Source organism: Euprymna scolopes, chromosome 28 (genome assembly GCF_053919585.1).
Source record: "Euprymna scolopes isolate OS-2025 chromosome 28, ASM5391958v1, whole genome shotgun sequence".
Classification (NCBI taxonomy): domain Eukaryota; kingdom Metazoa; phylum Mollusca; class Cephalopoda; order Sepiida; family Sepiolidae; genus Euprymna; species Euprymna scolopes.
Window position 1 is genome coordinate 62,673,348 of NC_136509.1, and position 72,089 is coordinate 62,745,436.

Below are 72,089 nucleotides of genomic sequence, written 5' to 3' on the forward strand. Positions count from 1 at the left end.
AATAATCTATCTATATATCTATAAAAGTGAACGTGTCTGTGTGTCTGTGTACATTTCCCTACGCAATAACTCTGTCAATTTTTAGTCTACAGACTCGAAATTTGATATACAGGGTACTGAGATTTGGGAAAATCTTTGTAATCAGTTTTCGGCCAGAAATTTGGTTGTTAATCGGTAAAAATTCAACGATTTGACCTTTGAGAACTCTACATATCTCCTCCGACAATTTTGGGTCTAAACACTTGAAATTTTAGATATAGGTTCCTTGGAGATGGATCTAACTTAATAACTTGATTTGAACCCCAAACAATAAATGTTAAGGGGTCATAATAAGGGTTAAATTTAAATAAAAAATGTCCATTTTTTTCTTTTTTTTTGCTCAGCATACACCTCCAGACACTCGGGCAACGCCAGGCACCCATGCTAGTATATCTATAAAAGTGAACGTGTCTGTGTGTGTCCGTGTGTGTGTGTACATTTCCTTACGCAATAACTCTGTCAATTTAAAATCTACAGACTCGAAATTTGATATACAGGGAAGTGAGATTTTGGAAAATCTTGGTGATCGGTTTTCGGCCAGAAATTTGACTGTTAAGTGGTCAAAATTCAACGATTTCACCTTTGAGAACACTAGCAAACTCCTCCGAGAATTTTAGGTCTAAACACTTGAAATTTTAGATATAGGTTCTTTAGAGATTGATCTAACTTAATAACTTGATTTGAGTCCGAGAAATAAATATATAATATGGATCAAAGTTAAAATATTTACCCTTTTTTTTTTGGTCAACATACACCTCCAAACACCCGGGCAACACCGGGCTGAAATGCTAGTATATCTCTAAAAGTTAACGTGTCTTGCTATGTGTGTGTGTGTGTCTGTGTGTACATTTCCCTACACAATAACTTTGTCAATTTTCAGTCTACAGACTCGAAATTTAATATACAGGGTACAGAGATTTGGGAAAATCTTTGTAATCCGGTTTCGGCTAGAAAGTTGGCTGTTTAGGGGTCAAAGTTCAACGATTTGACCTTTGAAAACTCTATCACACTCCTCCGACAATTTCGGGTATAAACACTTGAAATTTTAGATATAGGTTCCTTGGAGATGAATCTAACTTAATAACTTGATTTGAGCCCCAAACAATAAATGTTAAGGGGTCATAATAAGGGTTAAATTTAAATAAAAATTGGCCGGTTTTTTTTTCTTTTTTTTTTTGCTCAGCATACACCTCCAAACACTCGGGCAACGCCAGGCACCCATGCTAGTATATCTATAAAAGTGAACGTGTCTGTGTGTGTCCGTGTGTGTGTGCATTTCCTTACGCAATAACTCTGTCAATTTAAAATCTACAGACTCGAAATTTGATATACAGGGTAGTGAGATTTTGGAAAATCTTGGTGATCGGTTTTCGGCCAGAAATTTGGCTGTTAAGTGGTCAAAATTCAACGATTTGACCTTTGAGAACTCTACCAAACTCCTCCGACAATTTCGGGTATAAACAATTGAAATTTCAGATATAGGTTCCTTGGAGATGGATCTAACTTAATAACTTGAGTTGAGCCCAAAACAGCAAATGTTAAGAGGTCATAATAGGGGTCAAAGTTAAAAAAAAATTTGACCTACCAAATTACTCAGACAATTTCTGGTCTAAACATTTGAAATTTTACATAAAGGGTATTCAGAGATATGGCAAGCTTTTTAATCGATTTGGGTCGAACATTTCAGCTACCAATCTATAAATCTATGTATGTATGTTTGCATGTCTGCCTAAAACTTTCGACAGAGGCGACGAATTTGCACAAAATAAGTATTGTTTTAAAGCTCAACCCTTCAGACGACAAATACTGAAAAATTGGCGAAAAACATTAATTTTTTCACCCTCAACTGGGCACTTTTATACAGGGAGTGGGTCGCTTTTTTCGCGATATTTTCGAAAGTCATCCCTCTTTTCGATTGTCTAGCCTTAATTAAAACCTACGTCACTCCCGGTTTGACGGTGGTCGTAACAGTAATAACGTCACGTTTTTTCCCGTTCTTTTTCTTCTTAACGGTACGAGTTCAAACCTGCCTTCCCAATACCACTTTTTTTTGCAGACCATACATCTCCAGCCAACCGAGCAACGGCGGGCTGAAATGCTACTTCTATAGAAATTAAAAATCTGTAATTAGCATATTCTGTAAGTAATTCTGAAATTTTCTATACATGGTTTACGTCGGGACAGTGACAAACTAATTTGTAAATAAAAAAAAACATGGTTTCTAACATGGTTTACGTCTGGACAGTGACAAACTAATTTGTAAATAAAAAAAACATGGTTTCTAACATGGTTTACGTCGGGACAGTGACAAACTAATTTGTAAAAAAAAAAAAACATGGTTTCTAACATGGTTTACGTCGGGACAGTGACAAACTAATTTGTAAATAAAAAAAAAACATGGTTTACGTCTGGACAGTGAAAACTAATTTTTAAATAAAAAAAAACATGGTTTCTAACATGGTTTACGTCTGGACAGTGACAAACTAATTTGTAAATAAAAAAACATGGTTTCTAACATGGTTTACGTCTGGACAGTGACAAACTAATTTGTAAATAAAAAAAACATGGTTTCTAACATGGTTTACGTCGGGACAGTGACAAACTAATTTGTAAATAAAAAAACATGGTTTCTAACATGGTTTACGTCTGGACAGTGACAAACTAATTTGTAAATAAAAAAAACATGGTTTCTAACATGGTTTACGCCGGGACAGTGACAAACTAATTTATAAATAAAAAAACATGGTTTCTAACATGGTTTACGTCGGGACAGTGACAAACTAATTTGTAAATAAAAAAAACATGGTTTCTAAACATGGTTTACGCTTGGACAGTGATAAACTAAGTTGTAAAAAAATGGTTTCTAAACATGGTTTACGTCAGGACAGTGATAAACTAATTTGTAAATAACAGAAAACATGGTTTCTAAATATGGTTTACGTAGGGACAGTGACAAACTAATTTGTAAATAAAAAAAATGGTTTCTAAACATGGTTTACGCCGGGACGGTGATTAACTAATTTGTAAAAATAAAAAAATAAAAATAATGGTTTCTAAACATGGTTTACGTCGGGACAGTGACAAACTAATTTGTAAATAAAAAACATGGTTTCTAAACATGGTTTCCGTCGGGACAGTGATAAACTAATTTGTATAAACAAAAAACATGGTTTCTAAACATGGTTTACGTCGGGACAGTGATAAACTAATTTGTATAAACAAAAAACATGGTTTCTAAACATGGTTTACGTCGGGACAGTGATAAACTAATTTGTAAATAAAAAACATTGTTTCTAAACATGGTTTACGTCGAAACGGTGATTAACTAATTTGTAAATAAAAAACATTGTTTCTAAACATGGTTTACGTCGAGACAGTGATAAACTAATTTGTAAATAAAAAACATTGTTTCTAAACATGGTTTACGTCGAAACGGTGATTAACTAATTTGTAAATAAAAAACATGGTTTCTAAACATGGTTTCCGTCGAGACAGTGATAAACTAATTTGTACATTAAAAAAACATGGTTTCTAAACATGGTTTACGTCGAACAGTGATGAACTAATTTGTAAATAAAAAACAATAAATAAATCTTGAAGAACATGTAGAATTTTACAAATTATGGTAAACGCTGTTTGTCTGACATAATGCAATTTTCTAGGTACATTATATCTTAAATATGTTACATTATTATCTAAATATGCTGTAATAAAATTGTGGGATCTAATGAAGTATATTCTAAAATATTGGAATATAATATAATTATGGCAATAATAAAAATGTTCCAGCAAGTTGCAATCTCACTGGATATGAAACTGATATATTTAAAAGGAAATTACCTACCACCTTCTCTCATTTATTTTGTTCATACAGAATGCGCAATTCTAAATGAAATGATTCACTATATTTCAAAGCAAAATCATCTCATCTTGTATCCGATAAGAAGTTATGCATGTGGCGCCATCTGATTGAATAAGTATATTTGAAATTAAAATTATCTAACAAAAAATAGTTTCTCTGTTTTAATCATTATGTGCACTTATAGCTAGTCCTATCGTTGCAATCTATTATTCCTTAAAGCGAACAGATGTTCAATCGTCTAATTTGACCAATTCGTGATGTTTATAGAATAAAAGTTGCACTGTGCTTTGCAAAATAATTTCATTATAAAAGTTGTAAGTTTCAAATAATAAAAGTTGTAAATTTACAATTATAAAAGATGTAAGTTATAAAATGATAAAAGTTGTAAGTTTAAGATTATAAAAGTTGTAAGTTGTAAAATTATAAAAGATGTAAGTTGTAAAATTATAAAAGATGTAAGTTGTAAAATTATAAAAGATGTAAGTTGTAAAATTATAAAAGATGTAAGTTGTAAAATTATAAAACTTTAAGCTGTTTAGTTACAACGACGGTAAGTATAATTGAGTAAAAGAAAATAAATAATACAAACCATTTATCTTAGAATTAGCGTCAGGTAATATTTTTATTTTATTATTGGAATCTTTTAAGATGAGTAATTTTTATATTTATTTAGTTGTTTGTTTACCACCCGACAAAGACTAGAGTAAATAGTTGGCCGAAACGTCGAGAAATAACAACTATAAAGTCTGCAAATAAATAAATAAAATATATTATTTTGTATTTATTTTTATCTCTTTTTGGTTTGCGTAGAAATGACTCCTTTTTAGTTATTACGCATATAGTATAAAGAAACAAACAACTGATAATAATTATGTTCCGATCTCATTTTCTACGGATCGAATTATTATACTAAATATTTGAGATAAAAAGAGAACATCCAAAATACACCATGGACTAAGTTCAGTTAGGTAGAAGCTTTTGACACACATAAGACATCATCTGGTGTACAGATTCAAATCAAATCACATTAATAGCAACATTCTACCATTTATGCATAACATGTTTATATAAAGACACTTGAAACCTGGATATACTAGGCATTGTTGTCACCCTCTGTCAGGCTGTTCAACGGAACAGCATGCTACCAATTTTTTACTCTGACGAAATCGATGATAACATGTGATTTGCGATTGTCCCCGGATACCCCGACTTAGTGCTAATGAGGAAATTCTTTCAAGTTATATTTAAATTGTTATTAATTATATTGTAAGTCATAATCTAGTTCCCTCATATTATGCGCTGCTCAAATAAAAAGAGATTTGAGCCACTCTTAGGTAGGATAACGTGGAGAATCTTGTCACCATCCTGATTGTCGTTTAAGACACACCATGTGTACGATATCGTTTTGAAGATAAGGATGCTAGATTAGAAGTTCTAAATAATTGATTTATTTCTGTTTGTTCAATTGTTGTAATCTTTTTTCATTTTCTGTTGCAACTACTGTTTCTGCGTTTTTTTTCCTAATTTTTTCTTTCTTCTTTATAAATGATTTCTGTCGCTTTTTATACTTTGTTAGACGTTCTTATTATCAGGGATTGCCCATTGATAATTATTCCTTAGAGTGAGTGACAAGAAATCTCTTTTAGTCTTTCGACCACTATTGCAAATTTCTTTGCGTTATGACAGTATACACACACTATTTTCCCTCGTTGGCAATAAAAATGGAAAGTGTTGCATCAATTACTGCACTAAAGTTTCTGACTTTTCAATAATTTACCAAATCTGATCGTAGATTCGCATACGCAACAAATGCTAAACACTTTGCAACATTTTTTACATCTTTTTTTTTCATCTAACATAAATATCTTTCTTGCGAGTACACAAAAATGGGAGTTATTTTTACAGCAACAATAAAATTCATACTAGGAATATCAGATCAGTAAACACGATTTATTATTGTATTTCATTTTATGTTACAATTGTTTCAATGTCCAGTTCGACAATTTCAAGCATTATATCGTTTGAAAAATTTCAAAAACCAGCATTTCTTCAGACTTTATGAATAAACACACTTTTGGCAATGTAGCATTTTTTTGAATAGAAAGAAAAAAGAGGGGAGGGGATTCCTTACGAAAAAAACACGTGAGAAACATTTACCTTGGTTGTGGTTACGGAAAAGCCCATTTAAATGTTAATGCATCGCCTAATTTTCATATCCTTATTTAGAATGAAAATAGGCACAAACTTTAATAAAGACTTTTCATATCTTTTCATATCTATCTGCGTAAGTATACTTTGATAATTATGTTTCAGTTTGAAGAAATATGGTATAATAAAATTATGGGGTGTTCGTTCGCGCCTGATCTCCATAGAATGGAAATATGTCACAAAGTTTAACAAGGATTTTTAATATAGATCCACAGAATATTGTGATAAGTGTTTCAGTGTAAACGGTTATGGTATAATAAATTATGGGGTTTATCTATTTTATTTTTACTTTCATCATATTTTGCTTTGGCTTTGATACCCCCAAATTCGAAGCTATCTCTTTACAACCCTTCCTAAATTTCATAAATCAGAGTCCTTTTTCTGTAGGCTGTTTTTGAACCCAGTCAACGACGGGTACTTTTGCTATATATATATATATATATATATATATATATATATATATATATATACTAGCTGAAGTACCCGGTGTTGCCAGGTTGTATATGATATATTTGAATATTTTGTCCCATACATTATAATAAATATAGATTAAACAAAACATAAATTCATAATGACTTCTTTTTCCACACACTCCATGTGTTGGGAGCAGTAGTGTGTTTTATTTTATAGAAGCCTCGCCAGTAGAGCTAATAGATTTTTATAGTTTAATTTTTTTTATTTTCTAGTCTTCCTTTCAAAATATTATGTAAGAATGGCAATTATTTTATATTTTAATGCATATCTGAAAACTGTTCAATCTCTTCGTTTTATTTAATGTACTATATATATATATATATATATATATATATATATATATATATATATATATATATATATATAAAGATTGAATTAGTAATCTGTTCTGTTAATGGAATAATTAAAATTCAGTTTCCACTAGTGCATATCTGAAAACTGGTAAATGAACCTCTAGCATTAATTTTGAAGAACCTCTACATGAACAACATTTTTGGTGTGACATTTAACAGATGTGTAAATGTAAAGTTTTTCAGGACTTCCACTGCGTGAGCAACCAACATACAACTGGCCATGAGAAAAGCAAGGTGTCTGAAGATTAAGTCCAACTTTTAGGCTTTGTCCTTGAGATTTATTTATAGACCTGCAAAACTAATTTTTGTTGGGAATTGTAAACGCTTGAACTGAAATGGCATGTCAGAAGGAATCCGAGGAATCCGGGGAATTAACAGTTTCACCCTTAAAATGTCCAGTTATTATAATGGCTTGAAGAACATTAGTTTTCAAAGATTTTATTGCTAACCGTGTGCAACTGCACAATTTAGGTGGATCAATATTTCTTAATAATATAACTGGGACTCCTTCCTTCAATATCAGGTTATGATGTGGCATTCCAGGCGGCTGTAGTGAATTTAGAAATTCTACAGGAAATTCTACTACCTGATCTTCATCAATAACGCAACAATGGATTAAGAAGAATGCAATAACCCAGGCAACACTTGCAACAGATTACAATTGATCAGTTAATTATGACTATAACATTCTTATTTATTTTTTTATTAGATTTGCATCGCAACGTTGTCAATGAGAAATCGACTATTAGTGTTTTATGCTTTAGACAGTATTCTTCAAAATAACTCCCGAACAACACCGGTTTAGGGATAATACTTTTTAGAGGAGGTCAATAGCTTTTTTACCCATGCTTATTCTTACACATTTTAAACTTGCTATGTTTTTATCTCTCTCTCTCTCTCTCTCTCTCTCTCTCTATATATATATATATATATATATATATATATATATATATATATATATATATAGATATATCTCATATATATATATCTCATATATATATATATATATATATATATATATATACAGTAGCGTCCAAAAGTTAAGAAACGATCGATAATTTTTTTTAATGGCTTCTAACTTAATCTATGAAAAAGAAAAAAAAAAATTTTGGTGAATTTTCCAATGTTTAATAATGGTAGTTAAAGAAAAAAAAAATTTTAATTTTTGATTTTAATACATATTATTATTTTTTTTTTTACATATAAATAAATTTAATTAAATTACAGGCGTCCAAAAGTTAAGGAACGAGGGCAATTCATTATGACAAAATAAAGAATCCTTTCAGTATTTAGTGAAAACCCCTTGTTTTCAATCATACTATGGCATCTTTTGCTGCAAGACAGAACCAATCGTTCACATGTTATAGGTGAAATATTATTCCAGGATGTTTTTATACATTCCCATAAATCATCAAGATTTTTTGAGGTTTTTTCTGTGATCTTATCACCGATAATTTTCCAAACATTTTCAATTGGATTCAGATCTGGGCTCTGAGCTGGCCAATCCATAACGAAAATATTGGATCTATTTAGCTCTTCTAAAACTATTTTTGCTTTATGGCACGGTGCGTTGTCTTGCATAAAGATATCAGAATTAGAAAGATTAGGTACCACATGTTCTCTAATCAATTCTCTGTACATTCGGGCATTAACTTTTCCATGAATTCTCACAAGGGGGTCAGTTCCTTTTGAAGATATCATGCCTCATACCATTATGCTGCTGTCTCCAAATTTTACTATACTTTTAACGCACTTAGGGGACAGTCTTTCTCCATTTTTTCTTCTGAAATGTGATATTTTGTCTGATCCGAAAAGATTAAATTTAGATTCATCAGTAAAATGAACCTTTTCCCATTTTTTTTCTTCCCACAACAAATGTTTTTCGGCGAATAACAATCTGGCCTTTTTATTCTTAATAGAAATTAACTTTTTGAAAATAATCCAACTTCGTTTAATCTTCGTGAAATCGTTCGTCGGGAAATATTGTGTCCAGTTTCGGATGTAAAATCCCGGGATATCGAAGCCGCAGTTTTAAAGCGATCAGAACGAGATGATCGAGTGATTTTTCTATCCTCCCTTTTAGTTGTTATTCGGGGTCGGCCCGATTTTTTCTTTTCAGTCAATGGTAAACCTTTTTTTTATTTTCAATAATCCGAAAAACAACGCTTTTAGACCTTTTCAATATTTTCGTAATCTCCCCTATAGACTTTTTTCATCATAATGGTCACAAATAAGCTGTTTTTCTTGTACAGTTAGCCTTTTTTTTCGAATATTCGGAGTCGACATTTTGTTGTTGTTAATAAAACTGTTAACGTTTGTATTAATTTTCTGCGTTCCTAAACTTTTGGACGCCTGTAGTTTAATTAAATTTATTTATATGTAAAAAAAAACTAATATGAATTAAAATCAAAAATTAAATTTTTTTTTTCTTTAACTACCATTATTAAACATTGGAAAATTCACCAAAATTTTTTTTTTCCTTTTCATAGATAAAGTTAGAAGTCATTAAAAAAAAAATGATCGATCGTTCCTTAACTTTTGGACGCTACTGTATATATATATATATATATATATATATATATATATATATATATATATATATATATATATATATATATATAATTTAAATTAAAGCGTGAGATATTCCAAAGTAGGATCTAATGAACTCCACGAGGTTGTTAGATAGTACTCGATAACAAGTGCAAAGAATATTTATTTTTAATTTATTAAAAGGTAAGCAGTTAAATTTGGTCGCTACAAACAGGTATCTGTTTCAGTCAATGGGAGTTCATCAAGGGATTCTGAACCATTTGACGCTAAAGAAAAAAGAAACATACACAAATATTAAAAGTTGCTGACTTAAAAAGAAGGATAAAATAATGGAGAATTCGTATTTCCGCCTTTTTGTAAAATCAGAACTCCCACCCGCTCCAATTTATATACACAAGTCCAAAGGAAAAAAAAACAAAAAAAACAAGGATATTATAAATATTAAGTTAAATAATAGTTATATATCCTCCCTATGCTTTTAATCTTATATATACCAAATAGCGAACATTATAACTAAGAAGTTTCTTATTTTAATATATAGTTTACACCCGAAATAATATATGTACGTTACCTAACTTCGCTGAAGTAATACAATTTTAATCACTATTATGAATTAATCACCGGTAAAAGTAACATCTTATATAGCACATATATTAATATCATCAAATTAACACCTTATATAACACATCCAATAATGTAACAATATTGTTAATTACTTTAATAATTTAGAAAATGAGAAAAATAATTTAATGCGTACACGTTCGCATTTATGTTTCGGTATGTGTATGTGTGTGTGCGTTTATGTGTACCCTGATTAAATTTTAAAATCTTCATAATAACTCAATAACAATCTTTGATCGTAAATTTTAAATATAATCCATTAACTAATAACTTAATTTTTAAAAATATATATTTTTAAATTATTTACTTACAATGTATATATATATATATATGCATGTGTGTGGGAGAGAGAGTATTTGTGTACGTATGTTTGTTTGTGTGTATGTAATCGCGTATATGTTTGCATATATATGTGTATATATGTATATATACATGCACACATACATGCATATGTAGATATATGTCTCGCTATGTATATGTATACGTATGCTTAACAATTTATACTTTATTACGGTTGTGAGACTCCAGTTTTTCTTTCTCTTTTTCTGTTCTCTCTCTCTCTCTCTCTCTCTCTCTCTCTCAATTCCCCCTACTCCTAATCTCTTTTTATCTCCATCGTTCTTTAACTGTTCACCATATTCAACTCGTTATTAACTAGTCTTTCTATCTCTACTTCTTTATTTCTTTTTATTAACTCTGTCCTCCTCCCATCCCCTCAACTTTCTTGACACGTGACAGACACTCAACAATTGGCTTATCAACAGACCTGCTTAAGAAAACTCGATGTTCTGTTTAAATAAACTCTCTCCCCCCAAATCTAAAGGTCTTTTAAAATACGCGCAAATTTAAATAACTCCAAATTTAAATTGTCTCTATATTCAGCCGTTGATATAAATTGTGGTAATGTTTTGGCTGATTTTCCAAAAAGGTAGAAATACGACTTCTCCAATTTTTTTATCTTTCTTTTTTAGAGAGCTCGGAACTTAAAACATTTGTGTTATTTTTTAAGAGCTTACTTTTCTTTGTTTTTTTAACACCCCAGATGGTTTAGCGTCGCCTGATGAAGTCTCATTGACTGAAACAAATGGCTATTTGTAGCGATCAAATGCAACTTTTTACCTTTTAATAAATTAATATATATATATATATATATATATGTATATTTCAAAGAGTGTAGCCATTGTAGGTTTTTCAGACTTAGAAATGATGTCTGCTGTTCGGCAGGTCAAGAGTTCAATCGGTTAGAGTTAAGTTAATTTGGTGGGTTTGGGAGGTTCTAGGTCTATTTGGTGAATATTGTTATGAGTTTTTCGTTTTTGATGTATGTGTGTGTGGGGGTGAGGGTGGTGCGTTGCGTCTGTGTATGGGTAAAAAAAATCACAGGTTTTAACCCATACACACTTGAACTCTAGATCTGCCCCACTGTAGACATCAATTCTCATATTGGTATTTCTCCCAGAAACATAACAAAAATATCTGAAGAGAGCTAAACAAGACTCGAAATGCATTATAATGTAATTTAAAAATATAAAAAAATGATAAAAGTCTAAAAAAACCTACAATTGTTGATGGGTACGCTCTTTTAAATATACACTTTTTCCTTTTTCTCTCGCTGGAATCACAAAACCATTATATATATATATATATATATATATATATATATAAGTTTCGTGGTTAATTTTAAATTCTTAAAAAACAACATATAGAGGCATATATTCGATTTAAGAATTTATTGCTTGACAAAGGAATATATAGAAAGGGTTATTTTAATTTTCCTTGATCCATGGATTTTCAACAAAGGCTCATATCATCAAAGGAAATGAAATGCAGTTAGCAAAATGTTCAGCTGCGAATGGACGCTATTTTGCTTTTCAGCACAATTATTGAAAATAGTTTTTGGGTGGTTGTGGATAATTATATGGAGAAAATTATACGGAAAGAGAAGTTGATACAACCTGGGTAGTCCATTATCGGAAGGAGTCCAATGTTATTCGGGGTTACAAATCCGGGTGGGCAGAAAATAGACCCATGGGAGAGAGTGATATTCCCATATAGCGAAAGCGTACTGCTTAATCCTGATGTTTCGAAAAGTATACCGGGCTGTCTTATTCGTTTTGCGTTGATTATGTGTTATTTGCTTTGGTCCAAATATTTTCTCGGTGTTGACAGAGTATATCCGAAATTGGGTGGATATATCATTCCATTGTAATTATCCTCATGAGTAATAGAATTTGAGCATTGAATTAAGTGTGCGATGGACCTCGGAATCAATAGTATAGTTATCAAAATACCAAAGATGGCAAAATAATCCAGGTATAGATATTCGGAAGAACACGCTGGAACGGCTTGCTTGGGATATGAGTCTAATAGAAAGATAGTTCGTTATCTTGTTTATAACACTGGGCTGCACCAAAAATGCAACATTCATGACAATATCCTCTTCTAGACCAATTTTTCGTGCTGATCACGATGATAGTAGTCATTTTGCTCGTAAGGTTCTAGTTTATGTGTTACAGCGTCATATACTGCGTCGTATATTAATATACCTTTTTTGTTGCAGATCAATTAAAGAATGGCACGGACTTGCAAAAACCACCCCAACTCATTTTGCTACATCTGCGGAAATTACACACTTTCAAGACAGAAGCGCAAAATCACTTCTACAGTGAAACAACTCTATCGTGCCTACTTTGGCATCGAACTTGGACATCAGGATAAACCATGGGCGCCACACATTGCTTGTGTGAAGTGTTTCGCTGGTTTATGCCACTGGAATAAAGGAAACCGAAAATCAATGCCATTTGGAATACCAGTGGTTTGATGGGAACCTACGAATCACCATGATGACTGCTATTTTTGTATGGTGAAACCACTAGGAAGGAATGGTATAAGTTTGAAATACATTAAATACCCAAACATTCCGTCAGTTACGCAACCAGTACCACATAGTGATGTTGTTCCTGTGCCAAGACCTCCTGAGATTCTAGAACGTACCAGTGCAAGTGACTCTACATGTGATGACAGTGAAAATCAGGATGTTTATGAAGATATCAGTGGGACCTCTGAGAAAAGCCCTCAGTTATTTGAACAGAGTGAGCTAGATGACCTTGTACGAGATCTTGGTCTGTCAAAAGAATCTGCACAGTTGTAAGGTTCAAGGTTAAAAGAGAAAATTCTTTTGGCACGTAATACACACTTTGCACAGTATCGGCATCGAGAGCAGGAATTCGTGCAGTACTTTACCAAGTCCGATGACATGGTATATTGCCACGATGTTTCAGGTCTTGTAGAACACATGGGTAAAGAATACCATCGTGAAGAATGGAGGCTCTTTATAGATTCCTCCACCAGAAGTCTAAAAGCTGTGCTACTTTTTAATGGTAAAAACGTAGCATCATTGCCCATTGCTCATTCTGTTACCCTGAAAGAAACCTATGATACCATGTCACTTCTTATTAACAACATACAATATCAAGATCACAACTGGCTTCTCTGTGGTGAGCTAAAAGTTCTGACCATTTTGTTAGGAATGCAGGGGGGCAACACAAAATACCCATGCTTTTTGTGCTTGTGGGACAGCCGTGCAGATTCCGTACATTCTTTTTTTCTCTTTCTTGCTCGTCCGTCGAAGTCGACGATGACCATGATATCAATCAGTTAGGCCTCAGGGGTTTGTGGGTCCTGAGATGGCTGATGAGGCCAATCCGTGCTTGGCAGACTCTTCCACACTCTGGACACGTGAAGGCGGTATCGGCAGGCTGTGAACCGGCAGCTCTCTCCTTCCTCCTCTTGCGCTTCTGCTGGTCGTGTGTCATGCGTTGATTCTCTGCCTTGTCGGCTCCTAGGCTGATGACGCAAGGCCAGGCCGAACGTTTAGCAGCGCGACTCTCCCAAGACTGGGGGCTGATGTCAAAGTCTTTTAGGGACGTTCTCAGACAGTCTTTATATCGTTTCTTTTGGCCCCCTGCATTCCGCTTTCCCTGGCTGAGTTCCCCATAGAAAAGTTGTTTGGGGATTCGGCTGTCGTGCATGCGATAGACATGGCCTGCCCACCGGAGCTAGGTTTTGCGGATTATGGTGGTGATGGTATGGAGCCCCGCGCGCTTCAAGACTTCTGTGTCAGGAATTCTGTCTTGCCAGCGGATGTTGAGAAGATTGCGGAGGCATCTGAGGTGGAAGCCATTCAACTGTTTTTCATGTCTTTTATATGGCGTCCAAGTTTCACATGCGTAGAGTAGGGTTGTCAGGACGACCGCTCGGTATACTTTAAGTTTGGTTGCGAGTGTAATGCCTCTCCTCTTCCACACATTGTCTCTAAGTCTTCCAAATGCACTGCTCGCTGTGGAGATCCTATGGTTAACCTCACTGTCAATGTTGGCGGTGCGGGAGAGGGTGCTGCCAAGGTAGGTGAATTGCTCCACAGCATGGATCTTCTGCCCTTTGACAGTGATGCCGGGTTCATGGTATGCATCTCCTGGGGCGGGTTGGTACATGACTTCTGTCTTCTTTGTACTGATGGTGAGACTAAAGTTGTCACAACTGGTGGAAAATCCGTCCATTTGACGTTGCATCTCTATCTCATTTGGGGCATTAAGGGCACAGTCATCGGCAAAGAGAAGGTCTCTGATGATGGTTTGCCTCACTTTCGTGACTGCCTGCATTCGCCTGATGTTAAACAATTTCCCGTCACATCTGTACTTGATTGCAATGCCAGAGTGACTGTCTTTGAAAGCGTCCTGGAGCATGGCAAAGAAAACCATGCTGAAGAGCGTCGGGGCTAAGACACAGCCCTGCTTGACCCCGTTGGTCACAGGGAAGGGCTCTGAGGGGTCGCCGTCATCCAGGACACGGGCGGTCATGCCCTCGTGGAACTGCCTGACAATGGCGATGAACCTGTCTGGACAACCAAATTTTTTCATGATCCGCCAGAGGCCATTTCGGCAAACAGTGTCGAAGGCCTTGGTCAGGTCGACGAACGTGGTGTAGAGGCCCTGACGCTGCTCGACACACTTCTCCTGCAGTCGGCGTGCAGCAAAGATCATATCAGTCGTCCCGCGGCCCGCTCGAAAGCCACACTGGCTCTCGGGAAGACGACCATCTTCAAGGTGCACCAGCAGGCGGTTGAGAAGGACGCGGGCCAGGATTTTCCCGGCGATGGAAAGAAGGGATATCCCGCGGTGGTTGTCACATGACTGACGATTTCCCTTGCGTTTGTAAATGTGAACGATAGTAGCATCACGAAAATCTTGGGGTAATTCTTCACTCTCCCACATGGATTGGAAGAGTTCTGTTAGTCTTAAAAGCAGTGTAGGTCCACCAGTTTTGTATACTTCTGCTGGAATTGAGTCGGGGCCGGGGGCCTTCCCAGAGGAAAGTTGCTTGATGGCTTTGCTTACTTCCTCTGATGAGGGTGGGATGTCGAGCTCCTCGTTGATAGGCTCCTGGCGTAGTCGGTCGATGGCTTCATCGTTGATGTAAGATGGTCGGTTTAGCACACTGTTAAAGTGCTCCGCCCATTTATCAAGGATCTGCTTTTTGTCATTCAAGACAGTTGTTCCATCGGAGCTAAGCAGGGGGGGAGCTAGAGGACTGGGGACCGTAGACAGCCCTCATCGCATCGTAAAACTTCCTCATATCCTGGCTATCGGCATGCTCCTGGATCTCATCTGCTTTGGCGCTGAGCCAGGCATCCTGCATGGAGCGGAGTCTGGCCTGCACCTTGCTGCGGATGTTGATGAAGGCAGCTTTCTTTGCGAAACACTTGGGGTCACTCTGATGTGCACGGAGAAGTTGGCGTTTCTCCTCCAGGAGGGGCTGAATCTCAGAGTCATTTTCATCAAACCAGTCCTGGTGCTTCTTTTGCTTGGGTCCAATGATTTCGAGAGCGATGGAGTAGGTGGAGTCTCTGAGGTGTGCCCACTGATCTTCGATAGCGTCCGAGATGGTGAGGGGGACAGATAGCTTGTCGTTGATTGCTTCCTGTAGCTCATGGACGACATCTGGACTTTTAAGTCTTTCCAGGTCAAGGCGCTTTGTGACTTTCTGGCCCTGAGGCCGCCTCTTGGGTTGGATGTAGAGGCACATTTTGGATATGATCAGGCGGTGGTCTGTCCAACAGTCGGCACCACACACAGCCTTGGTCAATCTTACGTCTCTCCTGTCCCTTGCCCTGATGATGACGTAGTCAATCAGATGCCAGTGGTGGGAGCGTGGGTGCATCCACGACGTCTTGCTACGGGTGGGTAGGCGGAACATGGTGTTGGTGATTGAAAGGTCGTGTGCAGCGCAAAGGCTGAGCAGCCGTAGGCCGTTGCTATTGCACTTGCCCACTCCATGGTGGCCAAGGACCCGGTCCCAAGTGGAATGGTCCATGCCAACGCGGGCATTGAAGTCGCCGAGGACGATGAGCTTCTCTCTCTGCGGAGCAGCGGAGATGAGGCTTTCCAGATCTTCATAGAACGGGTCCTTGGTATCTTTGGGGTTAGTCATGGTTGGTGCGTAGGCGCTGATCAGTGTGGCGGTTCTTGCCTTGTTGAGCGGGAGTTGCATATTCATCAGCCGGTCATTGATGCCGTCCGGGATGCTGACCAGCTTCCTCACGTGCTCAATCCTGTATGGCGAAGCCCACGCCAGCCTCTCTGCGCTCCTCGCTGCTGCGTCCACTCCAAAAAAAGGTGTAGCCGCCACCTGACTCTGTCAGTTGACCCTTGTCTGAGAGGCGAGTCTCACTGAGGGCTGCGATGTCTACCTTATAACGGGCAAGCTCCCTTGCTACGAGAGCAGTTCTTCTCTCGGGTCGGTCAGCTCTGGTGTTGTCAGCAAAGTACGAACATTCCATGATGCTAAGGTAAGCACCAACCCTTTTTTTATCATGTCTCGACCGCTGTGAGGGAAATCCCGCCAGCCGCGGTATGCTGGCCAGGGGTGATGATGAAGCAGCTATGTTTAGGGCTCCTTTTATCGCCCCGTCCTCATGCCATGGAGGCGAGCAGAGTGATCCTGAAAAGGACTGCTCGGTCGGCCAGCCAGTTGCCTGCACCCCCTCGCTGCTTCGGTCCAGTGGAGTACGACCAGTTTCTGGGCCGCCTCTGTGCAGGTTTGCAGCTACAGCTCCCAGTGATTTCCACACATGCTGCTTTGCCGCTCGCCCATCGCCACAGGGCTTGGTGTTGACGCAATGTTTGATACCCTGACTTGCGCTGGATTTGGATTATAGTGAGGGGGACTTGCGCTGCATCGGCTTCACTCTCTCGTCCTGGCCCGCCCAATTCCAACGGCAAGACATAGTCGAGACGGCTGGGGACGAACAAGGGTGCAGGAGCTGCCGGAGGGAGGCAAGTATGCCATCCAACCGCATAAGGGGCTCCACTCCATCGTTTCTGTCGGGGTTGCTCCCCTAGCCTTATCCATTTCCATGGCTCTCACAAGGCAATGAGGCCATTTGACCCATGGCTGGGATAGGGATTGGGCATGTCCACACGTCGGTGGGCCGTAGCACAGTCCCTCTGGGACTCCCTACTGTTCCGAGATCCTCTACAGATTCAGCCTGGAGTCGCATGACAACCAGTTACCGTGTGTGACCACGAGGAGGCACAGCAGAGGTCTTGATGATGGAGAGGCTGTGTACTGACAGGAGAAGACTTACGCACTCGGCTTCTCGTTTCGCGCAAGGCTAGCCAGTGGTGGTTGCTGAGAGCGAGATGGTGCGTAAGCCAAGACGCTACCTTATAGCTAACACACTTTCGCATCACATCACCCTGTGTGCATTGCCGTACATTACCGACAAAGGGAATGGCCACAACGGACGGAATTTGTTCCTGGCCGCCATAACGTCAAAACACTACCACTTGTACCACCAGAGAAGGTGCTTCTGCCTCCCCTTCACATAAAGCTGGGGTTGATGAAAAATTTTGTGAAATCACTTGCGAAAGATGGAGAAGGGTTTAAATACCTTTCCAATAAATTCCCTCTTGTCAGTGATGCTAAAGTACAAGCTGGCATATTTGTTGGACCACAGATTCGTGAACTTATGTCTGATACCGGATTTAATGAAGCACTGACACCCCGTGAAAGAAGAGCTTGGGAATGTTTTAAGTTAGTTGTGACAGGGTTTTTAGGAAACAGAAAATCTGATGACTACAAAGAACGGGTTGAGAATATGCTTCAAGCATACGAGACTGCTGGCACACGCATGAGCATCAAAATACATTTCCTGCACAGTCACCTTGACTACTTTCCTGCTAATTTGGGTGAATACAGTGAGGAACAGGGAGAGAGGTTCCATCAGGATATATCCGATATGGAGCGCCGCTATCAAGGCAATTGGAGTGTGACCATGATGGTTGATTTCTGCTGGTCTCTTCAAAGAAGCTGGACAACATCTCCTGCAAGGCCAACACACAAGAGAATGTCGCGAAAGCGTGCATTTCAAGGGGAATAGCTGCTTTCTAACTTCAAATTGGATGCATTCTTTACAATGAATCTGATAAATATTGTACCAACTGTTACAAAAAAATGAGAACCTCCTTAAAAAAAAATGGGTATGCTTTTTGTGTTTACTATGCGAAACTGCAATGAAAAATGTTAATAACATTTCTGTTGCAAATTTTTTTTATCCAAATGCAGCCCAGTGTAATGGATGAAGGAGGCTTTTTAGATGAGGGAAAGAGGAAGTAGGGTGAAGTGGAGACAGTAAAGAGAGAGGGGGATGGTTAAAGTTGGGCGAGCATAGAGGTTCTTAATATAGTGTTTACGGTGTGTGGGGGGTAATTGTGTTTTAGTATTCTTTAAAAGGGTTGAACTCTTGATTTTAAGTTCAAGTGGGAAATGGATATGTTTGTGATTTTCAATGTGGGGTGTGCGTGATAGGGGGTGGGTGTGTTATTTTTGCTGTGGGGATGGGTGAGTTGATGAAGTGAGGATAGAGACGCGTCATGGTGTGAAAATCTGGAATGTTTATAGGGTTAATTCAATGAGTGAGTTTAAGGTTGGCTTATTTTAATTTTGAGTATATAATTCAAAGGTAACTTTGTTAGTTGAGATAGGTCAGTTAAATACGTTTGTTGTCGTGGTTTGATCTAGTTTAAATGTTTGTTTAAATTTTATTTAAAATATATATATATATCTGTTTGGAGGCGATCTATGGATGAGCCTGTTTAGTTGTTCGTTGAGTTGGAATTGATATTTGAGTGAATGCTTTATATACTGTGGTTAATTATATATATTTTAAAAATAATATTTATTATAGAGGGGCGAGTTGATTTAAATGCGCGGTTAATTTTGACTATTTATATACTGATTACTTGTATATCCACCTATCAAACCTAAACATAAGTGAAAATATAAGCACATGCACACTCACAGATAATCAAACATACGTAGATATACATGTACAGACGTACACACATACAAACAGACAGCCCACACCTACGTACAAACAGTGATACATACCATGCTTACACAGATACATACCAATATTGTCGGGATTATTTCACCAACAAGAAGAAAAGACAGTAAGGGCTTGCAACGAAATGGTGACGTTGCTTACAACCAGTTTTTTCTTTCCTTGTAAAGGTAACAATTAACTGGTAACGTTTGCCGAACAACAGTAACGAGGTAATCAGTCTAAGAGACGCCAACCGACTAGCAAGCTAAGTAACTAGCTTCTTAACTAATCACTAACCCGTAGTGAGAAAACTCTTTTTATACATACTAACTCTCAGTGGCGAGAATTCCAACGTGATTTCCAACGAGATTAGAATGTCTATTTAACTTAGTAGAAAATAGACACCTAGTTTCTCAGTAACGGCAAAAAAGCAGTTCAGTATCTTTTCTTCCCTCCGACCCACCCCCGGTAAGTCAAATCAATTTAAATTCTTACACACATTCCCCACAAAAAAAAAGATTCCTGATTAAGGGGAATAAAACAGTCAGTTTAGACCCTTGATAGGCTGGGCCTGCCCTTTATTAAATCTCGAGGATTGCAGTTATTACAGCACCACTGTTCATCTTCTAGTGGTGCTTTTATTAGGCTCACACAGTCGAAATGAAACTAATCATCGCATGTATCACATGCTATCATTGGTCTAGTATCTTCTGGTCTGTTGCAGGCTGGACAGATCCAAATTATCGTGCTATCTCCCCTTTGTGGGTTTAGGCTCACATCTTGAGAGCTTGATGGTTCCATGTCTATTGGGTCGGGTTCTTCTGGCTGTTGAGAGAATTCTAGAGGAAATAGATGTTTGATGGAGTGCATGTCTATAGCTCCATTCCCTTTCTTCACTTTCACCATGCGTACCAAATTATCGCTTACTCGGATTAGTTCGAGGACTTTATCTAGGGACCAAAAAGGCCTAGTCTTCAGAGGAATTGTGGTGTAAATGAAGAACAAGAGAAACAAGAACGACCGACCGCGTTTTTGTGTGGCTTACCTCGTGTTCATAATGAAGAAGAAAGAAACAAAAATGGCTGCCCTGTTTCTTTATATGCCTACAGGGTGACCACGAGGTATGCAAATGAGATGCTCCTGATTGGAAATAAAAGAGGAGTGATTTGGGGAAGGAGGGCATTCTGAAGTTTGATTGCGAGCAGAGAAGGTGTATTTGTAGAAGAGAAAAGCTAAAGTTGCAGAAGTTCGTTTTGGAGTGGAGAGAAGACGCGTCAAGTGGGAACGGGAAGGTGAAAGTTCAGACAGCAGTGTCACGCAAGCGACAGGAATTTTAATGAGTACTATATCTCTTGGTTTTATCTTATCTTCAAAGGAAGAGTCGGCTAGATTCAAGGTTCTTTCTCTGAAACTCAATAAGTAGTCTTCATTCCAACGTTTCCTAAACTTTTTCAGACTGTCTTCAACCCTCATTAATATTCCACGTCCAACATTACCGTTCATGAGAGAGTTTGGAGTTAAAATGTCCAGAGTCATCAGAGCTTATGTATGTCAGGGGGCGGCTGTTTACTGCCCTTTGATCGTCCGACAAAATGGTTAGTAGACCAAAATAGTTTACTTTTCCTCTTCCTATAGCTTTATATAGGCACGATTTTAAGGTCTTGATAGACCTTTCCCAGTTTCCACCGTACCAAGGAGAAAACAGTGGAATAGTACAGTGTTTAAGGTCGTATGAGTTGGACCGTTCTTTAAATTCATCTGCTATCATCCCTTTGTTTATAATTCTGGCAGCAGCAGTAAATGTATGGGTATTATCCGAGTAAAGGTGAGTGGGGATTCCATTCACGTTAGTAAATCTGACAAAGGCCTGTATGAGCGATTTTACAGACATATCTGGTACCAGTTTCAAATGTACTGCCCTAATGCTCATGCATGTAAAAAGGACAATGTACATTTTATAGTCGCCATCTTTCCCTTTAACATGACTGGTAAAATCCACACCAGTATGTAAAGAGGGGTTGGAAAAATTCACATGCGGAGTCGGTAGGTTGGTTGGATTAGGTGTTGAGAAGGAAACAACATTAAACCTTTTACACTTGGCACAAGTATTAACCACATTCTTAATAGCCTGTCTGGCTTGTGGTATCCAGTAACCTGCTAATCTCACCTAATTTAATGTTGTGGCCAAGCCTAAATGTTGACTTCTTTGATGGCACTTCCGAATAATCAATTCTGTCAGACGATGCTTTTTTCCCAATAAAACTGGATTTTGAATTCATATGGGTGATATACAGATTTTTCTATTCTCCCCCTAGATCTTACAATGCCTTTGGGGCCAAAAAGAGGTTCAGATCCTTTACCAACTTGGGCACGTTATTTCCTTCAGGATTTAATAAAAAGTCTAGCTCTGCTGAAAAAGATTGTTTCTGCATTGTCTTAATCAGATAGGTATTTGCCTGTAACTTGGGATCCATCACTCGCTTTTTTAGTCTGTTAACAAACTCAAAGATCAATGAAGTTACACTAATCAATTTACTAAGGCTGGAAAATCTCTCCATCTAAACTACAGAAGTAGCGATTCATTCTCTGTTACATAATTCACAGAGGGACAAATCCGCCCCATATGAGCCTTAGAAAGGCAACCCAATTGATCATGGTGCGAGGAGGATTCTTCCTGCCTTATCCATTCAGGCCCCTCATACCAAAGAGGAAAGTTTTCTTTAAATCTGTTAATAGTTAGGCCTCTGGTGAGGAAATCAGCCGGATTCTTAGCAGTGGAACATACCTAAAATTCACTTTTATATCAAGATCAGTTTTAATGTTCTCCGTCATTTCAATTATGTTCTGTAATCTATGTCTTACAAATATATTTTTTGTTTGGACAAAATCAGCAAGAACCCAAGACAGAACTACTTGGGCATCTGTAATCACATAAATATTTTTTACAGTAATGTCCTTTAGAGACTTTTTAATAAAAGGGACACATTTCGCAGCCAAAAACACAGATAAAAGTTCCAACGTTGGGAGGGATCTTCCTTGTAGAGGAGCCATTTTTGCTTTTGCAAATACCAAGGGTGATTTTCCATCCTGTACTGCATACACTGTAAACCCATATGCGGATTTAGCCGCATCACAAATGAGAAATAATTTTGTGTCCTTTCCTCCATCTAAAACTCTCCTCGGAAAGGATACAGAGTCAATTGCCGACAGGTCACTTGCCAGTGTTTTCCAAACAGAACACATGCTTTGAGGAACAGGATCATCCCAATTCAGCTTTAGTTTTCAAAGTTGTCTCATTAATAAACGACCTCGCACTGTTACAAGTAAATAAAGGGACAATATTTTTCTCTTGGTTGATGCTTCCACGTCGCATGATGGTGGTGGGACCCTTATGGAATCTTGCACAGGGTCGTATAGATAACCCAAGGCTTTTTCACAACCAGAATCGAATGCTGATAAGTTTCCATCAGCCTCCATTTTCTTCTTGAGCGATACACAGTTAGAATTACACGATTGCAAATCGAAATTTCCTTCGTGTAGACGCTCTCTCACAGAGGTATACAAGGCAGATTGGGTTTCAGGGTTATTCCCAGTTTTAACTAGGTTATTAACATAAAAATTAGACTTCAATGCTTCTGAACACTCATCCAAAGTAAATTTGTCAGTATGGAACTTTAACACATAATTCAAAATAAAAGGGATTGCATTGAAATCAAATATTATGGTTTTGTTACGGTAGCAATGCAAGTTTTCACATTTCTTTAAAAAGAAACAAAATCGATTCCGATCTTTTTCGGATTCCAATCGAATCATCAGAAATGCTTTTCTGATGTCGGCCAACAAGACATATTTGTTCGTTCTGAAACGGATTATCAGTTCTAGCATATCAGTCATCAAATTTACGCCTGGTTATGCTGCTTCGTTTAATGACACAGAACCTTTTTGCTTATAAGAACAATTAAAAACTGGTCTTATCTTTGTAGTTGTCTGGTCAGTTAATTTTAATACAGGTCTATGGGGAATCCATGTATAGTCTTTAAAATTTTTAGCGGGGTAAAATTATTTCTTGAATAATACCTTCGTCTTCTTGCGGTTGAAAAACTTGAAGGTATTGGTCATACAACTTTTTCTTCTCAAGATCCTTTGTTACTTTATCCAGAATCCGTAAAGATGCACTATAATTAGAAGACGCACATGATATAAACCATCTTTAAATGTGATGGAATCTTTCAACTGTTTCACCTTCTCTTCATCCAAGGTGGATAACTTTTCGTCAGTAGGTAATCCAATTGATTCGAGATTAAACATGTTCTCCAACCCTCGCTCAACGTTACTGTCTTTAAACAAATTATTTAGAGTGTCTGGGTAGCACTCCTCCGGGTGAATTACATAGTTGATTCTGGAAGTCTTAAGTGGTGGCGTTCCAGCCAAAACTTCTGCATAATTTACTTTTATTTCTTTTCGTTTCTTGATCTGGCATTCAAAGAGAGAGCTAACATTTCCGAAGGGGATCAATCCTTTTTGTGTTTCGAACGCAGCTCTATACATACAAAGAATCACCTTTAGGGGTTCTAGGTACTGGATTGCGTCAATCCCTAGCAACCCATCTATAGTCAATAAAGTTTTCTTGCCATAAAAATGAGCGGCTAGTCTACGATTCTTCAGATTTCTAAGCATCTTGGGGAGGCTTTCCAGATTATAAGACAAGTTTAATTTTGTCGCCAGAATTGGGAGGGTACAGGTTTTTTTTTTTTTTACATAGGCGTCACCACTTATCAAGGCCGATAAGGTTAAAGAGTGTAGGGTAAAGGATAAGGGTTAAAGAGTGTAGAGTAGTCAAAAGGACAATATAGTAATCGATAGTAATGGAAGTTCGGTAAATTTGTTAACTTAAGTGGAACGGCTCATCAGAAACTTGTTCACGTTGGACTTGAAGACAACCATATTATAGACAGCTGGAAAGCAGGAAAACGGAAGACAATTCCACAGGCGTGCAGTTCTAAGAAAGACGCTTTGATCAATGAATCCATGTTTAGGTTTAGGTACAGATAAAGAGTGGGGAAAATTATTGATAATGTTTTCAGCTAGTCTAGTGTTTCTTGTGAAAGTTTGGCGAGGGGGGACCATAGACTGAAGCTCAGTCGAGCACTTTCCATGAAAATAACGATACATCCAAGACAAACTCGCAATATCTCTTCTGTGAGATAGAGGTTGCAGCGAAGAGAAAAGGACATCTCCTACCAGGCCACGAAGTCTATTTTGAACCCTATCAAGGCAGGACAAGTCCTTTCTAGCAGCTCCTGCCCAGATGTGGCAACAGTATTCCATCCTTGGACGTATCTGGCTCTTATATAGATAGAGAATTGCATCAGCAGTGAGATATCTACTGGATCGATAGAAGGATCCCACCATTTTTCCAACGGCTTTGGCAACAGATTTGATGAATATATTCCATTTAAGATCAGGAGTAAAGGTCAAACCCAGAAGCCTGTCAAAACTTGACCCCTCCCCAAGACGAGAGCCATTCATTTTAATTGATGCCAGATGGGGATCAGAACGTTGATGATGTAAAGATAGAAGCTTGGTTTTAGATGCATTAAAAGTAACCAGCCACTCCTCTCCTCATTGTACAACGTGATCAAGATCAGAGGAGAGAGAATAGGAGAGAACTTGGTCGTTTACTGTCTTAGATGTGCTACCATAGATGGTAGTGTCCTCAGCAAAAATGTCTGCGAATGATTTAAGGATGTGATTCGGAAGATCATTAATGTAGATCAGGAAAAGAGTTGGGCCCAGGATGGACCCCTGAGGGACTCCAGCATTTATACTGTGAGCTTCTGATTTTTGCCCATCAACTACTACTCTTATGAACCTATCAGAGAGAAATGATTTAATAATTGAGAAGACATTTCCAGCTATACCATAGCTGGAGATCTTGTGAAGTAAACCTTTATGCCACACCCTATCAAAGGCCTTTGATATGTCAAGAGCAATTGCCCTAGAAAGGTTGCCTCTGTCGAGAGATTCGCTAATCCTATGAGATATAACTGCAAGCACATCTGCTGTAGATCTAGCAGAACGGAAACCATATTGTGCGTCACTAAGAAGGTTATTTTTGCTGAGATGGTTGATTACTTCTCTATGTAACACAGATTCCAGCAACTTACTCATGACGCACAGGAGACTTATTGGCATGTACTGAGAGGGGGATGAACGATCACATGAATTCTTAAATACAGGGCATACTGATGAGATTTTCCAGGGTGATGGGAAGCAATTTTCCTTAAGACAGCGTTTAAACAGTTTTGTAAGTATGGGTGCTTGTTCTGGTTGAAGTTTTTTGAGTACTATAATTGGAATACTGTCAGGGCCGGTTGCTTTACTGGAATCAAGGTTTTTGATTAGCTTGGCAACATCACATACTGATATTTGTATATCACATAGTGTGTTTTCTGATGCAGGAGGAAATATTGGAGGTTGGCGGCCTTGGTCGCAAAGGGTAGAATTGGCTGCAAAGTTCTTGGCAAAGAGTTTGGCTTTGTCTGATGCTGACGAGATTATCTCAGGTCCATTGATGATAGTTGGGATAGAGCACACGCTTCTGTTCAGGATTCTGTTTGCAATTTGCCAAAACTGGTGGGAACCAAGCCGCTGATCAGCTACTTTGGACTTGACGGACTGAGCATACAACTCTCTTGCGTTCTTTATTACTTTCTTACAATGGTTGCTGGCAGTCCTGAAAGCAGCTTTAGTTTCCATACATCTATTACGTTGGAAGCAGTGGAAAAAGTGATTTCTGTTCGCAATATCAGCAGCACATTCTGGAGAAAACCATGTCTAGCTGTTAGGTTGCTGGATTTTTTTCAAGGGTATGAAATTGTCTATACCTACAATTAACCATTCTGTCAGGTCTGATACTATAGACGACACATCCTTTTTAAACATGGAACGCAGAGGAAGATCCGATATAAATGTACGGAAACTATCCCAGTCAGCCATAGTGTATCGATATACTGTACGATGGAGAGGTACGTCTGAGGACTTATTACATTTCATTTTCATCGTAATTGATACAACTGAGTGGTCAGAAGATCCAAGAGGAGACAGAACGGAAACTGAACATAGTTCAGCGCAAGTTGTGAGAAAAAGGTCCAGGAGACTTGCATACTGGCCGTCATTGTCGGGCACACGGGTGGGTTCGTGAACAATCTGAGTGAGGTCATAAGCAATGGAGAAATCATGACAGAATCTCCCCTCATCATCGGTCTTGTTTGAGTGGGTCAACCACTCAACCAGGTTTTGCCAGTGAACAAATTTAAATTCAGAAAGATTTCTTTAAACATTTTAGGACTTGTGCCTAAAAAAGTTTTCACATCAATAGTTCTATCCTTTGCACGCAATTCAGTTTATTAAATTTTACCAAAAAGTCCTTAAAACTCCTTTTGTCTTTTTTAAAGTCATTTTCGTTGAAGTGAGGTCCCTTCAACTTTATTTTCAATGGCTCCACCGAAAATGATGATTGGGCTGCCAATTTGGAAGGTGAAGATCTCTTATCAGGGGTCACCGGGTTCTCTTGCTTAGGAATCGAGTCAATATGTCCATCCAATGAGCTGACCGTTGGGGTCTTGGCTTGCTCAGTCTCTCGCAGTAAACTTAGCTTTCGTCTGACATCGTATTTAAAGCGAAAGGAGGCAGTACTTAAGCTGGCCAGGGTCTCTGCATCTCCTTCTTTAGCATAAATCTCCTCCATACCAAATAAAACGGCTTCCAACTCTTCCATCCATTCCTTCATTTCCCTCTTGAAACGAGAAAGCACTTCCTCGGGACTCTTGTCTTTTTCTAGTCCTTCTAGAGTAGTCAGTACATTTCTTTGCAGAAGTTTCCGTTAAAGATCAAGCCCTTCCATAGAGACTGAATCCTCCATGTTACAATTCAGGCAAAAGACAGCAAATACTAGAATAATTCAATTCTAGAAGAGGGTAAAAAAGTTTCGTTGCAATTTTGTCGGGATTATTTCACCAACAAGAAGAGGGGGGTGTAAGAAAAGGCAGTAAGGGCTTGCAACGAAATGGTGACAAGCAGTCTTTTCTTTCCTTGTAAAAGTAACAATTAACAGGTAACGTTTGCCGAACAACAGTAACGAGGTAATCAGTCTAAGAGACGCCAACCGGCAAGCTAGGTAACTAGGTTTTTAACTAATCACTAACCCGTAGTGAGAAAACTCTTTTTATACATACTAACTCTCAGTGTCGAGAATTCCAACGTGATTTCCAACGAGATTAGAATGTCTATTTAACTTAGTAGGAAATAGACACTCAGTTTCTGAGTAACGGCAAAAAAGCAGTTCAGTGTCTTTTCTTCCCTCCGACCCACCCCCGGTAAGTCAAATCAATTTCAATTCTTACAATATACATATACGCATCGCTATACCAATATATATGGTGCATCCAATTACATATATATATATATATATATATATCATAACGCAAACACGCATATTAGAGACGGGAACTACTTTTATAGCCGGGCGAATATGAATCCACGCGCACTCGAGTGTACAACTGCGCTCATAAGCACGGCCGAACATCAATATAATCAAGTACAAGCATGCAATTCATATTCCTAACAGCAAATATACAACTACATAAGAGTTATGTCTCGGAGGGGATAAAGGTGCGCACACTGATACATAACATACGAATACAGAGAGCGTGTCCGTACGTTTAAAGATACATATACATCAACAAATAATCGGGTTTATTTGGTGATTGTATTTTAGAGAAGTGTGTATTCACCAATTGCCAACAATGTTTTTTATGGTCTAGGGAGATATAGACTGTTAGAATGTACCAGTAAACGGTTAAAGTGCGTGATTCTGTTTAATATCCATGCTCACATAAACACACGCACATACATATACATACACACACACACATATATATATACATATATATAAATACATATACATATATATATATATATATGTACACACATAAACAATCATACATACCCAGTATATATGTACACACACACGTGCATACATACATATATACACACTACAGCGCATAATTATATGTATATAGACTCAACATAAACCGAACGTCCACAGGCTCACACACACACATATATATATATATACACACATATATATATATATACATACTCATATATAAGGAAATGAAGTTAATAGAGATAAGAGCAAGCGCATATATATATACATACACGCACAAATATACACTTATATATGCATATACACACATACCCACATATATACACATATATATACAGCCAATCATATATAGACACGTACAAACATATACTTACTCAAACATGCATATGTATAAGAAACACATAGACATACGTAAATATTAATATTGCTACAGCACATACAACATCCACCCTCTCATGCATGCATACATATACACTCATACAAGCTTGAACTCATGCTCGTACATATAGGGGCAATGTGCCGAAACTAGTTCAGGTGTGGTGGCTTAGGTGGCTTTGAGCTGGCTATATTTGAATTTTTCCTGTGTTTGCATAACGAAATAAGCTCATTTTTTTGTGTTTATCGTGGCTTTAGGATATGTTATTATTGCAACTGCTTCTGAAATGCAAAGGTTGCAGTGTTTGGATTTAGGGGTGTATGAATTGGATTTTTTCAATAAATCCCATTTTAGCGAGTACGGAATATTCCTATATTGGAGGTCTTTAATCAGAGTTGTTAGGGAGGTGCCTCTATTTCTATTTGGATTTTCATTATTAAAGGAGCTTATATGGTTGGGAGTTCTCAGTTTAATTAGATTTGCTGTTGCACCGATATACGTGTAAGATTTTACATTTTTATTAATGGTGTTTAAGCTATTGGAGTTTCTACTATGAGTGCGGGATAAACTTGTAGAGGGGGACGGGATGATTAGGTTCAAATCGTTTTCAGGATGGGGTTCCTGAGTGACTTGGGTGTTATCATGTGTTTTATTTATGGGGTTGGCATAGTTGGGATTGGTGGAGCTCTCTAATGCTGTTGGTTCAGTTGTTAATGTATTTTGAGTACGATATTTTAGTGTTCCATCCGTTGCATTTGCTGTTGTAGTTTGGAGTTCAGTGACTGTACATGAATAGATTACGTCCTTGTGGATGCAATCGTTTCCTAAGGGGCAAGATTGTTTGTTTCAGCAATTACAATTTTGTGTGGGGGGAGTCCGTGGGGAATGGGCCTGGGATTTTCTTATTTTAGAGTTTTTTGATGTTATTATCGTTTGTGCTATGTTGGGCATGGTGGAGTAAGAGATTTTTTATTGAATTTTTATTTAATATAGTGCTGTATCTATGGGGTTCTTGAAAAGATTGTTCGATTATTAAAAAAAATTCCTTTGGTATATTAGTTTTTACGTTGGAGCTGTATGGCGGGTTGAACCATATGGATTTTTATCGCCTTAGTTTATTGTTATTCTTTTTGTTTTGCTTACTATTGAATTTAGTCTTAGATTTTGTGTGCTCTGTATTAGGTTTATGCTTTTTCGAGGAGTTACGGATGGAGTTATTGTTTTTCATTTGGGTCATGTTATGTGTGATTATTGATTTATTTTTGTTATTTTTATTATTTTCCAATCTGTTACCTATGCATTCTATCTTATCCGTATATCCCAAATTGCGTAAGGCATTATTGTAAAAGGTTGCTGCTTGGCTAAATGTTTTCTTATCGGCTGATAGGCTTCATATTCTTTTTGATACGGATGGTACTATAGAGTTGATAATAGATCTGGGATGATTCGATTGTTTATGTACATAGAAATGGTTTAAATTAGGCTTATGGTAAGGGGAGGATGTTTCCGAATTTAGATTTAGGGATATGTCCAAGAAATTAGAAGTCTACTTAATAGGATCTACTTCAATAGAAAGGCCATAGTTTCTAAAGAACTCATGTAATTTCTTAACGGTATTATTGTATTGTCTGGGCCTGTCCTTTGTGATGAAAAGGACATCATCTCTATATAGGCCTCCCTGCAAGTTTTTGAATTCTAAGCTGAGCTCCCTTAACAGGTAGAGACAGACTAAATCAGTAACTTGTGCAGAGTCGGTCGCACCCATTAAATGTCAAAATTAGATGGGGTGTCTTTCCTGGTCCAGTACTTTCCATCAAATTCAATCAGAGAATATCTAACCAGGAGGGTAAGCTTCCTTTCTAGATCTGTTATATTGGAGTTGTTCTTAGCGAAAATCAGGGCTTTATTAAGAAGTATTGGGGATATAGATTGGTAATAATTACATATATCGAAAGTTATAAAGTTAAGTCTTTTTTTCTCTTTGAATTGAATAAACCAATTGAGGACAGTTTGGGAGCATTTCCAGAGGGGGAATTTTATTTTCTCTTTTATCAGCGGTATAATTCTGTCTACGATTTTCTTACTAACTAGTCCTAAATCAGAGCTAAAGGGGCAGATTAATCTTAACGAGGGGTTATCTTGGAAATTTTCTTTATGGTTCTTAGAATTTAATATTAAACCACGAAACTTATATATTGCTCTATTCTTAAATATTAAGCTTTTCCTTTTTGGCTAGGATCTCCTTGAAAGTATTACTTCAAGTAATATCTATCAGGATTTTCATCTGAATTCTATCAGTATCTTATATATATATATATATATATATATATATATATATATATATATATATATATATACTAGCAGTTAAGCCCGGCTTTGCTCGGGCCCTATGTACTGTTCATAACTTTATATGCATATGTATATATATATATTAAAAATTTTAACTCATATTTAGGTAATCTACATCTAAAATTTACAGTGTTTAGCCCTAAAATTGGCGGACGAGTTTGGTAGCGTCTGCAAAAGTCAACTCTTTCAACTTTGACCTCTTGACAGCCAAATTTTTGCCCCAAAACTGATTTAAAAGCTTGCTGCATGTCTGAATTATGTAAAATTATAAATGTTTAGACCACAAAATTGAATAATTTGCAACGGTCAAATCTTTTGAACTTTTACCCCATGGCAGCTAAGTTTTCGGCTAAAAACCGATTAAAAACCTTGCTCTATGTCTGAATACATTTATGTAAAATTTCAAATGTTTAAACCAAAAAGTGGCTAAGTAATTTGGTAGAGACCGCAGAGGTCAAATGTTTTAAAACTTTGCCCCAAATTTTGACCCCTTAACATTTATTTCTTGGGCTGAAATCATGTAAAATGTTTCATCCACGTCCAAGAAACCTACATCTAAAATTTCAAGTGCTTAGACCCATAATTGGCAGAGTAGTTTGCTAGAGTTTTCGAACATCAAACTTTTGAACTTGGACTACTTGACAGTCAAATTTCTGGCCGAAAACCGATGAAAACAATTTTCCCAAATCCTAATACACCTTATGTCAAATCTCGAGTTTGTAGATTGAAAATTGGCAGAGTAGTTTAGTAGGAAAATGTAAACACACAGACGCACACACAGACAGACAATTTCACTTATATATATATCTATATATATAAAAATGTAAATGTTGGTTCGTTCGGAGTTAATTGTCTAAAAAACCACTGGACGGATGGCTTCCACGTTTTGGTATAATATGTTTACTATATCCATGTGTGTTTTTATATATTTCTTTTTAATTATAACATTATACTTAATTTTTCTATGATAAATAGCTGGATTTCTTTGTACCGAGAGGCCATTTTTTTTATTTAGGGACAATTATTTATTACCGCTTCCTGTCACGTGACCAGTGTTACAATTTAGCGGTTTTCCTGCTAGATCTGGAGATTTCGTTTACAATCTAGCGGGAAATTCTAGAAAATCTGGAGGTATTTGGCACCCAGACACTCGCATTAGATTGCTTGAAAATACTTTAAAACATAAAATAAACTCATTCATGTAAGTAAAAAAAGTAGCATTTATTGCCTTTGGTAACAATTATTTATTGATTATTTGTTTTGTTTTTCACCTTTTTTTCGACTAACCATTCTTAAATCTCACTATAAAATCGATTGTTCCCAGTACATTTTAGGTGGGGGGCATTCCAATCTCCCCGAAGGGGTTTGTATTACTGTACACGGGTTTGTATTACTGTACACATAGATTCGAAAAAGTTGTCAAAAAACAAATATATAACAAATAAATGTTATCAAAGGCAAGATAAGTTACTTTTCTGCCAAACTGGCTAGCGATTTTCTGGATATTTCTTTCTCCTGATCTCGCGGTTTTTTTTTAAATCTCAGTTTACAACATTGCATCACTAAAAAAAACACCACAGGCTTAATGTAAACAGAATGTGTTTACAATATCGGTAAATTTTCAGTGGGTTTATTGATAATGTAACCATGTGATTGAACTTTAATTTAAATTAACCACACGAGGTCGCAAAATGAATGCCGACGCTCAAAGTGTATACACATTTTGATTCCTCCCTTTACTTAAAAATTCACCAAAAATCAGGAAATTAACGAATTTTAATGAAAATTGCAGTATTTTTCAAATAATGATCGCAGAATATAACGAACTAATTATTTTTACTTAACTCTTGGTGAAAATGTTTTATTTTGTTTAAACAAAAAATACCTTAACTAAAGTTATGGTTTTCAGTAGTAAATAAAAAACGCAAGAATTTATTTTTGCTTTTTTTAAAGCATCGTAATTTGTAACAATAAAAAATAATTTTTACAGTAACATTACGAAAAAAGCCCCTAAAGTCCGTATTAATGTATTCGATATAACTCAGAGAAAAATGAATTATCGGATACTATTCAGGAAATTAAAGATTCAATTACATTCCTATTTCAGTCACCTAAATTATTTAGGGTGAACGAACCAAACCTAAATATTTTTTTTTGGTAAATATCCAGATACGCTACTACAGAACACCGACCACTCTAATTTGTTTGGGGGGGATGTGATGTTGGGGCGCGCGCGCGCCAACATCACATCCGCCCCCCGCAATGTTAAATGGTGTTCTAATTGGTAAATGTCGGTGCGTTACTTACGGAAAATTTGAAAATTCGATGTTCCAGGTAAAAAAAAACCAGATAAATTACCCCCCCCTACTCCAACTTGGTGTGTTTTCCTTTTCTTATTTTATTTCTTTTTCAGCTAATTTTAAATTTTCCACCCAAAAAGCGCTATAATGTAATTTTGAAAATTAGAAAATTCTATGTCCTGGAAAAAAAATCCCCTCCTCCCAACATAGTTTGCTTGGTGAAGCCGTCGTTTATGCTACAGCGTGCATGCGCGTAGCATAAACGGATGCTGCAAAATGGTGGAAAGAAGTTCGTGGGTTCAGGGGTAAATACCATGCAAACGGTAAATTTGCCCCAAGTTTGACTATCAGATTCGTTGTCAGCGACCTCAATTACCTATAAAAAAAAAACAAATTAGAGTGGTCGGTGTTCTGTAGTAGCGTATCTGGATATTTACCTTTTTTTTCTTGCTTAAAAAATAGCATTAATACAGTAAGTTAGGTAAACTGACTTTTTCGTTTAAAAATGGAATTATTTCCCTTTCGGTTATTAACTTAAAAAAAAAAAAAAAAATTTTTAAATAAATATTTTGTGGGGTTTGTATTACACATAGATTCGAAAAAGTTGTCCAAAAAGAAATATATAACAAATAAATGTTATCAAAGGCAAGATAAGTTACTTTTCTACCAAACTGGATATATTTTTCGTGTTTTTATTCAATGTAACATGTTTATTCACCTCGAAAACCATACAGTGTTTACCGATGTATTGGAACATTCAAGATGGCGTCTGATTCTCTCTTTAACACGGTAAGTGTGGGAAAAGATGTTATAAATAAAAAACCGGATAAAATACTGTTAAAATCTCGCTCAATATATGTTACCGTGACATAGGTTGACATATATTCGGCGGGTTTTTAATAGTATTTTGTATAGTTTTTTATTTATAACACCTTTTTCCATACTTACGGTGTTAAAGAGGGTGTGAGACGCCATCTTGAATTTACGAATACATCGGTAAACACTGTATGTTTTTCGAGCTGAATAAATATGTTACATTGAATAAAAACACAAAAAATATATCCAGTTTGGCAGAAAAGTAACTTATCTTGCCTTTGATAACATTTATTTGTTATATATTTGTTTTTTTGACAACTTTTTCGAATCTATATGTACAGTAATACAAACACCCATTTTGTGTTTTATATACATAAAGTACAATTGTTGAATGTTACTGTTTTGATTATATTCGTTTGGGGAGGCACAATTAAAAAATTAAGAAAGATTAAAATGAAGCGAAATTTAAGTTTCCGTTCCATTATTATAACAACAGTAAAACAGTGCATACTCAGCAAGTTTTATCGTAATTTATAAGCATATTGAAACATTAAATCAACATTTTATTTATTTTTTTGCATAATTAATGATGGAAGTATTTTTCTGTTTATTTTCTTAACATCTGTTAAAAAAAATAATTTGTACATTCTCTTGAAAAAAAGAATCAAACTTTTCTCTACTTTCACATGTGTTCCATTTTAACAAACTGAGCCACAGCAACGCGTGGCCGGGTACAGCTAGTATATATATATATATATATATATATATATATATATATATATATATATATATATATACTTTGACTGTATATATTGACTGTATGTACGCTCCACCTATCTCGACATTGCTTTCAATTGTCCTGGACTTCTTTTTACCACTGTATTCAAGCAGTGCCGATTCCAAAGAGATACGGTCACAGAATGTGTAACCCTTGCCTCACAATTAAGCGCACAGCTACTCTAAAAAGAGGTATCCATTGACTTTCAATACTGATCGGAGGTGATGATGTATATATATATATATATATATATATATATTTATATATATATATATATATATAAAGCTGAACGTCTGTGTGTGTGTGTGTCTGGTCACAAATATGCTCCTATATGGTTGACTATTTAAAAAAAAACTGATTACATATAAAATTATATCATTTATCAATTATCAACATTTATTGTTGTCCTGTCAAATATTGCAAAATTATAATTTTAAATAACGCATGAGTGCATTTGGTATGAGAGAAAACGAAAACATAAAAAAAACTATCAGAATTAAAAAACCAAAACCAAAAAGCAACGAAGAATCGAATCGCTCCCTGTTTTTTTAATTTTTTTTGTTTTGTTTTTATTATTGTTTTCATTACTCCAAAAACATCGTTAAATTAAGAACAAAAAAAAAAAATGTAATTTACTAATAAATTAAAAGCGAAATATTTTGTTGGCGCGAGAGATGCCATGTGCTAACAATCTCTCGTTAACTCATTTTTAATTTTGTTAATTTTTACTTCAAAATTCTAAAATCAATCATTAAGAGAAAAAGTAATCACTAAATAAATTTATTAATCAATTTTATTGAAAACTCCGCTATCGTTTATCAAGAATCTTTTTAATTTCATTTTTTGTTGGTTGTTTTTCGGAGAGAGATATAGTTTTTACCCCCCCCTCTCTCTCTCTAAAAATAATAAATTTTAATATTTTTTCAAATATAATTATATTTTAAAAAATATTAAAATTTATTATTTTCTTTTTAAAACCAAATCTCCCTCAGTAATTTCTTTAATTTTCTATTTTTAGCGATTATCAAGACCCCTAAGCTGTTATAGACCCTCATGTCGGGCATTATTTCTCGTTCCCACGTAACACTCGACATATTTTTTGTTTGTTTTCTGTGTTTTTTTTTCTTAACCGAATAAACGATTCCAAATAAATTAAACAACAAACAACATAGTTGGCGAGGTAGAAAATCGATTTTACCCTTTTATAAACAGCAGTAAATAAGTAAATTCTTTTTATATTGATATTAAAAAAATATGCGGTCTCGTTTATGAACATAATAAACGCTTTAAAATAAGTGAAACCACTAAGAACTTAGCCAGTTAGGTAGAAAACGGACACTTAGAAAATCGATTTTATTTAAAAAAAAACATTAAACAAGTAAAAATATTTTTAAAAAATATTATGGGGGGGGGCTATAGTCTATTTTAAAAAACAATATCTCCTTCAAGAACGATTATAAAATATGTTTTCAATCGATATTTATTCAATAAGGGACGAGTTTTCCTACCTAGCGAAAGGGGACGAGTTTTCCGGGGTCGAGTTTTCCGGGGTCGAGTTTTCCGGGTACGAGTTTTCCAGAGAGGAGTTTTCCGGGGATGAGTTTTCCCGGGACGAGTTTTCCTAAATTCACTAAATAAATGTTAGCAAAGACAAGAAAAGTTACACTTCTACCTAACAAAAGAATATATTTGAATTTTACAAAAAAAAAAAAAAAAAAAAAAAATTCGAACTTTTGCACATTAAAAGAAATATTAAACAAAAATAAAGTAAAAATATGCTGGTAATTAATTTTCAAATCATGAAACATATTTTGAATATCTTTAAAATAGTTATTTAAAAATACACTTACATTTTATGTTGCCAAATTGTCGAAGCCAAACGGTATAGAAGATATTAATTACCCCCAAATACTTTCAGTTAGTGGTCTAGGTTTTTATTGTCTTATATAGGGGAGTGAGATTGGTGGGCTCTAGACGGCATTGGCGCCGCCTTAGTAATCCCAAAGTATAAACATAAATGATACCGGCAGAATCAAAGAAAATCACACGGAAGCATGGCATTTCACGAGTTCATTTCAAATTCAATTCAAGGCCAATGTTTTTTCACACCTTTCGTCATTCCTTGTCATATTTGCCAATGCCGAGTAAGGGAGAGGACAAAAACCTTACCGGATAAAATCCAACACTATTATATTCTACTTTTGATTTAATTAGCAATAATGTTTGATATCATTTTTCTTGACTAAATATTTCTTTAAATTTAAACAATTTTTTTCAATACCTTGAAAATATAATGCATCCTTCTAAAGGTTATCTAGCGAATTTTCGCAAACTTTCAAGTTTTATTTTGTTTATTTTACGAAGATAAAATAAATTTAGATCTTCATTTAATGTTATCATGATCTAAAGAGGTTAGTTTTAGTAATAGTTTAAAAGGAATAAATATTTATCAACGGTATCAGCAATGAAACATTTACATAATAACATATTAAAAGTATCGGTTTTGGAATCGGAAATTAGGCAAAAACTTTTCCGATTCCGATATCGATTCCGATACCCCGTAATCTACCGATTTTTCCGATTCCCGATTCCGATTAATCGGTACAACACTAATATATACACATACAGATATACTAACAAATACACATGCACATACATAAATGTTTGCGCATATATTTACACGTAGAGACATCTATACATATATATATATATATATATATAAGTTTGCATAAGCGAATGTAGGGAGAGAGAGGAAGAGGGAAAGAGAGGGACGGGAAAAGACTATAGGTGTTGGAGAAATGCATATACATACATATACATACATACATACATATATATATATATACACGGTAATATGAAGAAATTAACACTTAAAGAAAATGTGTTTTGAAAAAATTCACACACATACACATATATCCACATATACATACATATATATATATATACATATACATATATACACATATACTGACGTATGTACATACACTTTTAGGTGCATATACACATACACTCGCATAAATACACATATATGCGTACATAATACGCACACACATACATGCAAAGATCAATGTGTATCAGAGTATAAGGAAAGTAAAAATAGGGAAAATGTGAAGGTTTCGGAAAGTGTTAGAAATATATATATATATATATATATATATATATATATATATATATTGTGTGTGTGTGTGTGTGTGTGTGTGTGTGTGTGTGTGTGTGTGTAGATCCAAGTTTGAATTGCTGACGTCATCGACCAGCCGATCAGATGAATAAAGAACTCACCATTTATGTTTTGTTAGTGTTCGTTTCGTCATTCCTTACACAAAAATGGTAAATATGTTTTATCATTCTATAACGAACCTTGTACAACCCTTCCAAGTAATATCATTCCTCCCCACCATCATCATAAGTGAAGTATCTCCTCCTCTCTATACGTGTACAAGAACTGTTGTTGCATATATCTCACAGACTGTATATATATAAAACCTCCAAGAAGTATCCCAATATATATAAATGCCTTCTCTCCCCTATCATCACTATCGTTATGTCTTTATTATGAGTCCGTGTATTACATGAACGTTTCATAAGTCCCAAATATGCGATAATCAAAGGGGTCAATCTGGCCTTGAAATGGGGACTGCGTGACATCTGCATTAAAACAGACTCTGCCACTGTATTTGCTTGGCTAAAGCCCCTCATTTCAAGCGAAAAAAAGGATAAGAACGAAAGGGTCAGCAGAGATGTTTGTGAAGCGCAGGCTTGGGATACTAGCTGAGCTGATGCAGGAGTTTTGTTTGAACCTTTGCATAGACATGGTGGCTTCTGAGAAGAACCGAGCAGATGCTCTCACGAGAGTGAAGAAGAGCTGGCTTGCGCCAAAGAAAGATGCTGTTACTGCATCGGATCTAGATGATGTTGGCGTGCAAGAGTTGCACAATCTGCACCATATGGGGGGTAGAGAGGACTTGGTACTTGGTGAAGTAAGTCGACCCGAGTGTCACCAAGGAACAAGTCAGGCAAGTGGTCAGAACATGCGATAGATGTCAGTCGATTGATCCTACTCCGAGTATGCATTAAGCTGGTCAATTGGGGGTAAGTGAGACCTGAGAGAGACTGGCATGCGATGACACCCATTACAGAGGTGGACTTTACCTGACCATGATTGACTGCCGGTCCGGGCGATTTGCACTATGGAAGAAGCTGCGTGGAGGAATAGGCAATGAAATAGCGGCAATCCTCGATGAGGTGTTTTTGGAGCGAGGTCCCATGGAAGAGCTGTTAACCGACAACAGGACTGCATTCAAGTCAGTAGCAGTGACGGAAGTAATGAAGAAATGAAATATCCAACAATTTTTCAGAGCTGCCTACAGTGCCAGTGGCAATGGGATTGTGGAGAGAAACCACCGCACCATAAAGGCAGTTGTAGAAAGAGGAGGCACCTCACCTGAGTAAGCTGTCTACTGGTATAATATGTCGCCTAGATTGGGGCAAGTGCCAGAGACGGTTCCGCAACTGTCAACGTTCGCATATTCCTGGAGACATCCCAGGGTTGAGCCGGCAAGCAGAGAGGCAGAGGCCACAGGGACCATTTAACTCGGGGATGAGGTATGAGTGAAGCCACAGGGGCGCACAGTACAACACAATGGAGTAGAGGTCGCGTGATTGGGAGGAACACAAGTCACAACATTGTGGTGGACGGAGTACCGAGGCATATTCTCGACATCAGACCAGTGGAATGCGAAGCAATGGAGGGGAATGTTTTTTTTTAAATTTTTTTTTTTACATAGGCATCACCACATTATCAAGGCCAAGAGGCCACTCAATGATAAGGGTTAAAGAGTGTACATTAGAAATTGGACAATATAGTAATCATTAGTAATGAAAATTTGGTAAATTTGATAACTTATATGGAACGGCTCATCAAGAACTTATTTACGTTTGACTTAAAGACAACCATATTGTAGTCAGCCGGAAAGCAGGAAAACGGAAGACAATTCCACAGGCGTGCAGTTCTAAGAAAGAAGCTCTGTTCATGGAATCTACGTTTAGGTTTAGGCACAGATAAAGAGTGGGGGGAATTATTGATAGTGTTTACAGCTAGACGAGTGTTTCTTGTGAAAGTTTGGCGAGGGGGGACCATATATTGAAGCTCAGTCGAACACGTTCCATGAAAATAACGATACATCAGAGACAAACTCGCAACATCTCTTCTGTGAGATAGACGTTGCAGTGAAGAGAAAAGGACATCTCCTACCAGGCTACGAAGTCTATTTTGAACTCTATCAAGGCAGGCCAAGTCCTTTCTAGCAGCTCCTGCCCAGATGTGGCAACAGTATTCCATCCTTGGACGTACCTGGCTCTTATATAGATAGAGAATAGCATCAGCAGATATCTACAGGATCGATAGAAAGATCCCACCATTTTTCCAGCGGCCTTGGCAACAGATTTGATGTACGTGTTCCATTTAAGATCAGGAGTAAGGGTCAAGCCAAGAAGCTTGTCAAAACTTGAGGCCTCCTGAAGACGAGAGCCATTCATTTCAATTGATGCCAGATGTGGGTCAGAATGTTGATGATGTAAAGAGAGAATGTGCAGCAACAGGAGGAGAACAAGACACCCCAGAGGCCAAGTAGAGAGAGGCGACTGCCACAGTGGATGAGAGACTACGAAATATGATCAGGGGGGCGTGTGGTCAGAAGCTAAGAAAAACAGAAGTCTTACCGTGGGCATGGAGCGAGAGAGTTCAGGCCGAGAAAAGAAAAAAAACAAAGATGGCGGCCAGCATTTTATTACGTGCGTTCTCGCAAAATCTCGTGTGCGCATGTGTTACATGATAAGGGCTGTCCCCTTTTCATGTAAGTATAAAAATAGAGAGATTTAGTTAAAATGAAAATGAAATAGCATAGACGAAATTCGAACCTCGTAATTTAGGTTTAGACATAGATTACGAGAGAGAATTAGCAATGGAATGTGAAAACAAACCATTGTTTAGCTTAGAGTAAAATAGTTTCAAGAAAAGAATGTGCGTTGTCAATTCTGTAATGAAAAATTCAATTGAGGAATGCAACTACAAAATAATTTAATAAACATGTTTCTAACATATTGGAAATATAGGTTACTGGGAATATAGGTTAAAATTCCTTTTGTAAACAAAGGAAAAAGTTTTGGACACGCATTTCCAGAACACGTGAAAGAAGACACATGTTTTAACATGTGTATGACGTCATGGAAAATGGGAAGTTCTCGATATAGTTAGAAATTTTAGAGAAACTGGGAGAGAAACTGGGGGAGAGTCAGAGGGAGTTTGAGGACGACAGACGATAGTCGGCAGTTGGGATTCGAACGTCTAGAAGCGAGACGGTCACTTTTGAAACTTAATATGTGAAGCTTTGAATTCTTGATGATGAAAACCACGACCGGTCGCGAGAAGAAATAAACCCATCATGTGTTTTTATAAACGTCGTCTTTGTGTTGTAATTCTACCAAAAGGTGAAGTTAAAATTGTCATTATATGTCTTGTATATCATGTGATTTAAAATGTCTTTACATACACATCTTACATACACAATATGAACACTAAGACTGTCTCAACACTATCTACTCACTCAAAGAGCTTCTACACTTCTAAGTATATAAACATCTTTATAACACGAACATCTCTCTCAACAGCATCACTCATAATACGACTCTCTCTTAATTAGACTCCTAAATATAACACATGAAGCTGGAAACTATAAAACGAGTTTCATTTTTCGGTGCTAGAGAGATTCCAGATCTGGCAGGAGAGTAGGTGCAACGAGAGTGGAGATTCTACTTTCTCGGATTTATTCACTTTTGTGTGTTTGAGGTGAACCCCCCCCTCGGGAGGCGCACTGCAGTTTTAGGACCGTGCCCCCTTTTTTTAAAGATAGTATTTTCAAGCTATTTCGGCGATGGCCAACGCTGGCTTCAAAGTTGTTGATCGATGTTAAGAGTTACCGTGAGCAGATAACTTTACACTGAAGTTAAGAATAGGAATGGGGTTGGCTATTAATAAGAATGCTATATCCTTTGCTACTGATTGTCGACATATCTGTCTAGCAACTAAAGCACTAGGATCTAGATTATATCAGGCGGTGGAAGTGGGGCGTCGTGCTAATATTACTATTTTTCTAGCCTCATTAGCTAGAATGGTGAACCAGACTTTCGTAATTGTATGTGAGAATGTTGCCCTTTTTCCCTTATTGACTGTTTTATTCAACTTGTGGTTTAGGAACGGGTCTATTTCTCAGTATTTTACCACAAGGTTTTGTTATGCTGCCATGCAAAAGCAAAAAATGGTGAGGTAGGTTAGATAATTTCCGGTTCTTAATGTTGAATGAAGGATTTTGCCCAATCCATATAGGTTGTTTACTAGTCTGAACAAATATGTGCTGCAAAGGGAGAGGACGATTGAAGATAATTTTCACTTGATATGATTGATCATAAAGTCGACACAGATCAATCCAAAGCTTTCGATAGGGTGTTACATGATAAGGGCTGTCCCCTGTTCATGTAAGTATAAAAATAGAGAGATTAGTTAAAATGGAAATAAGAGAAAGCAGAAATCGAACCCTGGACATAAGTTTTAAAGAACAATAGGTTTAAATGGAATGTCCAGTAAATTGTTAATTCGGATGAAATAAATAATAAATAAACTATTCAATTGTTAAAAGAATGTGGATAATAAAATATGGTTAAATAAATTAGATATGTAGGTTAAATTCCTTTGTGGAAACAACACAAGAAAAATAGGTTATTGGGAAATCAATGTCGGAAACGTGCAAAGTCGCGCATGTTGAAACACGTGAATTTTGCTCACGTGGCCGGGATGCATGGATTTCTCAATATAGGAGGTGGGAGTTAGTTGGTTGTGGAGAGAGTCAGAGACAGTCAGAGACAGTCAGAGAGACAGTCAGAGAGACAGTCAGGGGAGACAGAGACAGGCGGACGTCTGAAGCGAGACGTCACTTCAGAAACTAAGATGTGAAACTTTGAGTTCTTAATGAGGAAATCCCGACCGGTCGTATTAAATAAATCCATCATGTGTTTTGGATAAAGCTCATCTTTGTGTTTGTGATTTCTACAAAAAGGTAAATTGTATTGTTATTATATGTCTGTGTTATAAAATGTCATTACAACAACATCTCTCTCTCTAAGATACAACATCATATGTAATTAAACAAGAACTCTCACTAAGACTCATATCATTACTAATAAGAACTCACGTAACATACGCGCACAAGTAGTATCGTCTATAATAATAATAATAATAATAATAATAATAATAATAATAATAATAATAACTATATAACAACGCACAATTTGGTGTTCGTGAACCTTTTGCATCAGCGATGCAGAAACCGAACCTGGGGTCGATACCACGAAAAAAAAAAAAAAGAAAAAAAAGAAACACAACGTTTTAAAGGGGTCCAACATAATTTAAAAAAATAAATAAATAATACCACGGAAAAAGAAAAAAATCACACGATCACAGAATTCGAAAAAGAAAAAGAAACACAACGTTTTAAAAGGGTCCAACATAATTTAAAAAAAAAAAAAAATAATACCACGGAAAAAGAAAAAAAATTACACGATCACAGAAATGCGAAGAAAAAAAAATGAAAACTTTGTCCTAACTATATAACAAGGGTGCATGTCCTTATTAGATGCTGGTTTATCCGCAGCTCGTTTTGGTTCGCATTTTCGTTCCTGGATCCGCGTTTTGTATGCGAAGCCCGATATGCTTGTAGAAGTAAATTGTTTAAGGTATCAGCCTTTCACTTTATTTAGATATATTCGTCAGGGATATTCGCTATCGCCGATGCTTTATGTGCTTTTGTTGGAGCCCTTCCTTCATAGGCTAAAGTATTACTTTAACAGGTGCTTATACAACGTTAAAGTACTCCGTCTTTGCTTAGGATGTAACAAGCAATGCTGAGATTAGTGTTATCAATAAAGAAATCAGAATGACACGAGAACAAATGTTAACATTAACCCCGACAATTTCGTGGACTTGCACATTGATGACTGGAAAGGTGTATCTACTCGACGTTTGGTTTAGTCCTAGGGCAAAATTGGTCGGAGGTTTTGAAAGAAATAGAAAACGGGCTCTTTTCACGTTCCATTGGCTTGGTGTGGTCTCGCGAGATCTGTTATCTTTCCGAAGCCAGTCTGAATATGCCAAACGTCAGCATACGCTTCGCCTATGCTACCTGGATATAATATGTACACATGGTGAAAGAAAGGGTTGATTCTGGAAGGAAGACACTTAGAAAGCCTTTGCGGCTTTAAAAATGTGTGTAGTGTAAAGGTGGCTACACACAGGTTAAATAAAAGCTAGTGACCTTTAATTGCGAATGTTGCAGTTTCTTTTTATGGGCGAAGCACAGTCTCTCTGACATTCTGGTTGTCTCGAATAGTTTTCGTATCGGTACCTGGAAGTAATTATCGATAATGGATTTTATTCGAAATAATTGAATTGAGGGCTTCGCTTTGTTGAGCGGAAGATAAACTAAATATAGTCTTAGACGTTTCGATTACGATGACGATGATAAAAATAAGTTTCATTCAACTGGGTTGGTAAGTCTGCCCATTTGTCCGCGATGTGATGACGAGAAGAAACTTTGAGTCACGTCGTTTTCATTGTCGCATCATGAATATGTTTATTCATGTTATTTAGATTCATCGGAACTTAAAGTTCTCATTTTAAATGTGATTTTCATAAAGTTTCGGTCGATGTAACCTCCGAACTTCTTCAAGTGTATCTTGTCGAACTCGGGAATGTTTCTGTTGAACTCTGGAATTCGGGCATAATTTCCAGTAGGACCCTTTATTTTACTTTTCCAACGCACACAGACTTTGAATTCGGAAGTTGCATTCTCTTTTTCCATATGTGGAGGTTACATCGACCGAAACCTTGTTAAAATGACACTCAAAATGAGAACAGTAATCCGATGGATCCAAATAATACAAATAACCAATTCTCAGTTCCAAAATTCAGAAAAGAAAGCCAGAAACGTCAGAAACGTCAAATTTATGTTTGTTACAAATCTCATGGTTCGTATAGTAAACGTGTCGTCTTTCGACGTAGAACTTAGCAATTGGGCTCCGACAATGGATAGACAAAAAAAGTTTTATTTTTCTAAGCTTGCTAGGCGCCATGAGAGGTGTGATATAGACGACTTGCATGAAAATAGTATACGGAAGTGTGACCTTCTCCCATTCTGATCTCATTCGATTTTCCAAATATTATCTGAAAATCGGTATTTGGGTCAAAAGGGTGAGATACTTTCCGGCAGATTTTGTTAAAATGTTGATGAATGTTCCGCGCAGATGCCGAGTGTCTTTTCTTGTTGATTTACCTCAAGTTATATTTTCTCTTATTCATTCTGCAATGATCAAATTTATTTCAAGTCAGACAGGTGTAAAAGCGACATGGGAAATATCAAAAGCAACGAAGAGCTCCCCAATGACAAAATAGTCTATGTGGTAATTTTCCCTGATTTTAATTGGAGTGACTTCTCTTTGTAGGAGAGTGATAAAAATCTTTCATTTTAGTTTGACTTGTGTTTGAATGTTAGTTTAAATGTTCATGTTTAAGAATATTTTAGAGTCTAGTTTGATACCTTTACGTTTTTGACAGTCTGATGGTTAATTTTGTCAGTCTGAGGGTTAATTTTTGTAACGTTAAATGTGTTTTTCTTTCCAACTTGATTAGCATTCTTCCTCTAATTAATGTTTTCACGGATATTTATCTTTGCATTTAACGTTATATGCATTAAGTTAGTAAGTTAAGTTTGAAATCGTCAAAGTGTAACCATTGTTACGATTTCAAAATTAACTTACAAACAATTGGTAAGTAATCATCGATATTTCTTCAAGTTAAATTCAGAAATTTCTATCTTTGGAAAAATTTCTATCTTTGGAGAAATTTCTATCTTTGGAGAAATTTCTATCTTTGGAGAAATTTCTATATTTTGAGAAATTTCTATCTTTGGAGAAATTTCTATCTTTGGAGAAATTTCTATCTTTTGAGAAATTTCTATCTTTGGAGAAATTTCTATATTTTGAGAAATTTCTATCTTTGGAGAACTACTGGTGTTTAAAGTTTAATAATTCTGTTAGACTGTTTATCAGTTTTAAGAAAAGTCAAGTCGTTTGTTTTTTGGGTTAAAATATAGTAAACGAATTTATTTTAAATCCTGTCTATTTTTCACAATCTATTTTATAGAAAAAAATCTAAGATATGAAGAGAAGGTTTCATCCTCGCCCTGTGAGCAAGTGAGATTTACACAACAAATAGTATTTTGTTATGAATCACTTTTAGTATCAGTATATTCGATACTCGTTACAAGAATAATTCTTTTGCTGTTGTCGATTTTCTTGAGTATTGTGCCAATTCATTTTCTTGTTATTTTTCTTTTTTTTTTGTTTTTTTTGTTCGAATAGTTTATGGATTTTTGCACTGTTTCGGTTTTTTTCGGTTTCTATTGTATTTCTTGGATTCCTATGTTGATTATTAATTGTTATTTACCTAATGCTAATATACTAGACCTGAATTTTTCCGCGGTTAAAAACTGTCTTTGTAAGTACGACTTCATAAATTTTAATCTTCTGCTTCTGATGTAAGAACTTAAAATAAGTGTAAAGCGGTTTCCTTTTTGCGCTAAGAGAAAATCACTGGTTTTAGTACCTATTTGACATAACAGTTTTCACGGCTGGAATTTATTTTACTGTTGGCAGTAATCTAAAGATATAAACTTTTATTTTACTGTTGACGCAATTTTGACGATGATATTTTTTCTTGTAGAGAAATGAAAAATTGCATTTTTATTAAACGTTTACACGTTGTCAGGATTTTTTTAAATCTCCGTCGATTTTTAAAAAATAAACTCACCAGTTTTTTCTCCAGTGTTGTTTTTTTCCGTTCTCGAGAAAAAAGCCTTACTAAATTTGACACCCGTATCAAGGTATCACTTTTAATTTATTAAAAAAAAGAGAATTCTCTCTCGTTCGAGTTCCTTAATTTTTCTTGTAAACAGTGTTATTTTCCCGTAAGCTCCCATAGGAAAGACATAACACGGTAATTGGTAGAAACAAAATCTATTGACCCCAAAAGAAAATATACAACAAATGAGTCTACATCAATCAACTGCCATGAGCGCAAGACTCGAGTATAACCGGCGAGAGAAATATTCTTCTTGTCTTTAAGTGGAAGAGTTCATTACTCTATTTTGAACACCACAACACATTGTTTTCAAATTATAGTTCCATCTTGATTTTCTCATTCTGGTTATTTTATCGGCCAAATAAAGGAAAATTGAGGCCGAATGTGAGGAAATTCAGTTTGATATTCAGAGAGACTTTACCTAACATCTCACGCTTAATAATGTGATCATGAAACTAGTAACATCTTAAAACCTCCAGCATATTAAGTAACATTATCAAATTCTCATCTGATAAACAATCATACTTTAACATTTTTCACATTCTTAAAACGGACTCATGTTCGCACGCAACATTATTAACACCGTCTGATGATAATGCGATGAATCAAATTGAAAGTAGTGACGAACGAAACACGAAAACATAGAATAAGAAACACACGAAGTTTAATAATTAGATCAATATATATATATATATATATATATATATATCTATATCTATATATCTATAAAAACAGAGATGTGTGTGCCACAGACGATTTCTGATTGGTTAATCCAATAATCACATCTCCTAAAAAACAATGGTGTCTACGCCGCTCTTACCTTTACCATAAAATATTATGGCTTTATTTATTGTCCATCTTGGAAGGGTTTAATTTTTTAATAACTTGTTATTTACAAATTAAAAAAATACGAAACTATTATACGAAACTAAACTACACGAAATCAAACGCTCCTACAAACTTAGTAGTAGTACTAGCAAGCACACGCGCACACACGCACACACACGTTCACTACCGTCACGTTGTTATGGCAACCAAACCCGCTGACTTACATAAACAGTAAACACACACAGTAAATGTGATTTTCTTCATTTTCTCATTTCACTCGTGGTCTTAAATTCATTTCGGGTTTGTATTACTGTACACATAGATTCGAATAAGTTGCCAAAAAACAAATATATAACAAATAAATGTTGTCAAAGGCAAGATAAATTACTTTTCTACTTAACTGGATATATTTTTCGTGTTTTTATTCAATTTAACATGTTTATTCAGCTCGAAAAGCATACAGTGTATACACCGATGTATTGGAAAATTCAAGATGGCGGCCGATTCTCTCTTTAACACGGTAAGTTTGGGAGAAGGTGTAATAAATAAAAAACCGGTTAAAATACTGTTAAAAACTCGCTCAATATATGTTACCGTGACATAGGTTGACATATATTCGGCGGGTTTTTAATAGTATTTTGTATAGTTTTTTATTTATAACACCTTTTCCCAAACTTACGGTGTTAAAGAATGTGTGAGACGCCATCTTGAATTTTCCAACACATCGGTAAACACTGTATGCTTTTCGAGCTGAATAAACATGTTAAATTGAATAAAAACACGAAAAATATATCCAGTTTTTATCGGTTTTTTACCTTCTCTGCAAAAGTACAAAAAAAACAAAAAACGGAAGGTACTTTTACAGAATGTTAAAATAACCCTAACCGATGTTTTATGTTTAGTTTAGGAAAAGTCAGAAGAAACAAAAGTCATTATTGCATGAAATATACGTATTTAGTTGAAGTATTGTTTATGTCAATTCTTTCGAAGAAATTTAGCAAGAATACCTGTAAACCAGGAAATCGGTAAAATGTCATCATGGATGAATACTTGTCTATTATAATTTCTACCCTTGACAAAAACTTAGCCATAACAAAAGAGATTTATTGTTCAGATTGTTTTTGAGATTGATTTCTAAAAAGATATTTTATAAATAAAATCGACTTTAAAATTAAAGACTTAAATTACATTAATTAAATTTAAACATTCTTATTTCAATATTTGGCACATAACATCTGCAAAAATGATCACAATGTCAGGATTTCATTTTATTTCAGAATCGATGGCAAATTGTGTAGATTGATATCTCATTATATTAAATACTAATATTTAACATTAGTTTATCATTTAAGCCGATAAAAAGCCTTTTTTTTTTCGAGTCATAAAAGGATTTGGAGTTTCCTAATCAACCTTTCGGGTGCAGTTGCACGCTCTCAAAATAACTAAAGTGTTGGCTTTAAAAAAATTGGTTCATTAAAACTAAACAGGTTTAGTTTTAATAATAAAAAAAATCGCTTTGGTAATTAGATATGTCGTATGGTAATCCCTAATCGCTGAATAAAACCGCTAACGAGTTGAATGATTACGACATAAAATTAAACTTGGGTTCCTGAAACGGAAACTTCGTTTGTTTTTGTTTTTTTCTTATCAATATATTTACATTGTTATTTTGTTTTCATTTTCAATCATTCGAACAGTTTTCTTTTTCAAGTAATCCAAGTTACAAACTTCCCACTGTTTACTATGCTAAAATCACAATGACTAATGTATACCTATTAACCCTTATCCTTGAGTGGCCTCTGGGCCTTGATAAGTGGTGACACCCATGTAAAAAAAAATCACTCGAACAGTTTTCTTTTTATAATGTATAGTTTTAAAAGTTTAAAAACTATATAGTTTTTACTTCAGGAAAATTAATGGGTCAGTTTTTACGATGTGCCCTGTTAAAATACTGTTAAAAACTCGCTCAATATATGTTACCGTGACATAGGTTGACATATATTCGGCGGGTTTTTAATAGTATTTTGTATAGTTTTTTATTTATAACACCTTTTCCCAAACTTACGGTGTTAAAGAGGGTGTGAGACGCCATCTTGAATTTTCCAACACATCGGTAAACACTGTATGTTTTTCGAGCTGAATAAATATATTACATTGAATAAAAACACAAAAAATATATCCAGTTAGGTAGAAAAGTAACTTATCTTGCCTTTGATAACATTTATTTATATATTTGTTTTTGACTATTTTTTCGAATCTATGTGTACAGTAATACAAACCCACGATATGAATACTCACGTTGTTATATATATATATATATATATATATATATATATATATATATAAATGAGATTATAGCAGTTAAACATTTTTAAAACACACACACACCTTTTTCAAAGTGATCAGAAATCGTATAAAAGTAAAAAGGGTAAATTTTTACTTACTTTCCAACTTAATCACCTTTAACGTGACATTTACAGTTTTTTTTTAAATGGAATTCATTTACCGATACAAAAGAAATGATAAGTAAATAAATCCATAAATAAATATTATAAATGGTTTATTTTAATACTTGCCAGGATGCGGAGGAAAATGAATGAAGGGGGAGGGGAATAAAATAAAAACATTTTGGAAACAGAGTAAGTTTGAAAGAATTGCTTTGCACAGAAAGAAATTAATGAAAAAATAAAAAAAAATTTCTTTTCTTTCTTGATTTTTTTTTAGTTTTTTATGAAAAGGGAAGTCAAAATTAAGACTATAAAAAACAATTTTTATTTAAAGCGAACCTCAGTCGTCAGGTCTGTAAAAAAAGACGTGGAATAATAAATGTTTTCTAATACAAATTGTTTTTACTTATGTGTTCATTTGTCTCTTTGAAGTTCGTTTGTTTAATATATCGGTTTGCAATATAATTTTGTCATTCTGTCAGACTCAAATTTTAAATCTATATATCTATAAAAGTGAAAGTGGGCGTGTGTGTGTGTCTGTGTACATTTCCCTACGCAATAACTCTGTCAATGTTTAGTCTACAGACTCGAAATTTGATATACAGGGTACTGAGATTTGGAAAAATCTATGTGATCGGTTTTTAGCCAGAAATTTGGCGATTAAGGGGTCAAAGTTCAACGATTTGAGCTTTGAGAACTCTACCAAACTTCTCCGACAATTTTGGGTCTACACACTTGAAATTTTAGATATAGCTTCCGTGGACATGGATCTAACTTATTAACTTGATTTGAGGTCAAAACAATAAATTTTCAGGGGTCATAATAGGGGTCAAAGTTTAAAAAATTACCCCCTTTTTTTTGCTCAGCATACACCTCCAAACACCCGGGCAACGCCGGGCACCCATGCTAGTATATATATAAACATCGCGCAGTCTATGCGAGTTTCGCTTTGGTTTGATATTAGTAAATCACTTAAGTACAGACTTAGATATACTAATATCGAAACGCAGATTAATTCGCGTAGGATGTTCTGATTTTTATTAATTTTATGTTACTGTATTGAACCATTTGTAAAAATACTGATTTACAGTACATTTTATTGATATATTTGAAATTAATTAACGCGTAAATATAGATATATAGTTAACTATAAGTTAACGAATCAGATGAGTTCTTATGTGCCAGCGTGTGTTCATGTTTTATTAGCTAATGGCTGAGCTTCTCTCCAACAAATTTTAGTCTTTATTTGACATCATTTTCCTTTATTCTTCGTGACGCACAATTTTGTTCAATTCTAACATATTCGTGCTTGTAATACTTTCATTTATTTTTATATTGTTATTCGACAAGGTAGATTTCTATATATTATAATGTTGTATATGAATGCCAGCAAGCATGGCGCTAAGCTGTTGGTAAGAATTCTTCACAGACACATCGATCATGGAGTGGGTCGCTTGTTTTTATCAGCATAATTGCTAATTTGCACCCAGAGAATGATTCAATTTCCCTTATCCTCTTTTTAGGTGTTTGGTCAAATTGCAAGAAGTCTAGGGCGAAACAAACAAGCAAAAAAAAAAAGACAAAACAAAAATAATCAAAAAACACTTTCTATTATTTTAGAATTTTTTATTCTTCTAAACTAGTAACACAGCGGAGATTTGAGAAGCTCAGCAAGTATACTATTCAATTTATAGCTTGGTATGGTATTATTACGTTGTTCTTATTTAGATGACGATTTATATATTTGTTGTTGTTCATGTTAGTAAGAGAGTCTTTGTAAGAGAATCTTAGAGGTTCATGTTGTGTGCAGATATATCGCGTATATATATATATATATATATATATATATTGTTTTTTTACACAGTGATCACCACTTATCAAGGCCCGGAAGCCACTCAGGGATAAGGGTTATTGCAAGTACATTACGTTAGGATGGAGATTTGATGAAGTGTTTATTAAGGGGGCGGTTCATTAGGAATTTGTTAACGTTGGACTTGAACACATCCAAGTTGTAGTCAGGTGGAAAGCAGGCAGACGGAAGAGAGTTCCACAGGCGTGCAGTTCTAAGAAAGAAGCTTTGTTCATGAAATCCACGTTTTGATTTAGGCACAGATAAAGAGTGGGGGAAATTTTTCACAGTGGATTCAGCTAGACGGGTGTTTTTCGTGAAAGATTGGCGAGGGGGGACCAGAGATTGGAGTTCAGACGAGCACCTGCCATGGAAATAACGATAAAACAAGGATAGGCTCGCAACGTCTCTTCTGTGGGAGAGAGGTTGCAAGGTAGAGAAAAGGACATCACCCACTAAGCCACGAAGTCTATTTTGTACTCTGTCAAGGCTGGATAGGCTGTTTTTAGCAGCTCCTGCCCAGATATGGCAGCAGTATTCCATCCTTAGACGTACTTGGCTTTTATATAGATAGATAATTGCATCAGTAGTGAGATATCTTCTGGAGCGGTAGAAGGATCCTACCATCTTTCCAGCGACCTTGCCAACATACTTGATGTATATAAAGAGAGAGACAGTTCTGTATATATAAAGAGACATATTATGAGATAGAGACAGTCTTATATATAAACGAGACCGACAGGTAGGGTACAGGCTACTACAGGAGAGCCAATCATGTAATTAAACGAGAGGAGATTTATGATACACTGAGAGATAGAGAGATAGTGCGTTTGGAATTTACGTTTGAGAGTTGTACATATATTATTAAATGTTCCTTGTAGTTGACAACACACATTTTTTAAATGTTTATTAAGAGAGGAGACAGTGTGACAGTAGGTACATGTTGAAGACATTTATATATAACACATTACCTTTTCTCGTTGGAAAGATGAACACAGAAAGACGGCAGTTATAAAAACATGATGATGGTTTATTCTTCGACCGGTCGGAAATGATTACTTCACTTCAGGGGTTCAAAGTTATTACATGGTTTCTTCTAAGCCTCCCGCTTCCCAGAGGGTGCTCTGACTCTAACTGAGAATCGGTTTGAACCTCTCTGCTTCTCTGATCTGACTGATCTGCCCCGATCTGATCTCACCTGATTCATCTAACTAAATTCATAACTCATGACGTCATTGCATGATCAGCACGTGCATATCAGACACATGGCATGACATGCCTGCTCTAACCTAATTTACGTAACCCACTTTACAAATAACATTTTCCATTGTCCGTTTTTAAATTCCTTATTTTAATTTCATTTTTATAACAAAAAACAAAATTCATCATTACATTCCTTTTTCAATAAACAGATATCTAACTATTTTGTGTGAGCTAAACAACGGTAATTCTGCATTCCATTTTATAATAATATTCTGTGTTTATTTTAACTTATGATTGGAATTCTCAATTCCAAATCTAGCTTCGCAAGTTCGAATCCTTGACTATTCTATTTCATATTTACTCCCAAGAACAGACTGCTGTTCTTGTAACAGTATAACGATTCATGCGTTTCATGAAAGTGAATCAATTGCTCGAATAGACCTAAAACTACCCTCGCCACTTCTACCCTGCCCACTAGGATAATTTCATTTATGAACCCCAATCGCCTCTTTGTGGAAATTTTGGTAATAAACTAAACAGTTTCGAATCATCAAATTATTTATATAAAGTAAACCATTTCTTAGAGAATTTATTAACTTATTATCAAATATATGCTCTATTTCCTGTAGAAAATGCATTCTTGGCGTAACACAGATTGAATAAAACTAGACGAAAAATGGTAAAACTTCCAAAAATCTGGCCTAGAGGTCATTTTCAACACTTGCATCACATTCTTCATAAAGTTCATTAGAAACAGTCTGCGTTTCATGTTGCGCAGGTCATAATTATCGCTATAGAGAGATTACGTATTTCAATCTCAGCCCGAGATTTTTCTATTTTTTTCCACGGTTTCCATTTTTCTTATTAGTTAAATAGCATTTCTCCTTTGTCCCTGTATTTTCTTTTATTCTTTTATTTTCTCTATTTTTACGGCATGTGTCCGTACTTCTCGTCTCATAGCCACAAAATATTGATTCAGGCCATTTGTTCGAATGACATTTATGTTTAGAGCAATCGTGCAAATGGGTGTACACGTTTACCATAATGTCCTGCGTTGAGATGGTCGGAGAGAAACGTATATGCGAATGCCAACAAGTGACAGGTGACCTTTAGGATGTACGTATAGCAAAGTACCGACTGTTTCTCAAAGTGAATGAAAAGAAACGCCCCTCTGTGTTTGAAAGGTTAATATGATGTAATACAAATATATGTTTATGTTTGCGTAAAAAATTGCTTTGTTGAACTTTGATTTGTCGCTGAAGATTAATTCAGTCTTTCCCCTCCAACTCAGCACTCACGCCACAGGACCCTCTTTGGAAAAAAGTTTCTCTCATATGTTTGAAGATTCTGACGCTAGAGACATAACAATTATCAACGATGCTTTTTCTGTCCGATATCTATCTATGTCGTCGAAAATAGTGTTAAAACCATGCATTTCTTTATTTACTGTTTGACATATATTTAACAATTCCGTATTGTAAAACCTCTATTTAAAGGGTGGGTAAACAATGTAAGTTTATGTCGGAGACAGATTGGACTGAATTCGGCTTCTCTTTTCTGGCGTTGTACGCTCGCGTGTGTTCAAATTTGTGCATTGTTGCGTAACTTCTGGTCATCTTAAGATCGAATGTGAATAGATGTCGCTCATATACTGTCTCCACAAGTAAGTGAACAGTTTTCTCCATTAATTATCCTCTCTACTCCTATAAAAATCTCCACCTTTCAACTAGCTATCATTCTATCTTATTAATCTTTATCCCCAATTGACCTTCGCTTTGATAAATGGTTACCTTTCAGTAAAACATCCGATATTTGGATGAGTATCGCCTGGCCAATTCCTCTGAGTTTTCATTCATTCTGAAATATTTTAATTGTTTTTTGTATTTCTTTTTTTCTGCTATACATTTCGCTGTATATTTGCGACGTTACATATTCTTTTCTTCTTCCATACTTTTCGCTGTATATCTCAGACATTACATTTTGTATTTTCTTTTCTTCTGCCATACACTTCGCTGTATATCTCCCAGGTTACATTTTGTATTTCCTTATCTTCTGCCATACATTTCGTTGTATGTCTCTTACGTTACATTTTGTATTTTCTTTCTTCTGCCGTACATTTCGCTGTATATCTCTAAGGTTTCATTTTTTTATTTTATTTTCGTCTGCCATACATTTCGCTGTATATACCCCACGTTACATTTTGTATTTTCTTTTCTTCTGCCGTACATTTCGCTGTATATCACTGACATCACATTTTGTATTTTCTAATCTTCCGCCGGATATTTCGTTTTATATCTCTACGTTACATTTTGTATTTTATTTTCTGCTGCCATACATTTTGCTGTATATATCCCACGTTACCTGTTTTATTTTTTTGCCTTCTGCCATATATTTCGCTGTATGTCTCTTACATTTCATTTTGTATTTTCTCATCTTGTGCCATAAATTAGGCTGTACATCTCCCACGTTACATTTTGTATTTTCTTTTCTGCCATATATTTCGCTGTATGTCTCTTACATTTCATTTTGTATTTTCTCATCTTGTGCCATAAATTAGGCTGTACATCTCCCAAGTTACATTTTGTATTTTCTTTTCTGCCATATATTTCGCTGTATATCTCCCACGTTACATTTAATATTTTCTTATATTCTGCAGTACATTTCGCTGTATATTTCTTACGTTAAATTTTATATTTTCTTTTCTTCTGCCATACATTTCTCTGTATACTGCCACGTTACATTTTGTATCTTAATTTCTTCTGCCATAGATTTCGCCGTATATCTCCCACATTACATTTTGTATTTACTTTTCTTGTGACATACATTTCGCTGTATATCTCCCACGTTACATTTTGTATTTTCTTTTCTTCTGGCATACATTTCGCAGTATATCTCCCACGTTACATTTTGTATTTTCTAACCTTCCGCCATACATTTAGCTGTTTATCTCTTACGTTACATTTTGTATTTTCTTATTTTCTGCCATACATTTCGCTGTATATCTCTTATTCTTAATTTTGAAATGTCTCATTTTCTGCTATAAACTACGCTGTATGTCTCTTATGTTACATTTTGTGTTTTCTTTTCTTCTGCCATACATTTCGCTGTACATCTCCCACGTTACATTTTGCATTTTCTTTTCTTCTGCCATATATTTCGTGGTTTATCTTTCCCTTACATTTTGTATTTTCTTATCTTCTACACTATATTTCGCTGCATATCTTCTACGTTACATTTTGTATTTTCTTTTCTTTTGCCATATTTTCGCTGTATATCTCTTACGTTCCATTTGAATTTTCATATCTCTCATAAATTTAGCTGTATATCTCCTGCGTTACATTTTGTATTTTCTTTTCCTCTGCAATACATTTCGCCGAATATCTCTCACTTTACATTTTGTATTTTTTTCATTTGCTAAACTATTCGCTGTATATCTCTTACTTTACATTTGGTTACATTTTTATATTCTGCCGTACATTCTGCTGCATATCTCCCACGTCACATTTTTATTTTTACTGCTGCCATACATTTCGCTGTATATCTCCCACGTTACATTTAGTATTTTCTTGCATTCTGTAAGACATTTCTCCGTATATCTCTCACTTTATATTTTGTAATTTCGTATCTTCTGCGATACATTTCGCTGGAAAGCTTTTACGGCACATATTGTATCTTTTTTTTTCTTCCATACATTTCGCTGTATATCTCTTATAGTACATTTTGTATTTTCTTTTCTTTTGCTTCTTTTGTCCCACTTTACATTTTTCTTCTGCAATTCATTTCGCTGTATCCCCCGCGTAACATTGTGTATTTTCTTTTCCTTTGCAATATATTTCGCTATAAACTTCCCACATTACGTTTTGTATTTTCTTATTTTCTGCTATACATTTCGCTGTATATCTGTCACGCTACATTGTGTATTTTTTTCAGCAGCTATATATGTCGCTGTATATCTCCAACGTCACATTGTGTATTTACTTATCTCCTGTCATACATTTCGCTGTATATCTCCCAGGTAAACTTTTTTTTTCTTTTCGTTTGCCATATATTTCAATTTATATGTCCAACGTAAAATTTTGTATTTTCTTTTCTTCTGCCATACATTTCGCTGTATATTTCCCACGTTACGTTTTGCATTTTCTTTTCTTCTGTCATACATTTCGCTGTATATTTCTCAGGTAATATTTTGTATTTTCGTTTCTTCTATCATATATTTCGCTGTATATTTCCCAGGTAATATTTTGTATTTTCGTTTCTTCTATCATATATTTCGCTGTATATTTCCCAGGTAATATTTTGTATTTTCTTTTCGTCTGTCATACATTTCGCTGTATATCTCCCAGGTAATATTTTGTATTTTCTTTTCTTCTGTCATACATTTCGCTGTATATCTCTCAGGTAATATTTTGTATTTTCTTTTCTTCTGTCATACATTTCGCTGTATATCTCTCAGGTAATATTTTGTATTTTCTTTTCTTCTGTTATAAAATTCGCTGTATATTTCCCACGTTACGTTTTGTATTTTTTTCTTCTGTCATACATTTCGCTGTATATCTCCCAGGTAATATTTTGTATTTTCTTTTCTTCTGTCATACATTTCGCTGTATATCTCTCAGGTAATATTTTGTATTTTCTTTTCTTCCGTCATACATTTCACTGTATATTTCCCACGTTACGTTTTGTATGTTCTTTTCTTCTGACATACATTTCGCTGTATATCTCTCAGGTAATATTATTTATTTTCTTTTCTTCTGACATACATTGCGCTGTATATCTCCCAGGTAATATTTTGTATTTTCGTTTCTTCTGTCATACATTTCGTTGTATATTTCCCACGTTACGTTTTGTATTTTCTTTTCTTCTGTCATACATTCGCTGTATATTTCCCACGTTACGTTTTGTATTTTTTTCTTCTTTCATACATTTCGCTGTATATCTCCCAGGTAATATTTTGTATTTTCTTTTCTTCTGTCATACATTTCGCTGTATATCTCCCAGGTAATATTTTGTATTTTCTTTTCTTCTGTCATACATTTCGCTGTATATCTCTCAGGTAATATTTTGTATTTTCTTTTCTTCCGTCATAAATTTCGCTGTATATTTCCCACGTTACGTTTTGTATTTTTTTCTTCTGTCATACATTTCGCTGTATATCTCCCAGGTAATATTTTGTATTTTCTTTCTTCTGTCATACATTTCGCTGTATATCTCTCAGGGAATATTTTGTATTTTCTTTTCTTCTGTCATACATTTCGCTGTATATTTCCCACGTTACGTTTTGTATTTTCTTTTCTTCTGTCATACATTTCGCTGTATATCTCCCACGTTACGTTTTGTATTTTCTTTTCTTCTGTCATACATTTCGCTGTATATTTCCCACGTTACGTTTTGTATTTTCTTTCCTTCTGTCATACATTTCGCTGTATATATCCCACGTTACGTTTTGTATTTTCTGTCCTTCTGTCATACATTTCGCTGTATATTTCCCACGTTACGTTTTGTATTTTCTTTTCTTCTGTCATACATTTCGCTGTATATTTCCTATGTTACGTTCTGTATTTTCTTTTCTTCTGTCATACATTTCGCTGTATATATCCCACGTTACGTTTTGTATTTTCTGTCCTTCTGTCATACATTTCGCTGTATATCTCCCACGTTACGTTTTGTATTTTCTTTTCTTCTGTCATACATTTCGCTGTATATTTCCTATGTTACGTTTTGTATTTTCTTTTCTTCTGTCATACATTTCGCTGTATATCTTCCAGGTAATATTTTTTATTTTATTTTCTTTTGTCATACATTTCGCTGTATATATCCAAGGTAATAATTTGTATTTTCTTTTCTTCTGCTATACATTTCGCTATATATCTCTTAGGTAATATTTTGTATTTTTTATCTTCTGTCATACATTCCGCTGTACCTCCCCCCGGTAATATTTTGTATTTTCTTTTTTGCTGCCATACATTTCACTGTATATCTCCCACGTTACGTTTTGTATTTTCTTTTTTTCTGTTACACATTTTTTTGTATATTTATCACATAACTTTTTCTATTATCTTTTCTTCTGTCATACATTTTGCTGTATATCTCCCATGTTAGGTCGGTGAGTGTAACGTTCGTGGCATCACACTGTAATCGTGCAGACCAACTTACCCGTGTGCCTCACAAATGGTATGAAGCTGTGAAGACAGGCGTACAGTTCACTGCTCGATCTTGCGCAGTTGGCGCGATTAGCTCATGCCAAATACAAAGAATTCATGTGCAGAGGACGAATATCTGGATTGGTCAGCCAGCAGTCGGTTCTTGTTGATGGAACCCTACGCCATGTGCGCGATCTTCGCCCAGCTAGTGAAGTACATCCCACAACTACAGAGAGCGATGAATCATCAGATGATGCTGAGTGAGGTCACCGAGCAAGAGATTGGTAGTTGTAGTTCGTCTGATCAGGCAGGATCAGAACCAGAACCACACCCAGAACCAGAACCAGAACCTGAATCCGAGATTGTAAATACCACCCTTCGCAGAAGCCAACGAACTAAGAGGCCACCCCCGGAGTGCACTCTATGTGATCATCAGATCAGGGGGAGTGTAGTACTTACCAACAAAACAAACGCCCACGTGTTTGTGCCTTGTATAGGCATGCGCGACAACAAAACTTGGGTTTTTATAAGCGGAAGTCTCGAAGTTGTCAGGAATCTACAGGCGCATGCGCAAGAGAAGGGATTGAGATAGTGGTATAAAAGGCAGGTCGAGTGAGAAGGTTGTTGTTGTTGTAATTGGACGTTACAGTGACGCGTGCGTTAGCAGGTGATTAAGAAGCTGTTTTTTGTGTGTCAAGTCGCGCACCTCGGTGAAGATCATATAAGTCGTGCACCTCGGTGAAGGTGAAGGTCATAGTATATTCTAAGTAAAATTAATAATATGAATATTCTTAGTAAAATTAATGATATGTATATTCTAAGTAAAATTAATGATATGTATATTCTTAGTAAAATTAATAATATGTATATTCTAAGTAAAATTAATGATATGTATATTCTAAGTAAAATTAATGATATGTATATTCTAAGTAAAATTAATGATATGTATATTCTAAGTAAAATTAATGATATGTATATTCTAAGTAAAATTAATAATATGTATATTCTAAGTAAAATTAATGATATGTATATTCTAAGTAAAATTAATGATATGTATATTCTAAGTAAAATTAATGATATGTATATTCTAAGTAAAATTAATGATATGTATATTCTAAGTAAAATTAATAATATGTATATTCTAAGTCAAATTAATAATATGTATATTCTAAGTAAAATTAAGTAATATGTATATTCTAAGTAAAATTAATGATATGTATATTCTAAGTAAAATTAATGATATGTATATTCTAAGTAAAATTAATGATATGTATATTCTAAGTAAAATTAATAATATGTATATTCTAAGTAAAATTAATGATATGTATATTCTAAGTAAAATTAATGATATGTATATTCTAAGTAAAATTAATGATATGTATATTCTAAGTAAAATTAATGATATGTATATTCTAAGTAAAATTAATAATATGTATATTCTAAGTCAAATTAATAATATGTATATTCTAAGTAAAATTAAGTAATATGTATATTCTAAGTAAAATTAATGATATGTATATTCTAAGTAAAATTAATGATATGTATATTCAAAGTAAAATTAATGATGTGTATATTCTAAGTAAAATTAATAATATGTATATTCTTAGTAAAATTAATGATATGTATATTCTAAGTCAAATTAATGATATGTATATTCTAAGTAAAATTAATGATGTGTATATTCTAAGTCAAATTAATAATATGTATATTCTAAGTAAAATTAATGATATGTATATTCTAAGTAAAATTAATGATATGTATATTCTAAGTAAAATTAATAATATGTATATTCTAAGTAAAATTAATGATATGTATATTCTAAGTAAAATTAATGATATGTATATTCTAAGTAAAATTAATGATATGTATATTCTAAGTAAAATTAATGATATGTATATTCTAAGTAAAATTAATAATATGTATATTCTAAGTCAAATTAATAATATGTATATTCTAAGTAAAATTAAGTAATATGTATATTCTAAGTCAAATTAATGATATGTATATTCTAAGTAAAATTAATGATATGTATATTCTAAGTAAAATTAATGATGTGTATACTCTAAGTAAAATTAATAATATGTATATTCTTAGTAAAATTAATGATATGTATATTCTAAGTCAAATTAATGATATGTATATTCTAAGTAAAATTAATGATGTGTATATTCTAAGTAAAATTAATAATATGTATATTCTTAGTAAAATTAATGATATGTATATTCTAAGTAAAATTAATGATATGTATATTCTAAGTAAAATTAATGATGTGTATATTCTAAGTAAAATTAATAATATGTATATTCTTAGTAAAATTAATGATATGTATATTCTAAGTCAAATTAATGATATGTATATTCTAAGTAAAATTAATGATGTGTATATTCTAAGTAAAATTAATAATATGTATATTCTTAGTAAAATTAATGATATGTATATTCTAAGTAAAATTAATGATATGTATATTCTAAGTAAAATTAATGATGTGTATATTCTAAGTAAAATTAATAATATGTATATTCTTAGTAAAATTAATGATATGTATATTCTAAGTAAAATTAATGATATGTATATTCTAAGTAAAATTAATGATGTGTATATTCTAAGTAAAATTAATAATATGTATATTCTTAGTAAAATTAATGATATGTATATTCTAAGTCAAATTAATGATATGTATATTCTAAGTAAAATTAATGATGTGTATATTCTAAGTAAAATTAATAATATGTATATTCTGAGTAAAATTAATGATATGTATATTCTAAGTAAAATTAATGATATGTATATTCTAAGTAAAATTAATGATGTGTATATTCTAAGTAAAATTAATAATATGAATATTCTTAGTAAAATTAATGATATGTATATTCTAAGTCAAATTAATGATATGTATATTCTAAGTAAAATTAATGATGTGTATATTCTAAGTAAAATTAATAATATGTATATTCTTAGTAAAATTAATGATATGTATATTCTAAGTAAAATTAATGATATGTATATTCTAAGTAAAATTAATAATATGTATATTCTAAGTAAAATTAATGATATGTATATTCTAAGTAAAATTAATGATATGTATATTCTAAGTAAAATTAATGATGTGTATATTCTAAGTAAAATTAATAATATGTATATTCTTAGTAAAATTAATGATATGTATATTCTAAGTAAAATTAATGATATGTATATTCTAAGTAAAATTAATGATATGTATATTCTAAGTAAAATTAATGATGTGTATATTCTAAGTAAAATTAATAATATGAATATTCTTAGTAAAATTAATGATATGTATATTCTAAGTCAAATTAATGATATGTATATTCTAAGTAAAATTAATGATGTGTATATTCTAAGTAAAATTAATAATATGTATATTCTTAGTAAAATTAATGATATGTATATTCTAAGTAAAATTAATGATATGTATATTCTTAGTAAAATTAATGATATGTATATTCTAAGTAAAATTAATGATGTGTATATTCTAAGTAAAATTAATAATATGTATATTCTAAGTAAAATTCATGATATGTATATTCTAAGTAAAATTAATGATATGTATATTCTAAGTAAAATTAATGATGTGTATATTCTAAGTAAAATTAATAATATGTATATTCTAAGTAAAATTAATAATATGAATATTCTAAGTAAAATTAATGATATGTATATTCTAAGTAAAATTAATAATATGAATATTCTAAGTAAAATTAATAATATGTATATTCTTAGTAAAATTAATGATGTGTATATTCTAAGTAAAATTAATAATATGTATATTCTTAGTAAAATTAATAATATGTATATTCTAAGTAAAATTAATAATATGTATATTCTAAGTAAAATTAATAATATGTATATTCTAAGTAAAATTTATAATATGTATATTCTAAGTAAAATTAATAATATGTATATTCTAAGTAAAATTAATAATATGTATATTCTAAGTAAAATTAATAATATGTATATTCTTAGTAAAATTAATGATATGTATATTCTAAGTAAAATTAATGATATGTATATTCTAAGTAAAATTAAGTAATATGTATATTCTAAGTCAAATTAATGATATGTATATTCTAAGTAAAATTAATGATATGTATATTCTAAGTACAATTAATGATGTGTATATTCTAAGTAAAATTAATAATATGTATATTCTTAGTAAAATTAATGATATGTATATTCTAAGTCAAATTAACGATATGTATATTCTAAGTAAAATTAATGATGTGTATATTCTAAGTAAAATTAATAATATGTATATTCTTAGTAAAATTAATGATATGTATATTCTAAGTAAAATTAATGATATGTATATTCTAAGTAAAATTAATGATGTGTATATTCTAAGTAAAATTAATAATATGTATATTCTTAGTAAAATTAATGATATGTATATTCTAAGTCAAATTAATGATATGTATATTCTAAGTAAAATTAATGATGTGTATATTCTAAGTAAAATTAATAATATGTATATTCTTAGTAAAATTAATGATATGTATATTCTAAGTAAAATTAATAATATGTATATTCTAAGTAAAATTAATGATATGTATATTCTAAGTAAAATTAATAATATGTATATTCTAAGTAAAATTAATAATATGTATATTCTAAGTAAAATTAATGATATGTATATTCTAAGTAAAATTAATGATATGTATATTCTAAGTAAAATTAATAATATGTATATTCTAAGTAAAATTAATGATATGTATATTCTAAGTAAAATTAATAATATGTATATTCTAAGTAAAATTAATAATATGTATATTCTAAGTAAAATTAATAATATGTATATTCTAAGTAAAATTAATAATATGTATATTCTTAGTAAAATTAATGATATGTATATTCTAAGTAAAATTAATGATATTTATATTCTTAGTAAAATTAAATAAGATGCATATTCTAAGTAAAATTAAATAATATGCACATTCTTAGTAAAATTAATGATATGCATATTCTAAGTACAATTAATAATATGTATATTCTAAGTAAAATACATAATATGCATATTCTAAGTAAAATTAAGTAATATGTATATTCTAAGTAAAATTAAGTAATATGTATATTCTAAGTAAAATTAAGTAATATGTATATTCTAAGTAAAATTAATAATATGTATATTCTAAGTAAAATTAATATGTATATTCTAAGTAACATTAATAATTTGTATATTCTAAGTAAAATTAATAATATGCATATTCTAAGTAAAATTAATAATATGCATATTCTAAGTAAAATTAATAATATGTATATTCTAAGTAAAATAAATAATAATTCTTAGTAAAATTAATATGTATATTCTAAGTAAAATTAATACGAATATTCTAAGTAAAATTAATAATATGTATATTCTAAGTAAAATTAATACGAATATTCTAAGTAAAATTGAGTAATATGTATATTCTAAGTAAAATTGATAATATGTATATTCTAAATAAAATTAATAATCTGTATATTCTAAGTAAAATAAATAATATTTCTTAGTAAAATTAATATGTATTTTCTAAGTAAAATTAATACCAATATTCTAAGTAAAATTAATAATATGTATATTCTAAGTAAAATTAATACGAATATTCTAAGTAAAATTGAGTAATATGTATATTCTAAGTAAAATTGATAATATGTATATTCTAAGTAAAATTAATAATATGCATATTCTTAATAAAATTAATATGTATATTCTAAGTATAATTAATAATATGTATATTCTAAATAAAATTAACATGTATATTTTAAGTAAAATTAATAATATGTATATTCTAAGTAAAATTAATAATATGTATATTCTAAGTAAAATTAATAATATGTATATTCTAAGTAAAATTATAATATGTATATTCTAAGTAAAATTAATAATATGTATATTCTTAGTAAAATAGCAAACACTTGAACTTATTCTAGGAAATAAAGTAAGTAACGTAGTCATTTTTTTTTCTAAACTTAATATTAGGGTTAGAGGGAAACAAAGCCATCCAACTCATCCCCAATAAAAAGAACAGTAAAATATAAAACTAATACAATATGCATTGTTTTTACCTGTGTATAGTGTATATATGTTATGCTTATAAGCCTGGCGAATTCTCACGAGAATGAAATGTTTTAAAAAATTGAACTCTGCGATATCTACCAAATTACTCAGCTAATTTCTGGTCTAAAGATTTGAAATTTTACATAAAGGGTATTCAGATATACGGCAGGCTTTTTAATTGGTTTGAGTCGAAAATTCGAGCTGTCAAGGGGTCACGGTTCAAAAGATTTTACCTTTGCGGTTTCTTGTACACTACTCAACGAATTTTGTTCCTAAACATTTGAAATTTATACATAACAAGTATACCGACATGTGGCAATCATTTTAATCACTTTTGGGGGGGGATTTGGCTTCCAAAGTTGAACGAGTTGACCTTTGCACATTCTACCAAATTCTTTTGCTAATATTGGGTCTAAAGATTTGAAAGTTTACAATGTGGTAACTTAGATATGGGTAAAACTTGGAATTTTGATTTGAAACCAAAATAATAAATGTTAACATAGATATGGGTAAAACTTGGGATTTTGATTTGAAACCAAAATAATCAATGTTAACTTAGATATGGGTAGAATTTGGGATTTTGATTTGAAACCAAAATAATAAATGTTAACTTAGATATGGGTAAAACTTGGGATTTTGATTTGAAACCAAAATAATAAATGTTAACTTAGATATGGGTAAAACTTGGGATTTTGATTTGAAACCAAAATAATAAATGTTAACTTAGATATGGGTAAAACTTGGGATTTTGATTTGAAACCAAAATAATAAATGTTAACTTAGATATGGGTAAAACTTGGGATTTTGATTTGAAACCAAAATAATAAATGTTAACTTAGATATGGGTAAAACTTGGGATTTTGATTTGAAACCAAAATAATAAATGTTAACTTTGATATGGGTAAAACTTGGGATTTTGATTTGAAACCAAAATAATAAATGTTAACTTAGATATGGGTAAAACTTGGGATTTTGATTTGAGACTAAAATAATAAATGTTAAGGGGTAAACATTAGGGTCAAAGTTTTTAAATAATTGACTTCTGCGGTCTCTACGACATTACTCAGACAAATTTTGGTCTAAACATTTAAAATATTACATAAAGTGTATTCACATGTAGGGCAAGTTATGAACAGTATATTGGGCCCGAGTAAAGCCGGGCAGAAATTCAAGTAGTAAATAATCTTGGTGTTGAGAGTAATAGTAAATTAATAGCAAATAATTTTGGGTTTGAGATTAATAGTGACTTTTAGTTTTTATTCATTTGTATTTGTATTCATTTGTTTTGTACTTGTATTTGTCTTTTAGTTTACTTTTATAGTGTTTTTTTTTTGTTTTGTAGTTGAGAACAACAGTAAATTAGTAGCAACTAATTTTGGGTTTGAGATTGATAGTGAATTATTATTAAATAAGTTTGGACTTGAAAACAATATTAAATTAAAATAAAATAATTTTGGGTTGGAGATCAGTACTGAATAAGTTTGGATTTTTGAACAATAGTAAATTAATAGAAAATATGTTGGGGTTTGCGATTAATCGTGAATTAATATTAAATAAGTATGCAGTTGAGAACAATAGTGACTTAATAGCAAATAATTTTGGGTTTGAGATTAATAGTGAATTAATAGTAAATAAGTATGAACTTGAGAACAATATTAAATTAAAAGAAAATAATTTTGCGTTTGAGATTAATAGTGAATTAATATATCTATAATATCTATTAAAGTAATATTATCTGTGTGTGTGTACATTTTCCTAGCAAACTACTCTGTCAATTTTTTTATAAAGACTCAAGATTTGACAAAAGCGTTATTGAGATTTAGGAAAATCTTTTTAATCGTTTTTTGGTCAGAAATTTGACTGTCCAGGGGTCAAAGTTCAACGATTTTAGCTCGGAAAACTTTACCAAATTTCTCTGCCAATGTTTGGTCTAAACACTAGAAATTTTAAATGTAGGTTCCCTGTACATGAGTACAATTAATTAATTAATTTATATATATATATATATATATATATATATATATATATATATATATATATATATATATATATATATGCATATAAAGTTATTAACATAGAGCCCGAGCAACGCCGGGCTGAACTGCTAGTATATATAAAGAGTTTTGTGTTTGCTATAACCTTTTTACGCAAATATTATGCAAGTGTAAATCATGTAGAATATCTTTACGGATATAATTACACAGAATAATTAACTAAAGATTATTATCTCATCAAAAAAAAAAAAACCCCGAAAAAACTAATAGGGAATAAAATTAAAATGAATGCTTAAAAGAATATGCAAGTTAGCTAGATCTTTTGCAGATGGATACAATTCTGCGACCCGTATATATCAAAGTTGTATTTTCTTCTTAAATAAATAGACAAGTGGGTGTTTGATATGAATATCAATGCACAAGAAACTTAAATCTATAGGAGTATCGATTTTTATATATAATGGTATTAATTAAAGTTTAACGTGCAAAAGTCCAGTATAATGTTCAGACAGAAATATCCATTTCATAACTGCCCCTATCATATTAGATAACCTACTGTTGATTTTATATGCCTGGTCTTACTGCTTGTGCGGTTGTAATGGGTTGAATTTAAGTTTAAAATGAAAACGTCAAGTACCATGGTTCGATTGTGCGTTTAACAAAATAAGTTATTTCGAACGCACTCCTGTCATATATAAGACCCTACTGTAGATTTTATATGTAGGGCCTTTCGGCTTAGGTTGTAATGTTATTTCAAAAAATGAACATTTTAAAAATATTTTGTAAAAAATTGTCAACGCAAAATAAAGTCAATTCTCAGAAACAAAGGGAGAAAGAGAGAAACAACTCAACTAGACATATGATTTAAATACTTGAAAAAGTTGAGAAATATATAAAATATGAAATAGCATGAATTTCAAGGAAATATTTTACAATTTACGCGTAAACGCAAATGTATTTCGATTTAATAATGTAGTTTCGATCATTTTAATCTATACAGCATGCGCAGCAGCCATGCATTGAAAGCGTGCGCATGCGTGTGTTTTCATATATTTTGTGATTTATGAATATGGTTCTAGAAATGTGTAGTGGCTCTTAAATTCTTCAATAAAATCGAACGTGTTTAACTACGTATGAATTGTTGTGATTGGATGTGATTTCTTATTGATTATTGCGTGCGTCATCGCATCTCTATTAGAGGCTTTGTCTGTCGCAAGCGCTACTACCACTCATATTGAATTTAGATCCTGAACACAGATTAGATGGACGAATAAAAATTTAAGACACAAGATCTGTCATGGTTAGACTTAGAATACTCTTTTTAGCCCAAGTTTTAAATGATATATCCATCACTGAAGTACATGCAATATATTCTCCACTAAACAATAAAAAAACGTAGAATACACACACCGCACTCATACGCACACACAGACACACACACACACACGCATACATATAGTGAAATCAAAGGAGATTAAATGTTTACCTTATATAAGCAATGGTAAACTTGGATCTAATATAAATAACATGCATTAATATATAGAGATTTTAATCGCAACCAAATAAAAAAATAATAGAAAGTATATAATTATATATATTATTATAAGAGAAAAGAAATTAAAACTGTGATTATCTTTGAAAGAATCTTTATGCAAGCTGCAATTTTATGCCCGGTTCGTTTTTATTAAAACAGTAAAGTTTCGTGCGTTGTCTTTTGGCGGTTGTTTTTTGAAATGCTTTTTGGCTTTCAAACGTATCTGAATGTCTATTTTAGTGGCCCGTGATTCTTCTAGATTTTAGGGTGTGCGCTTCAGAAGATACAACATAATATAACATGACGACATACCTGTTCTGCTGTTGTTTTTTTGTGAGGTTCGTCAACCATCCATAGGGAAGCTGGAATCTGTTAGAAAGAACAAACACCACAGATATGAGGTTTTATTTGTTTTATTTACTCACAAGTAATCATCATAGCAGAATTCAGATTCAACCAAATTTTACTCGATCCCTAGGGGTGCACGACCATCCAAACAGTGTCATGTAAAGGAAACAATCCTTACCTTAACTAACCTAACAATTTTCACCATCTCTGTAGTGCTTAACCGACTCTTAACTATCGGGCAGGTATCATGTGTAAATTTTATCTCCTGCCTGAGTGTTGAGGCAACCAAAATCAGGGAAGTCTCCTTTCATACAACTCCAAAGACCCTAAATATGTATTTTGATCTATCACTCCCCTTTATCGAAGAACTTAATTGGCAAAAACGTCATCCATTCTTTTTATAGACCTCCTCATCCCACTCGAGTGATTGCATCGTGATGGACTTCAAGTGTCATCATCCCCCGTCAACTTATTTAGGGATTCTCCAGCCCCCAAAATTGATCCTTCAGCCAATTTGCCGAAGTGCACAGAAATAAGTCTGTGTGGAGCAATCAATGCTCTGGCCGGTAACTGCAGCTAGCTCGTCTGGCTTACAGCCCACAGAAGTACCTGCACAATAAAATAAAATACAAACAAAAATAAACAAAAAGAAATTGTAGAAAAATGGTGTAAAATACGTACGGTTGTTCATATACAAAAAACGCTTCACTTCAATAAACATGTAAAAAACAAATATTTCACAAAAGCCTCGTTTTATAATTACACTGGTCAACAAATTTTAATTTTTTTTCTTTGGCAGACCATCTAGGAGTGTTTTCTGGGGTTTTGAAGGTCGCTGATTACGAATATAACATTGGTTTTGCCAGATTGGCTCTAGTTTAGAAGATACTGATAGCCCCAAATGCGCCTAAACTGCTAAAATTCTCCCTGAAATACTTCAATATAGAAGCAGTAAATAATAATTTTCTGATATTATTGAATCATTATAATGATTATGTATATATTGAAGTATTTCAGGGAGAATTTTTATATAATTATTTATATAGGGAGAATTTTTATATAATTATATACTGTAATTACTTAATAACATGTTCCATAAATATAGTTGCAGTATAAATTAAACAGTAATTAAGAATTTTCTTTTTAATTCCACAGTTGAAAATGAGTTCCAGAGAGAAAATGAGTTCTTCTAGAAGATGTTGCAGATATGAACAGAATGTCTTTTGTTACATTTGTGGACAGTATATGATGGCACAACAAAAGAGGAATATTACAGACTTTGTCAAGAGGGCGTACAAAGCGTACTTCGATATGATACTTGGTGACCAAGACAAGTCTTGGGCCCCACATATGGTGTGCAAAACCTGTGTAGAAAGTCTCCGCGGTTGGACCAACGGTAAGCTGAAGTTGAAGTTTGCTGTACCAATGGTGTGGAGAGAGCCCAACAATCATTTTGATGACTGCTACTTCTGTCTCAATGACATGATGGGGTTTAACAAGCACAAGAAAGCAAATTGGCAGTATCCGAGCCTGGATTCTGCTATCCGTCCTGTTGCGCACTCTGAGGATCTACCTGTGCCTGTTTTCACCAGTTTGCCTGAAATCGATGAAACCGAAGAGATTCCAGCTGATCTTTCAATATCAAGTGATGATAGCTGTAGTGACTATGAAGAACCCTCAAATGGCCCTCAGCTTTTCAATCAATCTGAACTTAATGACCTAGTGCGAGACCTTTGTTTGTCGATGGAGCAGTCTGAAGTTCTTGCATCACGACTCCAAGAGAAAAACATTCTTGATTCTGGCACAAAAGTAACATACTATAGGACAAGGGAAGGCAGCTTGCTTCGTTTCTTTTCTAAAGAAGACGACCTGGTCTTTTGTAATGACGTTTCTGCACTTCTTAACTGCATGGGGATCTCATCATATGACCCAGCAGATTGGCGTCTCTTCATAGATAGCTCGAAAGCAAGTCTAAAAATTGTACTTTTGCACAATAGCAATAAGTTTGCTCCTGTACCAATTGGCCATTCTACCAAGATGAAAGAAGAGTATCATGCTATCAAATTTGTTCTTGAAAAGCTGAATTACAACACTCATAAATGGCTGATTTGTGTGGACTTGAAAATGGTGAATTTTCTGCTTGGTCAGCAAAGTGGGTACACAAAGTATCCCTGCTTTCTTTGTTTGTGGGATAGCAGAGCAAGAATCCAGCACTGGAGAAGGGAGAACTGGCCAGAACGAGAAAGTCTCGAAGTCGGCACAGCCAACGTCATCAATGAGCCTTTGGTACCCAGGGATAGAATCATCTTCCCTCAATTGCACATAAAACTAGGGCTCATGAAGCAGTTTGTTAAGGCGTTGAACAAGGATGGGGATTGCTTCAAGTACATATGCAGGCAATTTCCAGGTCTTTCCATTGAAAAAGCTAAAGGTGGCATCTTCGATGGACCTCAGATTCGAACGCTCATGAGGGATTCTGACTTCACTAATCATATGAACACGGTTGAGTTAAATGCTTGGGTGTCCTTCACAGATGTAGTGACAAACTTTTTGGGAAATCACAAAGCTGACAATTACAAGCAATTGTTCCGTAAGATGCTTACTGCATACGGAAAACTAGGGTCAAATATGAGCATTAAAGTTAATTTCTTGTTTAGCCACCTCG